We start from the raw sequence: 72,089 nt of genomic DNA on the forward strand, positions 1-72,089 counted from the left end.
ACATCCATATGGTTTTAGTGGATATCCTGCCTTGAAGTGACTATGAAAACTTTTGCTTTCCCTTGAAAGATTAGGAGGGCTTTCTTGGCAGATAGATATCTTTGATCCTGTTTGACAGGAACTGTTTTGCTTATAATTTCCCCTATGGTGTGTCATCTTCCATGGTAAGTAGCTGGAGGCTTACCACCTTGGAATCTCTTCCATGTGGCCTACTTCAGTAAAGATGAGAGATTGTAGTGATCATACACTGGTTGTCGTTTAGTTGAGAGACAGTGTTTCAAAGTGTCCAATAATAACAACTATAATAACACTCCACAATCAAACATATATATATATATATATATATATATATATATATATATATATATATATATATATATATATATATATATATATATATATATATAATCATAATAGCCCTCTACTACTGCTGCTTTTCTATTTCCTATTCTGTGTGTGTATATATATATATATATATATATATATATATATATATATGTACACAGAATAGGAAATACAAAAGCAGCAGTAGTAGAGGGCTATTATGAATGGGTGAAGTATGAACATGATTACATGCAAAAATGAGTCAGAACTTTGTCTATAGCTAAAGTATAGAAAACAAGGGTAGGCAATAATGATCTGAGAATGCATCTGTTATAGGCTAGAACAGGAAATTCTTAACTTATACATACTGAAGGCTGTAATGTGTGTACTGTGTATGCAAATAAGTTGTTTTATTGTAACAGCAAAGTCATTCAGTGTTTTTAATAACAGCTATGTATGACCCTGTGAACATTTTCAGAATTCTGTAAACAATAACACTGTGACTGAATCTATAATATTTGATGCCTAGATTGACTACATATTGTTATAAATGTCCTTTAAGCCCCAATGGGCACCAGGAAAGATAACACTTAACCACTTTAACCCTATATGCTGTCACTTGTTTTTTGTTTAGCACACTGCTTAGCTGATGTCCTTGCATTTTGAATTCCAGCAGACACCAACGCTGGGCACCACATCAAGGTGGACTCGACTATGTGGGGGGAGAAAGTGGCACATAAACCCAATTGCAACATTCACAACTCTACCTAAATACACATACAAACGTAAAAGTTTGCATTTGTGCCCCTCCGTGACTGGTGACCCAGGGCACTCACCCTATTCTGTCAATGGATTCTCTCTCTCTCTCTCTCTCTCTCTCTCTCTCTCTCTCTCTCTTGTTCCCAATGATGTACTATGTAGGTGTGCTTGCATAGCTGACGGTACCATCGGGTTGCAAGACAAATGACATCAGTGTCAGTGAACTCAATTCAAAGATTTGTTGCCCCTCTTCAGACAGCATTCAGGCCGTGCAGGATTATCCAGCCTCTTTGTGCGTGGCCTTGTGGTTAGAGTATCTGGCCTGAGATTGGGAGGTCGGGGTTAAATTTCCTGATCAGGTCATACCAAAGACTATAAAAATGGGACCAAATGCCTTCTGCTTGGCACTCCGCATCAAGGGTCGGATTGGAAGTCCCTGTGACACACTTGCATCATGTCCAGGGGGTGTACTTGTACGTCATGGCTGGGGGATGTACTTGTACTGTACATCAAGCTGACTGACGATACTGCCCTAAGGACCACATAGGGCAGTAGGGTGTGCGTAGTACTACTACTTGTGCGAGCTATGAAGATTTTGTACATCCATATGGTTTTAGTGGATATCCTGCCTTGAAGTGACTATGAAAACTTTTGCTTTCCCTTGAAAGATTAGGAGGGCTTTCTTGGCAGATAGATATCTTTGATCCTGTTTGACAGGAACTGTTTTGCTTATAATTTCCCCTATGGTGTGTCATCTTCCATGGTAAGTAGCTGGAGGCTTACCACCTTGGAATCTCTTCCATGTGGCCTACTTCAGTAAAGATGAGAGATTGTAGTGATCATACACTGGTTGTCGTTTAGTTGAGAGACAGTGTTTCAAAGTGTCCAATAATAACAACTATAATAACACTCCACAATCAAACACATATATATATATATATATATATATATATATATATATATATATATATATATATATATATATATATATATATATATATATATATATATATATATATATATATATATATATATATATATATATATATATATATATATATATATATATATATATATAATCATAATAGCCCTCTACTACTGCTGCTTTTGTATTTCCTATTCTGTGTGTGTATATATATATATATATATATATATATATATATATATATGTACACAGAATAGGAAATACAAAAGCAGCAGTAGTAGAGGGCTATTATGAATGGGTGAAGTATGAACATGATTACATGCAAACATGAGTCAGAACTTTGTCTATAGCTAAAGTATAGAAAACAAGGGTAGGCAATAATGATCTGAGAATGCATCTGTTATAGGCTAGAACAGGAAATTCTTAACTTATACATACTGAAGGCTGTAATGTGTGTACTGTGTATGCAAATAAGTTGTTTTATTGTAACAGCAAAGTCATTCAGTGTTTTTAATAACAGCTATGTATGACCCTGTGAACATTTTCAGAATTCTGTAAACAATAACACTGTGACTGAATCTATAATATTTGATGCCTAGATTGCCTACATATTGTTATAAATGTCCTTTAAGCCCCAATGGGCACCAGGAAAGATAACACTTAACCACTTTAACCCTATATGCTGTCACTTGTTTTTTGTTTAGCACACTGCTTAGCTGATGTCCTTGCATTTTGAATTCCAGCAGACACCAACGCTGGGCACCACATCAAGGTGGACTCGACTATGTGGGGGGAGAAAGTGGCACATAAACCCAATTGCAACATTCACAACTCTACCTAAATACACATACAAACGTAAACGTTTGCATTTGTGCCCCTCCGTGACTGGTGACCCAGGGCACTCACCCTATTCTGTCAATGGATTCTCTCTCTCTCTCTCTCTCTCTCTCTCTCTCTCTCTCTCTCTCTCTCTCTCTCTCTCTCTCTCTCTCTCTCTCTCTCTCTCTCTCTCTCTCTCTCTCTCTCTCTCTCTCTCTCTCTCTCTCTCTCTCTCTCTCTCTCTCTCTCTCTCTCTCTCTCTCTCTCTCTCTCTCTCTCTCTCTCTCTCTCTCTCTCTCTCTCTCTCTCTCTCTCTCTCTCTCTCTCTCTCTCTCCTCACTGCCAGTAATACATTTGTCTGATTGACAGCTGAGGTAGAAACTGGGGGAAATACATTTTCCCCCAGTTTGCTTACATTTGCATGCTTACACTGCATGCTTACATTTTTCAGGGTTGGGACTTCAACCTGTGTGGTTCAAACCAACTTCCTTGTCCTAGACTAGTCTGACAGAAACCAACTCTGCAATCTAATATGCATGTCCTTGTGATTAATGTGTGATGTAGGGTACAGTTAAAGGAGTAGTTCACCCAAAAAAATGACTTATTTTCTATCAATTGCACACCCCATGAAGCCTTGAATCCATGGATTTTTTTTTTTCTGTGGCATTCCTAAGCCAATAATTTGATTCCCGTCTCCTACCGGCTAATGTATCCGGTAGGAGGCACAAAGTAGGTTATTTGTGTCTCCTACCGGATACACACCCGGTGATCAAATTATTGGCCTAGGAATGCCACAAATACAAAAATAAATCCATGAATTCAAGGCTTCATGGGGTGTGCAATTGATAGAAAATAAGTCATTTTTTGGGTGAACTCTTCCTTTAACAAGGCTCAGCTGTTTGTGTTCCTAGGCTGGAGGCTGTATTGGGAACCTGTGAACTCAATACCGCCCCCATCTGGCGGAGTCAGGTTAGTATGTTCCCAGGGTCCTATGTTCCTCAGGTCTACATGTGTGCTTTCCAAGGGTCCTACAGAATGTTCCCAGGGTCCTAGACACTATAAATATATATATTCACTGTAAATGTAGCTGAATTGCATCACAGGCAAAAATAACTAGTCATTTCTTAAAACACAGATGTACATTGATAAATTAATCTCTCCCAATAACGAAGTTATGCAAATGTTCCTTTTTAGTATAATTTGCATGGGAAAAAAGTATATCATATAAAACAAAGAATATAAAAAATGGTCACAGACTTCTCAGATTAAGTTTAATTTAAACTGCATAGTGCACATAAAATGTATGAAAACAAGAAATGATGACCAAATATAAATGTACAAATAAAATAAACATTAATGAAACTAGTCTTGATGGCATCTTCCATTACACAGTTTTGTAACCATGTTAATTGAAGGATCGTTATCATCAATGCCCACCAGCAAAATATCCTGTCAGCTAGAAAAGGCATGGAACCCTTGTAAAGGTCCTTACACACCGGCGAATATAGCGAATATACGCAAAATTCGGACTCGTTCTGAATAATTAAAAGACGCTTTTTCGCTTCGCTTTTTCGCTCCATGTACGGAGCCATTGACTTCATAAGGTTTTTTTAAAAATCGCATTATTCGCACGAAAAAATCGCCCCGGTGTGTAACAACCTTAAGGCTGCAGCCATCCCCTTACCAAGTACATGTACTGATAATCTGTTTCTTGTTCCCAATGATGTACTATGTAGGTGTGCTTGCATAGCTGACGGTACCATCGGGTTGCAAGACAAATGACATCAGTGTCAGTGAACTCAATTCAAAGATTTGTTGCCCCTCTTCAGACAGCATTCAGGCCGTGCAGGATTATCCAGCCTCTTTGTGCGTGGCCTTGTGGTTAGAGTATCTGGCCTGAGATTGGGAGGTCAGGGTTAAATTTCCTGATCAGGTCATACCAAAGACTATAAAAATGGGACCAAATGCCTTCTGCTTGGCACTCCGCATCAAGGGTCGGATTGGAAGTCCCTGTGACACACCTGCATCATGTCCAGGGGGTGTACTTGTACGTCATGGCTGGGGGATGTACTTGTACTGTACATCAAGCTGACTGACGATACTGCCCTAAGGACCACATAGGGCAGTAAGGTGTGCGTAGTACTACTACTTGTGCGAGCTATGAAGATTTTGTACATCCATATGGTTTTAGTGGATATCCTGCCTTGAAGTGACTATGACAACTTTTGCTTTCCCTTGAAAGATTAGGAGGGCTTTCTTGGCAGATAGATATCTTTGATCCTGTTTGACAGGAACTGTTTTGCTTATAATTTCCCCTATGGTGTGTCATCTTCCATGGTAAGTAGCTGGAGGCTTACCACCCTGGAATCTCTTCCGTGTGGCCTCCTTCAGTAAAGATGAGAGATTGTAGTGGTCATACACTGGTTGTCGTTTAGTCGAGAGACAGTGTTTCAAAGTGTCCAATAATGACAATAACAACTATAATAACACTCTACAATCATTATCCATGGAAACCCTCCATCCACAGCCTAGGACCTCCTCCAACCTAAAAGTTAGCTCACCTCTGATCAAAGTTAGGTGCCTTCGCATTAAACTATTGTGACACTGCATTCAATAAAAATCCTGGCATGCCCTTCAATAATCACTCATCATGTAGGCTACATATCTTTTTTGTCTCTCAAGTTTCCTTGTTCCAGTGTTCCAACAGAACATACCTGATCACCTTAATGGAAACCACAACTATTGAAGCTACCTTGCCAAACCAAACAAATCGTTCAATTGGAAGACCTTGATCTCCTTCTGTCCTCAAGTAACTGTTTCAAACTGTCATTTGAAAAGCCAGCAATCTCTTTAATAGCCATATGATGTGTAATACTGATGAGACTCAATTATCATCCAAAATAATTGGGGTGGTTAAGTGGCTCAGTAGTTAATGCAGACATACTATTGTTTTAAAATGTGCAGCACAATGGAATAGACCCTATGACACATTAGGAGTCCATTAGTATACATTTAGGGCTAGGCCAATGTGTTTTTGGTAAAGTTATTATTTTACATGTCCGTGGCAAAAATGAAATATTTATGAAAATGTCCATTACAAGCTGCCATGATGAAGACCCCTGATATATACACAGAATAGGAAGTATAAAAGCAGCAGTAGTAGAGGACTATTATGAATGGGTGAAGTATGAACATGATTACATGCAAAAATGAGTCAGAACTTTGTCTATAGCTAAAGTATAGAAAACAAGGGTAGGCAATAATGATCTGAGAATGCATCTGTTATAGGCTAGAACAGGACATTCTTAACTTATACATACTGAAGGCTGTAATGTGTGTACTGTGTATGCAAATAAGTTGTTTTATTGTAACAGCAAAGTCATTCAGTGTTTTTAATAACAGCTATGTATGACCCTGTGAACATTTTCAGAATTCTGTAAACAATAACACTGTGACTGAATCTATAATATTTGATGCCTAGATTGACTACATATTGTTATAAATGTCCTTTAAGCCCCAATGGGCACCAGGAAAGATAACACTTAACCACTGCTTAGCTGATGTCCTTGCATTTTGAATTCCAGCAGACACCAACGCTGGGCACCACATCAAGGTGGACTCGACTATGTGGGGGGAGAAAGTGGCACATGAACCCAATTGCAACATTCACAACTCTACCTAAATACACATACAAGCGTAAATGTTGCATTTGTGCCCCTCCGTGACTGGTGACCCAGGGCACTCACCCTATTCTGTCAATGGATTCTCTCTCTCTCTCTCTCTCTCTCTCTCTCTCTCTCTCTCTCTCTCTCTCTCTCTCTCTCTCTCTCTCTCTCTCTCTCTCTCTCTCTCTCTCTCTCTCTCTCTCTCTCTCTCTCTCTCTCTCTCTCTCTCTCTCTCTCTCTCTCTCTCTCTCTCTCTCTCTCTCTCTCTCTCTCTCTCTCTCTCTCTCTCTCTCTCTCTCTCTCTCTCTCTCTCTCTCTCTCTCTCTCTCTCGTCACTGCCAGTAATACATTTGTCTGATTGACAGCTGAGGTAGAAACTGGGGGAAATATGGCCCCTGCATGCTTATATTCTTCAGGGTTGGGACTTCAACCTATGTGGTTCAAACCAACTTCCTTGTCCTAGACTAGTCTGACAGAAACCAACTCTGCAATCTAATATGCATGTCCTTGTAATTAATGTGTGATGTAGGGTACAGTTAAAGGAGTAAAAAAATGACTTATTTTCTATCAATTGCACATCCCATGAAGCCTTGAATCCATGGATTTTTCTTTTGTTTCTATGGCATTCCTAAGCCAATAATTTTATTCCCGTCTCCTACCGGCTAATGTATCCGGTAGGAGACAAACCCGGTGATCAAATTATTGGTCTAGGAATGCCACAAAAACAAAAATAAATCCATGAATTCAAGGCTTCATGGGGTGTGCAATTGATAGAAAATAAGTCATTTTTTGGGTGAACTCTTCCTTTAACAAGGCTCAGCTGTTTGTGTTCCTAGGCTGGAGGCTGTATTGGGAACCTGTGAACTCAATACCGCCCCCATCTGGCGGAGTCAGGTTAGTATGTTCCCAGGGTCCTATGTTTCTCAGGTCTACATGTGTGCTTTCCAAGGGTCCTACAGAATGTTCCCAGGGTCCTAGACACTATAAATATATATATTTTTAAAACTGTTTCCTAAATTTAAAAAATATATAAATGATTTGATTTTTTAAAGATTTTTGATCTTGAGCTAAAATGTTTGGAAACCAGTGTCCTACAGTATGTTCCCCAGGTCCCATGTGGTCCACAGTGCCACAAGGTCTCTTATACTTTGAAAATAATTCTACATCAATGCCAATCTGATCTCCATAATAAAACAACCTGCAGTGTATCTCTCACTCATATCAGCTAACATAAGGAAGCTGTCTGAGCCTTCCCTAAAACATCTGGGACAACGCTCCACACGTGTAATTTAGATAGCGTGTTATTTAGACAGATACCAGGTTTGTTTGGTGACCTGACATCCGTTTGTATAATTTCAATGTACAGTTAAAAATACAAATAGGCCTAAACATTTTACTGTTTAGACTGATGCTACGTTCTTGGTTTACGTATGATCCTAGATTACTGAGGCACTACACCGTCTCCCTGCATTTGATGTATGTGTTACAGATAAAACGTATTATTATCATTATGAAATCAAAGGGGCTATATTGGCATGAGAAAACATATGTTTACATTGCCAAAGCAAAAGTGGAACAAAACAATCAAAACAAAACAATGTATGGTATGTCCAATAAAATGGGATAAAGAAATGTGTAAACAGAGGGGTGTGTGTGTGTGTGTGCGTGTGTGCGTGTGTGTGTGAGATCACTGGCTGCCACTATCGTGACTACTAATTGAAGCCGAGGCCGAATTGGGCCAAATCGCATGGATGAGCCCTGACAGCACATGGTTGGTGCTACAGACTCCAAATTTCGCACACAGATAGCTCAGACCTTTGCCTACGATCTTAGCTAGGCCTCGACCCGACCCGATATGCGGTTTTCCGGAACCAACGCGAAAGGTTCGGAATCTCCATATGCGGAGTCCTGACAACTAATCCCAACAATACAATCAGAGAGCCGTGCGCCTTTGGAACCTCAACCACTAAGGAACAACTCACGGCCAAAGCACTGCTCCATTTCCCTCCCAACTTGCTACAAAAATCACTCATGCAAAAGTATATAAGTAATTCTACTTAATTTACAACCTTCACATGTGCCTCATTTTAAAATAATCATAAAGTGTCATAAAGTGTCTGCTCCAAATTTACTTCCGGGTGGTCAATCTCACCTGCCAATCACTTCTCGCGCAAGCGCTGACTCATTGTGACATCACACCATAAAAGGGCTCTGACATCACGTGGCATACGTGTCAGATGAAAGTATATAAGCCGGCTTCTAAGCTAAGTCCAGCACTCTTGACAGACCTCTGCATATAGTCTATAAGCAGCTCTCAAAAAAATGAGTACTCCAGAAAAGCTACCAAAGCTAAACCCCGGTGAAGGAGAAATAATTCGTAACAACTTGGTACTTCTAAATGATCAGTGCAAGTTCATGGAAATCCGGAAGGAATTGCAGGAGCAGGCCTTCAAGACATCGACTCAAGTCCTTCTTTATATACAAAAACTGGAGCAGGAAAAAAGAAAAATGAACCAAAGAATTACAAAACTCGATTGGGATGCGAAATGGAAAGCTAATAATGCTGTTGCTGGGGATCAGATGGGACAGTCAACATCTGCTGGCCAGACAGGAGGAGCAGACGGAGGAGGAGACAGTGTTCCTGGGGAGAAGATGGAACAGTCAACATCTGGTGGGAAGACAGGAGGAGCAGACAGAGGAGGAGACAGTTTTTTTGATGAGATCGGTGATGAAGAATTAATTAACTGTGCTGCTTTTACTGAAGAAAACAAGGATCAGTCAAGATCTGAGTTGGATGAGGTGCAGACGGGGGAGACAAACATAAGACAAGCTAAATCAACAGCACAAGACCAACAAAAAACAAGTTCTCCAAAAAAACTCAAGCTGAACTCTCCCGCTACAAAAAAGAAAAGAGCAACAAAGCGTGGGACTGGGATGATGACTTGAATGATGCAGATTTATGCAGGCTGCATATTCTACTTAAAGAAGAAACAAACAAAAAGCGACAGAGATATATGCCATATATGGGCATAAAAGGACACATACAAACAGATACATAGATCCCCATATATGGGCATGAAAGGGAAACAGACAGACAGATCCAGAGATCTCCATAATAAAGTCAAAACGGGTCCAATGACAACAGGTATAATGGGGTTTGCATTAAAGGGGGAACCGGCACTGTGTCTGCAACACAGTCGAAGGCACAGACAGATACAGAGATCTCCATTATGGGCATAAAGGGACACAGACAACCAGATACAGAGATCTCCATATATGGGCATAAAACTATGACAGGGGATCAGATGGGACAGTCAACATCTGCTGGCCAGACAGGAGGAGCAGACGGAGGAGGAGACAGTGTTCCTGATGTCCCTGACGTTGTTATTTTTGCACCAGGAGACCAGACACAACCTCGAGACATTGTTCTGTACAGAACTCCAGCTGATGCACCTAATCACAGACAAACTACACATATCAATTCACTCCACCCTATGTATGACCCAGCTGCCTATCCCTTGATCTTGCCATATGGAGACGCTGGCTTCAGCATCGACAATCCCATCCTCAAGGTTAATGCAAATTCAGCCAGAGGCAAAGTCACTCTTCAGGAGTTCTTCAGATTCCATCTACAACAAAGAACTAATTCTTTCAACACCCTTCTGAAGTCAGGGAGACTTACTCAAGAATACTTCTGTGATCAATACTCCAAAATTGAAAGTTGCCGGATGAAATTCTACAGGAGTAGGGAACAACAAGACAAGTACAGGGCCCACCAGTATTCAGGTCTGGATGATGCCCTAACTGCACAGCAAGCACAGCCAGGACAGACTGAGGCCACCAGGATTGGTCAACAGATAATTCTTCCAGGCTCACACACTGGTAGCCCCAGATACCAATTCAAGCGCTTTCAAGATGCCCTTGCCATAGCAGCCAGATATAGAAGGTTTGACCTCTTCATTACCATGACGTCAAACGCAAGGAGTGAAGGTGTACTGAGTAACATCTTTCCAGGACAGCAGCCCACTGACAGACCAGACATTGTTAACAAAGTTTTCAAAAGGAGTTTGGATGAGCTCCTCCACGACACAAAGCTCGGCGTCTTTGGGAAGATGAAGGCTAGAATACACACTATTGAAGGACAGATGAGAGGACTGAAACATGCCCACATACTGCTACTCCTACATGAGATTTTTACTGTCGATGACATTGATCAAATAATTAGAGCAGACATACCTGACAAACAAAAGGAGCCAGAGCTGTATGAGCTGGTGTGTCGATTCATGCTACATGGACCCTGTGGCCCGGCCTACCCTAACAGCCCCTGCATGGTCAATGGTATCTGTACTAAGAAATTCCCTAAAAACTTCTGTGCCAACACACGACTGCCTCATGATGGTCATGGCTACCCAGAGTACAGACGGCCCATTGTCGGTCACACCCATAAGAAGAATGACTTTCTGTTTGACAGCAGGTGGGTCGTTCCTTACAACGCTTGGGTCCTACTTAAATATAAATGCCACATCAATGTTGAATTTGTTGGCTCCTTCCGTACCATCAAGTACCTGTACAAATACGTCCATAAAGGAGTTGATGTTGGCACTCTCGATATTGAAGACAGGGATGAGATCTCCAGATTCATCAATGCCAGTGTTATGTTGAATCCCTGATCATAACCTCAAATTGAAAGTAGGCGCACCAGTCAAGCTGCTTAGAAACCTGCAATCAGGTCCTGACCGCACTCTCAAGAATGGCACCAGAATGGTGGTAATGCAAATGATGGACAGAGTCATTGAGTGTGAGATTGCAGTAGGCACAAACAGGGGTGAAACAATCTTCCTACCAAGAATACCTCACTATGACAGAGGTGAGCTTCCCTTCACCTTCATTAGACGACAGTTCCCTATCCGCTTAGCATTCTCTGTTACAATCAATAAGGGTCAGGGCCAAGAGAATGAACGAGTTGGCATCTACTTGCCTAAACCTGTGTTCGCTCATGGCCAACTCTACACCGCCTTCTCTAGAGGAAAGAGAGCCAGCGCTGTAAAAGTTTTCATTGTGGATAATGACAAGGGCATTACTGACAACATTGTTTATAGCGAACTCCTTTAGGATAATGGGCATAAATGGACACAGACAGACACAGAGATCTCCATATACGGGCATAAAAGGGACACACCCAGACACATACAGAGATGTCCATATATCACAGACACAGATAGCTCCATATATGGGCATAAATGCACACACAGATGGGCATAAATGGACACAGGCAAACAGATGGCCAAAACGGGTCCTATGACAACAGGTATAATGGGGTTTGATTTAAAGGGTGGAGCATTCATGTTTATTGGTTAAGAATAAAGCTGCCGACAAACATATACTGTACATATTTTAATTTACTACATATACGTTTATTTAGTGTTGATGGTAAGGCTACTTCTCCTAACCCCTGCTCATTTTGCAATGAGCCGGATGGTCGGATGGCTCAGGGTTGACAGAGTACAGCAACTTGCAATGGGCCTGGTCTACAAGATACACCACAACATTTAGATACCCATGTACCTGTCAAAGTACTTCAAAAAGGTAAATGAAGTCCACAATCAGTCGCCCATTCTACCTTACACAGTACAATCCTGAGTGTTCATTTGAATGGATATTTCACATTGAAACACTAAGTGTGTTCATTTTCACATGCATCTACTCAGACTTGTGTAAGCACCCCAGACAGCGTTTAAGTGGCTTGATTCCATATTTAGATATTTGATATTCCTTTAATCAGACAACCCCCCCCCCCCCCCCTCCTATAAGCCTGTTTAAAGTGAAATACCCCTTTGTGCAAATGGAACCAAGTGGACCTGTAACTTAGAGAGACTGCACATTTGTACTCTCTCTGAATCAAATAAACACTCAGGATTTAACTGTGTATAAAGACAGTCCTTATAAATACTTTTTTGAGTTTTTAAAGGTCATGTCTAATGTTTACACATTTTGTTTAACAGCTTCCTTGCACACACTGTAATTGCTCAGAGGTTCATCTCCGTTTTTGCTGTCACAGACAGAGAAAGATAACACTGTGTCTAGTTAGTAGTGAATACTAAAAACAGTAGGCTACTATATCTGGGCTGAGAAGGGTTCTGTACAAATTCAGCACGCAAGTGAGGTTGGCTTTAAATGAAACCTTTAAAGATGTAGTGGATATAGTGATGTTTTTTCACGACAGGCTAAGTTCTACAAAGCATCTAGGATACCAGTGACACTGTTGTACAACAAATTATAACGGGTGTAAGTGGTTAATCAGACTAATCAATGTAGTTGATTTTCATTCGCTGATTTGTTGATTTTATAATAATTTGTTATTATCAAAAATCCACACTTCTCAATTATTCAATGAATCAATAAAGTAATCGATACAATAATCACAAAGAAGAATATAGCTGCAAGCAGCGATAAACGGGGCAAGACATGAGAGGCAAAAAGCAATATGCAATAATAGCGCAATAAGATATAGAAAGAGAATAGATTGAACTTGAGACAAAGCAGCCCATGCAATTAACAAATGAGCACTCTGAACAGCTGAGCAGAGTGCTGCGGCATTGTGGATATTGTAATGTATCTCTGTATTGTGTTGCTTATAATGCAGATTCCAAACACAAATTCTGTTATCGTGACAAAAGTTCTGCAATGTATTTTATTTCATCTCTCTAGACAACACAGGTGGATTATAGTATTATAATTACGCTCATACATGATGTGGTTAGTCGGCTTCATATTCTGACAGTATCGATATCGGTGTTGCTCTTCTAGCACTGTAAGAAGTCAACTTTAAGGACCAAAATCCCAGTTGAAGAGAAGTTTGACCATGAAAAAATGAAGCCTCCATGAGTCAATGGATATTGTAGAGGCCTGGCTTCATTGAGAAAAATCATCTGCGTGGGCTCCCTTCTCACAATGTTAAAGGAGCATTTCACCCCTGGAAGAAACTGTAATCACTCAATGGTAATAGTATTTGTAGTAGATAACAGTAGCACAATTTAAAATTTGCACCCTATGGCCAGAAAAATAATGAAATCTGTGTGTTTGACTACGGTTTGACTGGACTGCTGCATTACTACAATGACCATAATGCTTTGGTTTACTGCCCCTCCTTGTGGCAGGGGAGGGTTCTATGTAGGTGTGATCTCCAACGACAACATTCAAACTGCATGGCAGTGTTGCCATGTCTGCTTATTATAATCGGCTTCTTTCTAAAATGTAGTTGATATTTGGGCTTGTTTCCAAATGTTTTGATTGTTGTTTAAACCAGTGGTTCTCAAACATGTTCATGTATTTTTCCACAGTCCCCCATCTGAAATTATAATTTGTGCCAGGGAGCCCCTAACAAATATTTGTCAAAAATATTCCACATTTTGCACTTTTTCCCCCTCAAGACTTTTTTGTAAATAGCAGATCTACAAGCTCACAATGGGTCGCGAAGCGTTGTGAGCTTGTAGATCGGCAATTTTCAAATATATAATATCCCATGTCTAGGTAAAGTGCTCTTGGCCTAGTTATCCTCTTTTGGGTTTGTTTTCATAGACCTGGTTGCTTATTTCTCTCACAATATCTGGCAACACTGGCTGAAGAACGTGAACCTAGCACATGTTCATCTAGTTACATATATGTCCAAGGATTCGTTAGTGATGTCATATCACTGTCAAATCCTTGCTATCTTCATGCAGTTCTACTTCCGTGTCGCATAGTAGTGACATCACTGTGGAATCCTTGGTATTTTTATCCTAGCCTTTCGCGACGGTTTGTTTACCAGCGGTGCCTCTCCACGCTGTCTTTTTTTTCACGCTTGCGCTTATGAAACACTACACAGGATTATTATTTCATGTCAACATTCAAGTACAACTATCAGAAGATAACTCAGGTAAAGTAAAGTCTCACTCTGCAACGGGCGCAGCTAATGGGAGTGACTGGCCGTGTGGGGACACCCCATTGGGGCGGTCTTTGGAGCTGGTCTGTGTGAGACGCGTCGAGACATGTAGTGCGGAAAAGGAATGACATAACATCTCGTGACGTAAATAACGTCACGAGATGTTCAAAGATTACTAGATATCTAAAAACACAGATCATACACAAAAATAATAATAATTGAGTCCTAAACTTCATTACCATTGGGTCATTTTCTTCCAGGGGTGAAATGTCCCTTTAAGTCTGTGGACCGAATAGCTCAGTCAGCAAAGTGTTTGCCTCTCATTCAGACCATAGGAACTTTGGACCCTTATTGCATCTCTACCGTTTCGTCTTCCGCCACTTTTTGCAGTTCTGGCTTAACCTTGCAGTCACTTTTTACGTAACTTGACGTATCCTTGCTCTGTAAAGCACTTTGAGCTGCATTTCATGTCATGAAAGGTGCTATACAAATAAAGTTTAGTATTATTATTACACTTATTATTAGTATTATTACCCTTATTATTATTATTATTATTATTATTATTATTATTATTATTATTATTATTATATTGTTCATTCATTAATCATTGAGCTAGTAAGTGAATGGAACGGGACCTGTGTTGCCAGATTTTGCGAGAGAAATAAGCAACCAGGTCTATGAAAACAAGCCCAAAAGAAGTGGCTTAGTGACATTGGCTACTTGAAAAAAATAGCCGATCTACAAGCTCACGTGAGCTTGTACATAGGCTATTTTCAAAAAAAACTCTTGCATTAAAATAAACAATATTTGGATTTTTTTTAAACATTCTAACAACACAAATGCTCCCTGGCACAGAACATTTTCATGAAAATATTTGAGAACCACTGGTTTAATTTTTATTTTTTTGGAAACAAGCCTAAATAAGCAATAACACTTTATAAATAAGCCACACAAAAAACGCAACCCGCAACTACCAATTTAACAAGCAACTTAACAGAAAAAGCCAGAAAAAGTTCTGCCCAAAGTCGCTTATAATAAGCCGACATGGCAACGCTGATTCTCTCCCAGAAACGGTCTTATCAACACAACATGTTTATATTTTTATTGTGTGCTGTCATGCTTGTTTGAACACGGGTAGAGAGCCTAAATGTGTTTGTTTCATTGTATTTAAGATATTCGATATAAATTCTTTTTTTTTTAATGCCAGATTTAGCTAATACGGCCGTAAACGTCCCATTCAAACTGCTAGCCTAGCCACTTAGCCGATGCTCTGCTCTGAGACTCTGAGCACAACAGATGTTTATATTTTTATTGTTTGCTATCATGCTTGTTTGAGCACAGAAGCATATGTGTTAGAGATTATCGTCGGTGTCCAGCCAGGAACAACTAACTCCATTTTCATTTTTTTTTTCTTTTTCATAAATCGACGCTATTGAACACCCTTCACATCTGTGTAAAAAATCTAAACATTTGAACCAATGAAAAGTATTAAAAAGCGCCTCAGACGAAAACTCCCAACTCCATTGGATCCTCAAACTGTCCGTCAAAAACAAACAACTCCCCCCTCTCCTCTACACAGCGCTACAGCACAGCATTAGCAGTGAGCGGTGCGCAGTGAACGAGGAACAACAACACGTAAACAGACTCCCCGTAGTCTGTTAAAACTATGCAGTGTACCTGTTTATCAAACAGCACTGACGCTAATGTTATGAAAACAAGTAATTATATTTCTAAAATCTATGAAGTGTTTAATGAGGAGAGCATTGTGATAAGAAGAAAGACGTTCATAGCATTTCTGTCGCGCTAGTGTTCTACGTATCTACTACCTCTTAGCAGAAGTTATTGTAATATTTAAAGTCCTGTTTATTGTTGTAGACATATAAAATAAGTGTCATGAAGCATCAGGGCATTAATTCACACGTTGTTGTGATGCATTGTGAGCTTGGAGATCCATTGTTAGCTTTTGGGAATCCGTACCCTTTTGAAACCTCTCTCAGCAGCGAGTGGAGCTACTGTTGTTTGGACACCTAACTCCATTTCAGCTTGATTTCTGTTCGTCTGAAACTTCTAACTCCACTCGCGCTGGATAAAGTGTTGATTTACCCGCGATTTGGGTAAAGTGTTGATAATATAATGACACATGCAAGTATCTCACAATATATACAGTCACTATACCAACTTTGACGAGGTAATATTGCTTTGTTTTAAAAATATAAGGTTTTCTTCATTTTCTGAAAAACGTATATCTTGTTTTTTCGTTTCCTGAACAATGAGCGTTTTGCAGTTAGCAGTTTCTGGCTGGACAGCAGAGTTATACAAGTTAGATATAGATAGAAGAGAGATGGAAGATAATGTACATCGTCTACACATTGCTGCTTGCTGAACGAGCAGGACTACAGAGTGATGTACCAGGATGTACTAGCGTGACCAGATAGATAGTAGAGAGATGGAAGGTCATGTACACAGTGTCTACACTTGCTGCTTGCTGAGAACAACGAGCACAGGACTACAGAGTGATATACCAGGATGTACCAGCGCGACCACAAAGATAGTAGAGAGATGGAAGATCATGTACACCGTCTACACTTGCTGCATGCTCACTACAGAGTGATGTACCAGCGCGACCAAACAAGCTAAAGCTGAATTCCAATACCGAAAATCTCGGCCACTCACTCACTCCCACTCGGTCACTCCGACTTCGAACCGGAAGTAGTCGCGGTCCAATTGTTCATGTGCGTCTTGGAGGAGGCGAGTGGAGTCGAGTGGAGGAGGCGAGGAGGCTCTCCACTTCCGCATTGAGCGAGTGTACATCAAGTGTATCCTCGACCACTCTCAACAGCTCCTCCGCGGCAGATTTCCGCATCACGTGTACATTTTTTTTTGTTTTTTTCCCCTTCTCCCGTGACGTATACATGGTCCTCCTCCTCCACATGTGCCGAAAACACCGGCCGCAACCCCCCCCCCCCCCCCCCCTCGCCCCCGCCGCTCACTCGTTGCGCATCTCACACACACACTCACACACACACACACACACACACACACACACACACACACACACAAACACACACACACACACACACACACACACACACAGTGTAAAGTAAGTACTGAAAAGACCGCAACAAGCCACTGGCTTTATTGCGTTGTATGATATAAAGCATAATACAATTATACATTGTAAAATATATTGTGCACATTTATTCTGACTCAAAAGCTGATAGTTTCTCTTTGTGCATGCCTCAATGCAGTGCACGGACAACTATAAATTACTGTGACAAAGATTATGTTAACATTGTTAACTTCTGGGACGAAGAAAAAGAAAAAGAAAAGAACGGGTGGAAAACGGAACGCTCGTCCAAAACACACTGCCCCATTTTTTTCGCGGGCCGAGGCCGCCAGATTAGACCTGGGGCAAAGGTGTTTTAGGACGAGAGGTGCGCGAGCACCGCAATGGAGAAGAAGGACCCGCCGATATTTCCTTTTTGCTTGTTATTGTTTGATGGCGAAACAATTATGACTGATACACGTGAAAGAAGACCCTTCACAGCTAATAGGGAATGTTACATTTTAAGAATCTGTTCATATTTGAATGAGTATGGCTATAGTTAAATGTGAAGCTGTTTCTGCTATAAATATGCATCCACCGTTCTGCGCGCCCCTCGGCTGCGAAGTTTCCTTTTTGACACACATCTACACTTCATTGAGTACATTTTTGTACTGGGGTTCTGGGGACTGTACGAGCAAAAAGAGGGACAGGTCAGGATTAAATTCATAAATGTAAGTTTGCTCATCCTGGCGCTTCATTCACTATTTCAGGAATAAATGGCCTTGCACAACAATGTTAACTATAAAGATAACGATGTGGCCATCCACATTGAGGAATTGTCTATTCTTATATTCTGCATAATTCTATACCTGCATATTATTCTATGCATGTATATTTTCATCCACGGCTCTGGTCTAGCTGTGTGAGATGTCATAAGTGATCGCGGAATTTGCCGTCGCTTTGAAATGACGCTGCTGAGTGCAGTCCGATCCTTTGAGGGCAACTGCTCGACCACTCGTCCTCTCAAATAATCCTCGGCTCCTCGCAGGGGCGGGGCTTAGGCGCGAGTGGAGGAAGCGAGGAGAGTGAGCGAGTGACTGAGTTTTGGGGAATGGAATTCAGCTTAAGGCTTATCCACCTGTTTCCTAGGCCTTGTGTTTTCCACTTCCTGTCGGATTTCATTGGATATCATTAGTCATCTGACCGGTTTCATTCGATTTCATTGGATCAAAAGACAGGAAGTGGAACACAGTGAAAAGCCTAGGAAACAGGTGGATAGAGCGTCGCAGTTCCCGCCCACTTCCAGTTGCCGGAAGTAAATACTCAATGCATTTTTCCCATTGACTTTTCCGAAAATATTTATATAAATTAATTTAAGCCTAGAATCAAGCTATCCAGGATCCTGGTGAATCATGACCATAAAACGTTTGATTCTGTGAAAAAACGTTCTTGAAAACGGCAAAACAAAGGGTATTTATTAAACATAGTATATCATATCATTAAATATAAAATTTAAAAAATCACAGAAAAAAAGGTTTTATGGTCATGATTCACCAGAATCCTGGATGGCTTGTTTCTAGGCTTAAATTCATTGATATAAATATTTTTGGAAAAGTCAATGGGAAAAATGCATTGAGTATTTACTTCCGGCACCCGGATTCTGCGCAACTGCGATGCTCTATGGCGGCCAAAGTGGGCGGAGTTAACGGCGTGACGAAACTGTGACATCGCTACGCCCTTTCCCCATACTTTAGAAAACCTGGAGACTGGGAGGTTATCCACTGTATACTGGCAGGGCAGTCCTGAGACAGGCATTAAATGTGGCATATTATAGACCAATTATTTGTTTACTAACATTGTACTGGACGCACAGGTGATTTTTTTCACGCAATCAATTCTCAACCTGTTGTTTCGGGGTGCGCTGGTTTCAGCACACCCCAACCCCCTCTTGTGGATTTGGCTAGTGAGGCGCGTCCTGGCGAGACCTGACAGAATGGGTTTCATTGCGCGCATACTGGTTGCACGCATTCTGGTTCTTATCAGTGTGACGTCGTCTGTTAAGGGGTCTATTTATATATATATATACAGTATGTGTATATTCCATGTTTGGGATTTCAATAACTGGGTCTTATCAGTACAGACAGTGCTTCCATCTTACATTGCAGGAGCAAAAGGGCCACTTAGTTGCAAAGGTGAATGGGTGCGTATATGGTTATTACAGTATACACACAGATGGCTTTTCAGAGGATAGTGTTACTTGAGAACAGGAGGTGACAGGAAAGCTGGTTCTACCAGCTAAACTAGATGTATAGTTTGTCAACGTAGCTTCATTAGTTGTGGTTTCCATATGTTGAACATACTCAAAAATGTTGAGAAAGTATGCAGATGGAACAATAGAAACGGTATGTACATGTGATCCATTAATGGCATGGCAGCATTTAAAGGAATGCAGGGTCACAATAGTGTGATGCAAAGGCGCCTAATTTCTTTATTTTCTTCCTCATGCCTCAATGAACAGTGACTCTTTTATCCGTGCCAATTTCCTCCAGTTGTATAACCACTCCACTAGATATTTTATAAAAAAATTCTCCGCCCACATATACAACCCGGATGCAGGAGACTATAAAAATACAGGTGCATCTCTACTCTTCTCATCATCAGCTGAACTCAACAAGATTACATCATAGAACAACAACCCCCAACAACCACACAACATCACTGGTAAGGTAAAACTCAACATTAGGTTCATTTTTAGGATTCGTTTCTCATAGTTCTGCCCGATTATGGCTGAAATTATGATCATTATTATTGCAATTATATCGTACATCAACGTCGAAGTCACATTTATCAACGCATCCTACACAGCTGATCCGAGCGTACACTTGGTCCCAGCGTTGATAAATGTGACGGCTGAAACCGAGCGTCATTTAAATAACACGCCCTTAAATATTCTCAAAACGCCCCGATTTTACGACATGAAGACGAACCAGAATACGACCAAAGACATGAAAAGCCAATAAGAAACAGTTTCCCCCGCTGGCCTCGCCGCACACGCACACGCCTCTCTCTCTCGCTCTCTCGCTCTCTCTCTCTCACACACACACACACACACACACACACACGCCCGCCCAACTTTGTCTTTCATGTCCGTGTCCGTAGCGGTACATGAGACTCGGGCGGAATGCAGTGATTCCGTGCCGCCACGTTAATATTGGAGCGTCGGGTTTATATCCTTAGCCCAGCCAGGTTGTGTAGCCTACATAACTCTCTATGACATAACTCCATAACATAGGACAAGCTACTGTAAGTTTGTAGACCTCACTGTCAGTGAAAAGATGGTCGGGGCTCACGAAAATTCTCTCGCAGAAGCACTGCTGCGCTGAAAATAGCCAATGCAACCGAATGACTGTTAAAGCAGTTTGTTTAAATTACTTTATAAAATGTTATATTTTCACAGGGATTATTTATTAGTGTAGATATACATTTTGGAGTGGATATATGTGTCCAGATGCCTGTCACTGTCAGACCGTCAGACAATGCTGCTCTGCAGGTCAGGGCTGAGGACAGGATTCTTGGGTGGGGGGACAGGTTTTTTGAAAGTGGGCCCCCCCCCATGCCTCATGCACGCGTTCGCGCGATTTTTTTCCGGTTTTAATTCGGTTATTTATTAATTTCTTATTATTTTATTCGTGTTTTCTCTTTTTGAATTAATTTATTATTATTTTTACCTCAAAACATTAAGTCGGGTGTCTGCGCGATTTCGCGTTGGCCACTTTAGCCACCTCAAGCCAATATATAGTCAGTTCTGTTCATAACCAGTGGTGGAAAAAATATTCTCATGTTTTACTTAAGTAAAAGTATAAATACTGCAATGTAGAAATACTCCCTTACAAGTAAAAGTCAATTCAAAATGTATTTCAGTAAAGGTACAAAAGTATTGGTATAAAAATTTACTTTGAGTAACAAAAGTAAAAGTACTCCAGTCCTTGTGAGTAATTTTACTCGAGATGTAGCCTTTATAGGGTGAGATCTACAGCTCACAGAGATCTACAAGCTCAGCTATTTTCAAAAGGTTTTTATACATTTGAAAACTTGAAATGGGACATTCTGCATAATGAGTACTTTTACTTTTGATACGAGTGCATTTTATACTTTTGCACTTTTACTTAGGCACGGCGGCCATTTATGCACATTAAACATTCTGTACTCACTCACAATAGATGTCCCTCCAACGTCCAAATATCTCCTAAATTCATAATTTCTAGTTGAAAACATGCTATTTTCTGTCTCATCATAAATCCTGTTTACTTTTCTAACCCGGTCCCGACCCCTTCTAGTGTTGCCATGTATTCTGTGAGAGCAATAAGCAACCGGTCAATGAATATTATATGTTTATGAATTGAATACCAAGGACCTCAATGGAAACAAGACCGCAAGGACTTTTTTGGACGGACCTTTTAGACAAAGTGTTTTAACTGTACTTTCTGCCAATAAAATATTCAATCAATCAATCAATACTGTAAGGGCAGGTTTTCGCAAATGTTTGCTTTTTACATACACTTTACCTGGCAACCCCCCCCCCCCCCCCCCCCCCCTCTCTCTCTCTCTCTCTCTCTCTCTCTCTCTCTCTCTCTCTCTCTCTCTCTCTCTCTCACAGACAAGTCGCGACGCACGCAGCGCGCATACACAGTGATTATGGGTAGCTAGCTCAGCTGTGTGATTGCCCACGTCAGGATATATTGATAAATGCCGAAAGGTGCGGTGATCTCGCCGTACGCTCATTATTCGTGCTGCACCGCGTTGATAAATGAGGGCCATTGTTCCCTCAACCCCAACCACAACCTGCCCCTAATGCAAAACTGATGGAACACAGGCTGCCTCTAGGCCAACTTAGTACCTCCAAACATTCATTATGAAGCCTTATTTTCTCACACATTTTTTCTATTTTTGCAGAAACAATGGGCAGTAACACTTCTATCGGTAAGTAAAGTTCTACTCACCCTCAAGAAGATGTACGTATGTACATTATATTGCATGCATTATGGGAGACTAGAGTGTGCTGTGACAGAAATTGTTATTGATAATGCACAATTATCCTCGCTCAACCATCTAACTTTCTCACTCTTCTTTCTCCCTTTCTCTCATTCTTGTTCTTTAATTTTCTCTCAATTCTCTCAATCTCCTTAATCCAACCTCCACTGTTGCCTCCATATTCAGTAAACAATGGCACCAACTTTGGCAGCCTTACCGGCGGTGCTAGTACTGAAACAACAGGAGGTAAGTAGAACAATGACCTCTGATCTCTCTGCCTTCTCTGTGTCTCTGCTGTGTTGCTAGCTGTATGCACATTCCTAAATTACACCAAATAAATAGGAACCAAATGGACATTTATACATTCTGATAATGTATAAATGGAACCAAATATACCCTTAAGGTTTTATTTGTCCAACACTGCTGATTTCATAGTGTATATTAGGGTCCCAGAGATTTCGAAAAAAAGGAAGAGAAAATCAAATTACAAATGGGGGTCCGTGGCCAAATGCGTATCAAACTGGGTGTCTTTGAAATTAATGATAATGCACCCTTTAAATGCTTGTAATTATTTTGCTCACTAATCTAATTTTTTTGTTTCTCACTCTTTACTCTGTCTCCTTCAACTTCATTTCACTCTCTTCTTTATCTCTCCCCCCTGTCACCTCCTTACTATCTCCATCTCCTCCCCCTCATGTTATCAGAGACCATGAACCGATTGCTAGCCTGGGCAGCAATCGTTGTCAACAATACGATCCGGACGGTGTGCGAGACGATCGGGGCCGTTATATTATGCATCTATGATACATCGATGAAACCGGGAAGAAGTCTCACCCAGTCGCGTCGTTAGGGGGGGGCTTCGGTGGCTATAGCCACCAATGTTTTATCCAAAGCCACCAATAAAAAAAATGAAAAAATAAAAATAAAGTTTTTTTTTATTATTATTATTTTTTTTATATATATCTATCACCCTAACCTAACCCTCCCCCTAACCCTAAAACCGAAATAAAGTAACAAAAAACGGGAGAAAAAGTACATGCATGTAAATATAAAAATAATACAAAATCATATTTATTTTTTCCCCTTTTTTTCCCCCTCGGGTTTTTTCGGGCTTTCGGGCCCAACATGACGGTAATACTCGGGTTCGGGCCGAGCCTCGGGTCGGCCCAGTCGGGCCCAGTTATTGCCGAGCCTTAATTTTCAGGCCCGTTGAGAACTCTACCGCTTGCACTCCGCGCCTGGTGTCAATCACATCGCCCTCTGCCCCATGGACCACATATGTTGCACCGTCGACGATGACATGTATGTCACTGCCTTCAAGACTACCAAGCACATGCCGTCCCAATGCCCAGACGGCAAGCCACTGTTTGAGAACTACCTGGTGGAGAAACGCTTTGGCAAGTACAAGCCAGTGGTCCTCACCAATGGGGGGGTGAAGTTTGCCAAGCAAGGGGAGATCTGGATAGACGAGAAAGGGACCAATTACTTGGGGGACTAAACAACCCGATGCCGCACCTACTATGTGTCGGTGCAGAGTTTCAAACAGCGAAAAATGTATGCGCTGTCACTGTACTCAACTTTAGATGTGTTGATTGATATCTAACGCAGTACTGTTTCATTTTCATGTCATATAATTTAACTGTAAGATCAGTGAACAGTTTATAACGCTATAATGAAATGTTGTCTGTCACCTTGTCACTACTCAACGTTAAGACTTTAGATATGTTGATTGATATCTAAAGCAGTACAGATTTGTTTTATGTCACACTATTAAAAAGTGAGATTATACAATGCATGTTTATTTTCCAATAAATGTGGTCAGTAATCAATAATCAAGTCAGTACATTTTTACTTGCATAATAGCCTAAGTCTACACTTGTTACATTAAAACTGGAGTGTGTGTCCATGTAAAATGGCCCAATGGATACTACAGCCAAACAGCCGAAATGTGTTCGGTTCAGCTCTCCACGCTTTGTTGTGTCGAAACATAATTCTGCGTTGGTTCTGAATTACGCTCAACACAGGAACTAGTAGACCCTCCGGAAAAATGCAATCATGCAATCACATAATTTATCGCATATTTTGCCAAATGGTGCAGATTATGCCGGGGGGGTTCAAAAGGGGTGCATAATCGCATATTTCTGCACAAACTTTCTGCATATATCGCAACTTTTTGCATATTTCAAATTTTTCTGCATATTTGACAACACCCCGCATATTTCGCAAAATCTAGGATTTTAGCCCTCATAATCAAGGATTTTTTTGCCTGCATTCATTGTCTAAAATACACAGCTACGGTATATAAGCCTATCCACAAGTTTCCTAGGGTGTTGTGGGCATCACTTCCTGTCGATTAGATATGCTGATACATCATTTTTTTTTCCAAAATGTAAGAAAACTAAATATTTGAAAAATGGTCTTAAAAGGAGGAGTTCACCCAAAAAATGACTTATTTTCTATCAATTACACACCCCATGAAGCCTTGATTTCATGGATTTATTTTAGTTTTTGTGGCATTCCTAAGACAATCATTTGATGACCGTGTGTATTTCCGGTAGGAGACACAAATAATCTACTTTGTGTCTCCTACCGGATACATTAGGCGGTAGGAGACGGGAATCAAATTATTAGCTTAGGAATGCGACAAAAACAAAAAATAATCCATGGATTCAAGGCTTCATAGGGTGTGCAATTGATAGAAAATAAGTCATTTGTTGGGTGAACTCCTCCTTTAAGTAATGCAAAGTATACATGATATGAACATGCACGGTACATCATTATCAGGCTTAATTTTATACTTCAACTTTTTGACCCAAGATGACTGGATATACAGGTTTTGTAGCAATTTGTAGCAGTTGTAGAAATATTAAACCTTAATTGTCAATGTTTAAACATGTTCTAATTATGTATACTTTACTGAAAAACATTTTCCATATATATATTTTTTTAACAATTTGTAAAAAAAAAAAAAAAAAAAGCCAATTTAACACAGAGGTGCCCACTCTTCCTTGGTGTCCACCTATCCTGTTACTCTAAAGTCCAGAGACATGCTGTTAAAACAGAGTCTGAAATCTGGACTATCGATGGACATGACAGAGGTTCACTCATGCACGTAACAGGGTAACTAAGACCTTAAGAAAGGCCAAAGCAAACATTTTTTTTAAACATTTTTATTAATCATTGAGGATGCAAAAGGGAATGGTATTTTTTTTGGCAAACTGTATTACTAGGTAATTATAATTTGAATGAAAAAAATGTCACAGAGTAAAAAATAGTGAAGGACCCTGCATTGCTGATTTTTTTAAAAACGATTTTAAATCAGTGCTTCTCAAACCTTTTTGTGCCAAGGACCCCGAAATTGATATGTTGTGCCAGAGACCCCCAGAAGAGAAGATTTGTGTTAAAATATGTATGCACCCATTCTTGAGAATTATTTATTAACAAGATAATTTAAAAAAATATATTCTTAAAGGATTTATATATATGAATTAGATAAGATTTATAAAAAACAATTGTCTGGTTTCTTTTTTTTTACATCTACATTTTCACTCTGCCAGAAAACACCCCTGTCTAAGACAATGATTCACAACTTAAAAAAAAGCATTACAAAAACTAACCATGTGTATTGATAACATAGGTATAAGAATGTACTTTTGCCATCAACTTTTTTTTCAAATGTGTTTTTTTTGTAAAAGGTTTTGTCCTTTAAAGTTGTCAGGCATAAACAGGTTTTAGCTATATTCTAAGGTCCCCTGTATGACTTCCCGGTTTAAAAAAAGGCGGGAAAGCTGTGAAAGCTCTGGGAAGCTTTTATTTTTTGATATATGCTCTAAATAATATTACTATCTGCTGTGTCCCAACCATAACATGTCTACATGGGGTCTATGGGGTCTATGGGGTCTACTTTGAGAATAGTGTTTTTAGATATAACCAATCACTTTACCCCATTCAGCCAATCACAAGCCGGCATAAAGACACACATAGAGGCAGTAATGAAACCGATCACATGATCAGTTTATCAGTCAAAAGGAAGTCCCATCAGCCTGGAAGATGGCCACGGTGACCCCCATTATTAAATCTGTCTCCAAAACATTGGTGGACAACAATAGGTCGATAAGCATCATCCCTATAGTCTCAAAGGTAGCTAAGAAGTGGTTAGCAAAATTGTTGATTAAACATCTCGACAAAGGTTGCACCCCACTCCACACAATGCAATTTGGTTTCCGTGCCCTTCATTCCACTAAGACTGCAAACTGTGTCCTTATTGAAATGGTGAAATCTTTGCTGTGTTTCTTGACCTGAAGAGGACTTGTAGTGAAATGTCATCTCTTTGGGCTTTTGCAGAATGGGAAAAACGTGGGACTCGGGCATTAACATTTCTAAAGTAAAAAATGGTTTATTAGAAAAAGTCACAGGATCAATCTGGCGCCGTTACATGTTGGACCATCGTGGAGAAACAGGGCCAATCTCTATACCAACAGTATTTATATGTGGAAGTAACATAAGTGTCTATTCTGGCACGAAACAGATGTGTGTTCTAAGTATGTGCTCTGTATGTGTGTGTGCTCTGTGTGTGTGTGTGTGTGTGTGTGTGTGTGTGTGTGTGTGTGTGTGTGTGTGTGTGTGTGTGTGTGTGTGTGTGTGTGTGTGTGTGTGTGTGTCCGTGCGTGCGTGCGTGCATGTCACATGCAGTCCATTAATGATGGTCCATTGTGTGTCACATGCATGTCACATTATGGTCCATTGTGACCTATATCGTTTGGCGTTTGACACCGTCAACCATGACGTCCTCCTTACAAAACTGTCATATTAAAATGTTTCAATTGAAACAATACAATGGTTTCAATCCTATTTAACAAACAGAAAACAGCGTGTCATGGTCGACGGTGTTGGATCCCCTTACTTAGATCTAGACACATGTCTAATGCTAAATGCAAAGAAAACCGTATGTATAAATATTTCAGCTAACAGCAAGTGCAAGAGAGCAGGTCCAGGGTGTTTTTGGAGGGGGAATTAGAATGAGTCTCCCAATTCAAATACCTAGGCGTCATATTGGATCCAAACCTGACTTTCAGAAAACACGTCAAGAGGGTGACAAACACAGTAAAATTCAATCTGCAAATTTTCAAATAGATTAAGCCCTTCTTGAGAACCACTGCTGCAAAAAACTATCTCTACTGCATGATCCTATCACACATTGAATATTATTTCACAAACTGGTCGTTTGCTGATGCCACAGTCCTGCAATCAATTGGACAAGAGAGCCATCAAGGAAACTAAACTCATACCATCATTGTAGCATTTTGGAAAAGTATCACCTTTTAAGTTTTGATAATTTTAAGGTTTTTAAAAGTCTCTGCTTTGTCTAAGGGCCCTACCTTGCGCGCCAGCTTACCCCTTATGCCTACACTTTTTTGGCATTTTTTACTATTTTGAAAAACATTTTAAAATAGTGAAAATAGACGATCTACATGTGTCTACATGGACTGGACACTGGGCCAGGGACTCCGTTAGCCGATATTTACCGCCCATTGACCGGTAAAATGTTTAATTGGCCAGTAATTATAAACACCAACGGCCAACGTGGCCGGTTGGGAAAATGCTGTTATTAGGCTATTTTATCATTTAAGCCTATTATAAAATATTATTATTTGGATAAAGTATTTGGCTACAACCATTAAAACCATAATCATTTAAAGTTTTTATCATGATCTGACTGTGTGGTTTAATTCCGAAAGCCTACTGCTAATGCTGTGCGCTGCAGTTATAGATTAGCCTATTCGTTGTACGATGGTGTCGCGCGTTGACAATATCAGAGCTACAAGCTCACAGCACGTCTCAACACGCCGTGTTGTGAGCTTGTATGTCTGCTATTTTTGATATGCCACAACACAGCTGAGAGACACAGCTGTGTCTCCTCCTAATCAGCGCTGAGTAGGGTGGTTCCCTTGGGTGTTGATAAACAGAAGCGGGATTTTCCGAAGTGATAGAATCTGAACCAAGCCGGACCCGAACACGTGTGGGTCGTGGTCGTGGATATTATGCAAGCACAGTGACTGTCTGTCTGCAATGGATAAAGTGGTGAAAGTTGGTGAAAGCTGGTGACACTGATTGCAGCAGGCAACTATAGGCAAAACCTTGCGCAAGGCCACATATATCATGACATATATAATTAACGTTAACAAAACAAAACAAAACCTACTTTTGCATATCAAGGTTGAATGAGAATCGATGTAAAGCCCAAAATATGTATTAATTTGTTGTTTATACTGTGCAACGGTGTCGCGCAGGGAAAGGCAATGGCGCAGGCTAACCGGACTCGCCCCAAAACACCCTTCTGGCCCAACCGTGTGGTCACTTTTTACAAAACTTGGCAATATGGTGGGCTATGCCAAACGGCGAAGACCCGAAACTCAAAACCATCGGCCAAAGGGTGGCGTTGTAGCAATCAGTTGAAAAATGCCAACTTTGAACAGGTACAACTCATGCCCTGTTTGACCTGCAGCCATGAAACTTATCTGACCTTTAGATCTCCCACCATTTTGAATTATATGAAAAGCAGTTAAAATCAATCTCCTCCTGGGATTTTTGAGCAATCTGCACAAAACTGTCTACACATGTACTTTGGACCTATGCCGACAAAAAAATGGTTTGGATTTTTTCTAAGTGAAAACATTAAGCTTTTATGAGCCAATTAATATTGCAGTTTTATGACAATTATTCGTCTGCCCCTAACAAGTTCAGGCAGACTCACATTTGTTTGAAACTTTGCAATAATGTAGAGGGTCATTCCAAGTATCACTGAAACCAATCTTACTCCAATTGGTCAAAGGGGGGCGCTATAGCATTTTTTTGAAAATACAAACTTTAAACAGGCAAAAGTCATGCCTTGTTTGGCCGACAGCCATTAAACCTGCTTACACATGTGCCTTGACTCATGAGGAACACATCTATCACTTTGACCAGTAAGCTCCGCCCTTAGATTGTCTGTAATTTTGAGCAGTTTGAAAAACATTTAAACCCAGGATTTCTGAGCAATTTGCGTGAAAGTGTGTCATGTGTGTGAACTCCCTTTACACCAGTTCAGGTCTGTTGGTCCAATGGTTTAATCATCTGCTTTGAAACCATGGGGTTGCCGGTTTGAATCCCACCTCTTATAGACTTCATTATATTTGCATTGCACACAACATGACTGTATCAATGAATACATGTGCAATTGTTAAAGATAACGGGAAATTCTTATTTGAGAGTAGTTGTTTTTTATGTATGACATACTTTCTTGTGAAAATAGCCGATCTACAATCTCACAACTTTTCAGATAGCAACTAGTTTCCATTCCGAGGAGACAAAAAAAAACTTTATTGGTAAATGTTTTGTGAACCAGTGATCTACAGTAGTTAGTGAAACAGAGGCTTGGTTCATAACGGACGGAAAAACCTATAGATATCAACAGACACCATCAGAGATGGCCATATCTCTAGCTCAATGAGAAGAGAGGCAGCCAGTGAATCCATAGGTTGCTGGTTCAATCCCTGTCCCCAACAATGTGTTGAAGTGATCAGCATTTGGAATTCTTCATTTTACAAATAGTGTTTCTTGAGGTTAGGTTGTTGTTTTACTGAGGTTAAGGTTAGTGAGGGTGGGTATAGAAAAGAGTCATCTAGTCAGCAACCTTCCCCGTATTTAGGGGCAGCCATAGCTGAGTGGTTAGTGAGCCCGCCTAAGGAGCCAGAGGCCCTGGTTGCCCCAGGTACGATTCCAGGCCAACAAATGTGTCGATGAAATGAAATTTGGCCCTGAGCAAGACTCTTAACCCTAAATTCCTCACAGGCCCTGGCCTCGCTTTGGGCGGCGAGGCGCCACCTCTGGCGGTCCCAGTCGCAGCTACAGACAGAAGATCGGAACTGTCTGCCTAGGCTACCAGTGGTGCCATCGGCCATGTTCGGGCCAACCGCGACTACAATGCTCCAGCCAGGTGCCGGTTGCCTAGAGGCAAGCCGTTCCCACTCCAACCCAACAGACTGAACGTCCCAGGGTGGCAAAGCCGCACCATACGAGCGTATAGCTGCCTGGTTCGGCAGCTTCTGCGTTCAGGTGAAATAACGCACTATACGGCGCATCGCTGACGGGGTCAGTTCACGCGACCGTGGTGTAGTTCTGGCTGTCGATCTGCCAGTGACACAGACAGGACGTGCTGGTCTGTCGAACACAAACTGGGCGGCCATTATAGTCCGCTATACGGCGTATCACCGATTGGGTCGGTTTACGCGTCCTTGGCGGAGTTCCGTCAGTGGAGACACTGGGCGGGGCGCTCTGGTAGTCTGTCGGACACAAACGCAGGATTATACCCGCGGCCATTATAGCCCGCTTTACGGCGTATTACCGACTGGGTTGGTTTACGCGTCCGTGGCGGAGTCCCGTCAGTGGAAACACTGGGCGGGGCGTGCTGGTGGTCTGTCAGAACACACATAAAGCAGCCATTAGAGCCCGCTATACAACGTATTACCGGCTAGGCCGGTTCACGCGTTCGTGGCGGAGTTCCGTCAGTGGAAACACTTGGCGGGCGGTCTGGTGGTCTGTCGAACACAACCTGGGCGGCCATTATAGTCCGCTATACGGCGTATTACAGATTGGGTCGGTTTACGTGTCCGTGGCGGAGTTCTGTCTGTGGATCGGGTCTCAGTGACGCAAGACAGAACGTGCTGGGTCTGCCAGGGGTCCCCTGAATCAGTCATTGCACGCTATACAGCGTATTGCCAACCGGGTTGGTTTACGTGGCTGTGGCGTAGTTCGCTGGGGAGCCGGGTTTGGTGATACCAGCAGAGTGCATCCGTACTGTCAGGGGCGAGCGGAGCGCACCATATACGGTGTGTTGCACGGCGGGGCCATCTACACACCTAGGTGTAACTCTGCGTGGTAGAATCCGGTCATCGGTGTGAGGCCACGGAGTAAGCTCCTTTCTCATCCCGAGAATGCACAGAGCTAGGGCTATCCGGATGCAGCTAGCCAACACAGAGGCTATTCCGTCACTGTATCAGCGCCCGCTTACGCGGCGCTTGCGTGACCACAATAGCCTTGACCTTATTGAGGAGCTGCAGCAACTGGCTTGCAGGCTCCCCAGGCTGTTTGAGGAACAGGCAGGGTATGGCTGCTCTCCGGGCGGTGAGGCGCCATCGGTGGCGGTCCTAGTCCAAGCTGTGGCAGGAGGACCGAGCTTGTCCGATGAAGCAGCCTATTGAGCCATCGGCCATGTTGGGCCAAGAGGCCAGTGCCCGGCCACAACGAGCTAAGGAGGCTCGTGGATGTGCACGGGAGGTGACGGCAGGAATGCTCCGGCAGGGCGGTGAGCAGCTTGCCTAAGTAATAGAGTACTTTCTCCACCACGGGTGTGGACAGTCACTATAGCCTGCTATACAGCGTATCACCGATTGTGTCGGTTTACGCGTCTGTGGCGGAGTCCCGTCAGTGGAAAAACTTGGCGGACGGTCTGGTGGTCTGTCAAGCACAACCTGGGCGACCATTATAGTCCGCTATACCGCGTATCACCAATTGGGTCGGTTTACGCGCCCGTGGCGGAGTCCCGTCAGTGGAAACACTGGGTGGGGCGTGCTGGTGGTCTGTTAGAACACACATAAAGCAGCCATTAGAGCCCGCTATACAACGTATTACCAGCTAGGCCGGTTCACGCGTTCATGGCGGAGTTCGGGCAGTGGAAACACTGGCGGGCGGTCTGGTAGTCTCCGAACACAACCTGGGCGGCCATTATAGTCCGCTATACGGCGTATCACCGATTGGGTCGGTTTACGCATCCGTGGCGGAGTTCTGTCTGCGGATCTGGTCTCAGTGACACAAGACAGAACGGGCGGGGTCTGCCAGGGGTCCCCTGAATCAGTCATTGCACACTATACAGCGTATCGCCGACTGGGTCGGTTTACACGCGCTGTGGCGTAGTTTGCTGGAGAACCGGGTCTGGTGATTCCAGCGGAGCGCATCCATACTGTCAGGGACGAGCGGAGCACAACATATATGGTGTGTTGCCGTCTCTACTCCAGCCCAACAGACTAACGTCCGAGGGCGGCAGAGCGGTGAGAGCCAAGCTCAGGCTATGGCTCCCCCTCTTTACCTGCCCTGCCTGGTTTGGACAGGTCTGTAGAGATGGATTTTGTTTATGAGAGACTACGAGTGTTGGCAGCCCACTTCACCAACTGCAGTACGCAGTTCGGAGAGTGGGCGTTGTGTCGCCCCTCTTGGTGTCGCTGCTACGGCTCGTTTATAGGTAAAACAAACAAAATCCTAAAGGAGAGCAAGAGTAGCCCCCCGCATGTTACAAGGTGCTTGGACGCAGTCCTGGGACTTGGGTGTCGGGAGAGCCTCCGCATCCGAAATTGGATGACCGGCTGGTGCGGGCTTGCTCAGAGGAGCAGTGCCACAACAATGTGGCCAGGCTCCGGCAGCACTTTGGGCCTCGACAAGAGAGTTTGCAGGCGTCATCGCTCACAATCGAGGATCCTCCGCATGGGTTAGAGGCCGGAGCAGGGACTTGTCCCTTGCTCCAGGGGGACGGGCCACCCTCAGGGCCCGTCCAGTTTTTCAGTTGAGGGCCAGGTTGACCTGGAGGCTGTGCCTATGCCCTTTGGGGCTGATGGCAGCCACGGCACACTTTGTGCCCCGGCTCTCCTGAACATGCGGCCAGTGCATTCCTTGTCATTTACAGTCATGCACCATACGGACGTGTTGCTGGCGGCAGCTACCGCGTTCGGGTATATAGTTCCGTCAGTGCGGTGACACAGTGGTTGCGGCCCAACCCTGCATTCCACCCTAAGGTCTGGTCAGAGTCCCGAGCCGGTCAGTCCTCTGAGCTGGTCAGTCTTTGAGCTGCACCCCTTCAACCCTCCGAAAAGCAGGGAAGCGGTGAAGCAGGGCCGGGCGGGCAGTCTTTATTATGCCCTGTCAGGGCCCTGAGGACGTACTGTCGGTGGACACAGGCCCACAGGTGGCTGTATCAGTGAATACATGTGCAGTTGTTAAACATAACATGAAATGCTTAACAATATGGGTGCAACAGACCAGCTTTTGTCTGTTATAGGCATAGCCGCCTTGGGGAACCACTCTCTAAGGCTAGGCTCTCTCATTCGGTGGTGGAAACAATCCAAGAGGCGTACAGACAGGCAAGCAAGCCACTCCAACGGCAGGAGTACGGGCACACTCGACACGGGGCCTTACTACCTCGTCGGCTCTGGCGAGGTGCCCCTTTGTCCGAGATTTGTATGGCGGCCTCTTGGTCGGCGCCCTCCACATTCACCAGGTTCTACTGTGGCAGCCAGCACCCCATTCACGGAGCGAGTGCTGGGCTCCAGGCAGTAGAGCAGGTCATACTCACCGTGCCTCCGAGACCCCGGCTCCCGTAGGACGGGCCGGGGCTCGGAGTGATGTCGTGCATGGTAAGCTAGCCCTGCGTCTTGCGGGCTAGCTAAGTGAACAATCAGTTGACTGGCCTGACGCCAGCTGGGCCTAGGTAGCGTCTTGCGCCTAGGCCACGAGTATTACATACTTCGTTGGATGGCAGGATTTTGGAGCACGCCTTGGGCTCTGATACTTCGGGTTTAAACTACTTCGGGCTGCCGCGGGGGCAGCTGGGTCTGCTTATTTCCTCACGGTGTGTCTTAGAGTGTTCCCGTACATATTGAATAATATGTAGTGGAGAGCCAGTCTCGACCACGATAGAGAACCTGGGTTACATCGGATGTAACCTTCCGGTCCTTGCAAGTGATGAGGTGCTGAATGTATTCCTGTCCATTTCACTGTAAATGTAGCTGAATTGCATCACAGGCAAAAATAACTAGTCATTTCTGAAACACAGAATTTCCTTTCCATTTTCTTTTTTCATGCTGATTATCAGTAACGATTACTGTAGCCTTCAATAGCTAAATGTTTAGATAGCTGCAAGACAAGTCATACCAAGCATTGTTTAAGGGGGGGGGGGATATAAAAGGAACTCCAATGTTTCTGTCGCTGAAAATCAGTTGAATATCTGGTTTGGGCGTTCATTCTGTCATTGCATGTTGATAAATGAATGATGTTGTAGAAATCCTGCTTGTCTTGCAGGGTAGAAATACAACACTCATGTGCAGCAGAACACTGATTTGCAGGGATCATGCTGTTTTGTCAAACATCATTCTTGCCACATACAGTGGCCAAATGCCAAAAACAATGGCCAAATGCCGGCTTGTCATGGACAGTTTCTTAAAACTTTATTCTTGCCACATACAAAATGACCATAGACACTTTTGATCTAAGCCCTGAAATGTATACTAACGGACTCCTAATGTGTCCAATGTGCAACAATGGCCAAATGCCGGCTTGTCATGGACAGTTTCTTAAAACTTTATTCTTGCCACATACAAAATGACCATAAACACTTTTGATCTAAGCCCTGAAATGTATACTAACAGACTCCTAATGTGTCCAATGCCAATGTGCTACATCATTTAAAATAATAGTATTTCAGCATTAATTAAATCAGTGTCCTACCTATTCTAAAGAAAACATGGAGAGTGGACTGGCAAGTCAGCCACTTAGGCACTTTTAAGGCACAAGGAAGAAAACCAAAAAGTAATGAAGCACCTTTAACTAGGGGATAACCATCACTGGTAGTATTTTGTTGTTGATGCATCGCCAAAATCATTGTCCTCTCCTCTCCTGGTTGGGCAGTTTCTTGAGTGTGGTCACCTGATAAATTCATCTCTCCCAATAACGAAGTTATGCAAATTTTCCTTTTTAGTATAATTTGCATGGAAAAAAAGTATATCATATAAAACAAAGAATATAAAAAATGGTCACAGACTTCTCAGATTAAGTTTAATTTAAACTGCATAGTGCACATAAAATGTATGAAAACAAGAAATGATGACCAAATATAAATGTACAAATAAAATAAACATCAATGAAACTAGTCTTGATGGCATCTTCCATTACACAGTTTTGTAACCATGTTAATTGAAGGATCTCCATCTACCACGTCATCATCAATGCCCACCAGCAAAATATCCTGTCAAGTAGAAAAGGCATGGAACCCTTGTAAGGCTGCAGCCATCCCCTTACCAAGTGCATGTACTGATAATCTGTTTCTTGTTCCCAATGATGTACTATGTAAGTGTGCTTGCATAGCTGACGGTACCATCAGGTTGCAAGACAAATGACATCAGTGTCAGTGAACTCAATTCAAAGATTTGTTGCCCCTCTTCAGACAGCATTCAGGCCGTGCAGGCTGTGCAGGATTATCCAGCCTCTTTGTGCGTGGCCTTGTGGTTAGAGTATCTGGCCTGAGATTGGGAGGTCGGGGTTAAATTTCCTGGCCAGGTCATACCAAAGACTATAAAAATGGGACCAAATGCCTTCTGCTTGGCACTCCGCATCAAGGGTCGGATTGGAAGTCCCTGCGACACACTTGCATCATGTCCAGGGGGTGTACTTGTACGTCATGGCTGGGGGATGTACTTGTACTGTACATCAAGCTGACTGACGATACTGCCCTAAGGGCCACATAGGGCAGTAAGGTGTGCGTAGTACTACTACTTGTGCGAGCTATGAAGATTTTGTACATCCATATGGTTTTAGTGGATATCCTGCCTTGAAGTGACTATGAAAACTTTTGTTTTCCCTTGAAAGATTAGGAGGGCTTTCTTGGCAGATAGATATCTTTGATCCTGTTTGACAGGAACTGTTTTGCTTATAATTTCCCCTATGGTGTGTCATCTTCCATGGTAAGTAGCTGGAGGCTTACCACCCTGGAATCTCTTCCGTGTGGCCTCCTTCAGTAAAGATGAGAGATTGTAGTGGTCATACACTGGTTGTCGTTTAGTCGAGAGACAGTGTTTCAAAGTGTCCAATAATGACAATAACAACTATAATAACACTCTACAATCATTATCCATTGAAACCCTCCATCCACAGCCTAGGACCTCCTCCAACCTAAAAGTTAGCTCACCTCTGATCAAAGTTAGGTGCCTTCGCATTAAACTATTGTGACACTGCATTCAATAAAAATCCTGGCATGCCCTTCAATAATCACTCATCATGTAGGCTACATATCTTTTTTGTCTCTCAAGTTTCCTTGTTCCAGTGTTCCAACAGAACATACCTGATCACCTTAATGGAAACCACAACTATTGAAGCTACCTTGCCAAACCAAACAAATCGTTCAATTGGAAGACCTTGATCTCCTTCTGTCCTCAAGTAACTGTTTCAAACTGTCATTTGAAAGCCAGCAATCTCTTTAATAGCCATATGATGTGTAATACTGATGAGACTCAATTATCATCCAAAATAATTGGGGTGGTTAAGTGGCTCAGTAGTTAATGCAGACATACTATTGTTTTAAAATGTGCAGCACAATGGAATAGACCCTATGACACATTAGGAGTCCATTAGTATACATTTAGGGCTAGGCCAATGTGTTTTTGGTAAAGTTATTATTTTACATGTCCGTGGCAAAAATGAAATATTTATGAAAATGTCCATTACAAGCTGCCATGATGAAGACCCCTGATATATACACAGAATAGGAAGTATAAAAGCAGCAGTAGTAGAGGACTATTATGAATGGGTGAAGTATGAACATGATTACATGCAAAAATGAGTCAGAACTTTGTCTATAGCTAAAGTATAGAAAACAAGGGTAGGCAATAATGATCTGAGAATGCATCTGTTATAGGCTAGAACAGGAAATTCTTAACTTATACATACTGAAGGCTGTAATGTGTGTACTGTGTATGCAAATAAGTTGTTTTATTGTAACAGCAAAGTCATTCAGTGTTTTTAATAACAGCTATGTATGACCCTGTGAACATTTTCAGAATTCAGTAAACAATAACACTGTGACTGAAACTATAATATTGTGATGCCTAGATTGACTACATATTGTTATAAATGTCCTTTAAGCCCCAATGGGCACCAGGAAAGATAACACTTAACCACTTTAACCCTATATGCTGTCACTTGTTTTTTGTTTAGCACACTGCTTAGCTGATGTCCTTGCATTTTGAATTCCAGCAGACACCAACGCTGGGCACCACATCCAGGTGGACTCGACTATGTGGGGGGAGAAAGTGGCACATAAACCCAATTGCAACATTCACAACTCTACCTAAATACACATACAAACGTAAACGTTTGCATTTGTGCCCCTCCGTGACTGGTGACCCAGGGCACTCACCCTATTCTGTCAATGGATTCTCTCTCTCTCTCTCTCTCTCTCTCTCTCTCTCTCTCTCTCTCTCTCTCTCTCTCTCTCTCTCTCTCTCTCTCTCTCTCTCTCTCTCTCTCTCTCTCTCTCTCTCTGTCCTCACTGCCAGTAATACATCTGTCTGATTGACAGCTGAGGTAGAAACTGGGGGAAATATGGCACCTGCATGCTTACATTTTTCAGGGTTGGGACTTCAACCTATGTGGTTCAAACCAACTTCCTTGTCCTAGACTAGTCTGACAGAAACTAGCCTCGGAAACCCATGCCTTTTTTTTTTGTTTCAAAAGAAAAAAAGCCTGGGAGAACCTTGCGGGAACGCTGGTCTTAGGACCTTGTTATCTCCTAACCAATCAGAGTGCTCCAAACCCAGGCGCTGGAATCCAGCGCCTGGGTTTGGCTCCGCCCTTCAAGACCATCGATTGGGCTCGTTCTTTCAGTCTAGACAGAAACCAACTCTGCAATCTAATATGCATGTCCTTGTAATTAATGTGTGATGTAGGTTACAGTTAACATGGCTCAGCTGTTTGTGTTCCTAGGCTGGAGGCTGTATTGGGAACCTGTGAACTCAATACCGCCCCCATCTGGCGGAGTCAGGTTAGTATGTTCCCAGGGTCCTGTGTTCCTCAGGTCTACATGTGTGCTTTCCAAGGGTCCTACAGAATGTTCCCAGGGTCCTAAACACTATAAATATATATATTTGTTTCCTACATTTAAAAAATATATAAATGATTTGATTTTTTTAAAAGATTTTTTAAAGTTTAAACAAAGAAATCACAACTTTTCATCAATTAAAAACATAATTTAGAAGTAGTGAAAATAGCAGATTTACAAGCTCAAGCTTGTAAAGCTATATTTGGGTCCTAATTTCTCTTTTGGGTCTTGAGCTAAAATGTTTGGAAACCAGTGTCCTACAGTATGTTCCCCAGGTCCCATGTGGTCCACAGTGCCACAAGGTCTCTTATACTTTGAAAATAATTCTACATCAATGCCAATCTGATCTCCATAATAAAACAACCTGCAGTGTACTCACTCTGACTCAGATCAGCTAACATAAGGAAGCTATCCTGTCTGAGCCTTCCCTAAACATCTGGGACAACGCTCCACAAGTGGAAATTAAATGCTAATAATATATCCACATGGTTATTGGTTAAGAGTAAAGCTGCCGACAAACATATACTGTACATATTTTAATTTACTACATATACGTTTATTGATACTAGTGTTGATGGTAAAGGCTACTTCTTGGCCTTGATCCTACAACTCACCTAACCCCTGCTCATTTTGCAATGAGCCGGATGGTCGGATGGCTCAGGGTTGAGGACAGAGTGCAGCAACTTGCAATGGGCCTGGTCTACAAGATACACCAAAACATTAAGATACCCATGTACCTGTCAAAGTACTTCAAAAAGGTAAATGAAGTCCACAATCAGTTGCCCACTCTACCTTACACAGTACAATCCTGAGTGTTCATTTGAAGGGATATTTCACATTGAAACACTAAGTGTGTTCATTTTCACGTGCATCTACTCAGACTTGTGTAAGCACCCCAGACAGCGTTTAAGTGGCTTGATTCCATATTTAATATTCCTTTAATCAGACAACCCCCCCCCCCCTCCTATAAGCCTGTTTAAAGTGAAATACCCCTTTGTGCAAATGGAACCAAGTGGACCTGTAACTTAGAGAGACTGCACATTTGTACTCTCTCTGAATCAAATAAACACTCAGGATTTAACTGTGTATAAAGACAGTCCTTATAAATACTTTTTTGAGTTTTTAAAGGTCATGTCTAATGTTTACACATTTTGTTTAACAGCTTCCTTGCGCACACTGTAATTGCTCAGAGGTTCATCTCTGTTTTTGCTGTCACAGACAGAGAAAAATTAGCCCATGTTTAGTTAGTATTGAATACTAAAAACAGTAGGCTACTATATCTGGGCTGAGAAGGGTTCTGTACACATTCAGCACGTAAGTGAGGTTGGCTTTAAATGAAACCTTTAAAGATGTAGTGGATATAGTGAAGTTTTTTCACGACAGGCTAAGTTCTACAAAGCATCTAGGATACCAGTGACACTGTTGTACAACAAATTATAACGGGTGTAAGTGGTTAATCAGACTAATCAATGTAGTCGATTTTCATTCGCTGATTTGTTGATTTTATAATAATTTGTTATTATTAAAATCCACACTTTTCAATTATTCAATGAATCAATAAAGTAATCGATAGAATAATCACAAAGAAGAATATAGCTGCAAGCAGCGATAAACGGGGCCAAGAAATGAGAGGCAAAAAGCAATATGCAATAATAGCACAATAAGACATAGAAAGAGAATAGATTGAACTTGAGACAAAGCAGCCCATGCAATTAACAAATGAGCACTCTGAACAGCTGAGCAGAGTGCTGCGGCATTGTGGATATTGTAATGTATCTCTGTATTGTGTTGCTTATAATGCAGATTCCAAACACAAATTCTGTTATCGTGACAAAAGTTTGCAATGTATTTTATTTCATCTCTCTAGACACAGATGGATTATAGTATCATAATTACGCTCATACATGTGGTTAGTCGGCTTCATATTCCGACAGTATCGATATCGGTGTTGCCCTTCTAGCACTGTAAGAAGTCAACTTTAAGGACCAAAATCCAGACGCGTCGCTAGGTCTCTACTAGGTTGGGGGCTTAGCCCCCCAGGCAACGGGCACATGCATGCCAAAACATTGGTGGCTATAGCCACCGAAGCCCCCACCTAATGCGCCTAATGACGCCACCGCCAAAATCCCAGTTGAAGAGAAGTTTGACCGTGAAAAAATGAAGCCTCCATGAATCAATGGATATTGTAGAGGCCTGGCTTCATTGAGAAAAATCATCTGCGTGGGCTCCCTTCTCACAATGTTAAGTCTGTGGACCGAATAGCTCAGTCAGCCAAGTGTTTGCCTCTCATTCAGACCACAGGAACTTTGGACCCTTATTGCATCTCTACCGTTTCGTCTTCCGCCATTTTTTGCAGTTGTGGCTTAACCGTTCAGTCACTTTTTACGAAACTCAACAATATGGTAGAGGGCTATGCCAAATGACTAAGACACGAAACTCACAACTATTGGCGCTATAGAAATCAATTGAAAAATGCAAACTTTGAACAGGTATAACCAGTGGTGCTATGCTCATGGGACGGCCTTGCACGGCGTGCAGGAACCTATTTGACCAGGAGCACGTGCAGACACACGCATAGATTTAAAAAGAGTTTAAATTCACACATTCAAACCAAGTTTACAAAGGCTCCCGACTCACACCAGGTACATTAACATAGGAATTAGCCTACATGCATATCAATTGTCCATTGTTTGACCTGAAGTGTAGGTGTTAAGTGACGTGCGCGCCACGTCATTAAAATACGGTGCAAGCACATCCCAAATGAGCATAGCATCACTGTGTATAACTTGCCCTGTTTGAGCTAATAGTAGCCTAGTAATAGTAATTTAAAAAAGGGGGAACTGAAGAGCAAAAAACGATAAACCGAAAAGGATTAAGAATGTAGAAGTAAAGAAAAAAAAGTTGTAAAACAATGGACTATAAAGGAAACATCACATGGATGCACCTGGGACGTATCATCAGTGTTGTAGCATATTATTGCATTATTCTAGCTGTAGAGTCCAGCCTGGCCAGAGGTTAGAGAACCGCAATAGTAGGGATATACCTTTATGGGTTATGAGTGGTTCTGCTGGGGAATTACTTTGGGTGGCGTGACCACTGGGTGAGGAGGGTGTGCTATGTATGTAAGTACCGGTGTGTGTGGGTGCGTGCGTGCGTGCGTGCGTGCGTGCGTGCGTGCATGGGTGCGTGCGTGCGTGCGTGCGTGCGTGCGTGCGTGCGTGCGTGCGTGCGTGCAGAATATTATGATAAGGAGGGAGGGATGATCTATCTAATACAGGAATGTTAAAGCAATCAATGAGACAAGTGGATATCAAAGCAGCATAAAAATACACTATCACACATATATGACTTATACAGGAGGAATTCAAATATCTTTGGCTCGATCCTAAGCTTAAAGACCCATATCAATTCAGTTGTTAAATAACAGCCTAAGAATATTATACCGGTCCATTTACTGTTTTACCTTCCAGGTTAGAAAAATGATAATTTCACAGATATTACTACCAACTAGATTATGTTGATATTATATATCAGAATACTTGCGAAACAAATCTCTACCCTCTTTATGTAACCTACAACAGTCTCTGTAGATGCCTTTATAGTTTTATGCTTTTGCTTTTCTTTTTTGCTTTATTGATACATTATTTGTACTTTTTCTGTAATTGTATCCTTGCTCTGTAAAGCACTTTGAGCTGCATTTCATGTCATGAAAGGTGCTATACAAATAAAGTGTATTATTATCATCATCATCATTATTATTATTATTATTATTACCCTTATTATTACCATTATTATCATTATTATTACCCTTATTATTATTATTATTATTATTATTATTATTATTACCCTTATTATTATAGAACCCACCACTGCTCTGTATGAGTCTCTCAATTGGTTAACACGTGGTTAACACTCAAATTCTCACTAGCTGCAATTTATTTTCAAATGTATTTTCTTTAACTACCCTCATTACTTGAAACAATTTTTAAACCACTACACGTCACCATATAACTTAAGGCATACTGAGCATCCTTGCTTTAGTATCCACAGAATCTCAAAAGAAAGTGGTCGACCCTCTCGACAATGAGATGATGCATCTCAAGGGGTTTGTCCTTCTAATAAAGGTATAGACCAGTTTTCCACCGGTTATTTAACACTGGATATTTTATTTTATTTCCTCCACCCACACACACAAACTGTGCAGGTTAGGTTTTCAATGAAATTAGTCCCGGGACTCACTGGTGGTCATTTCAATGAGTCCCACTAATCTTAGATTAGATGTTGGCCTATTTTACAGTGCAGAAGCATAATTGCTTTGACGCCTATAACATTAACGAGCGTCAACGAGTGTCAACCGTACACAGACAATCACACCTGCCTGCCTGCAGTACTCTAATTTGAAAGTGAGTGGAGTTTGTCCACTCACTTTCTCTTTCTTTCTGATGGAATATGATTAAGGATTACTGTGATTATGGTAAACTCACATTTCATATCACAAAATAATTTAAATGAAAATGTAAAAACATTTTTTTTAAATAAAAAATAAATTATAATCTGAATTATTTCGCGGACCCCCTGGCTATGTGTCGCAGACCCCCAGGGGTCTCGCGGACCCCACTTTGAGAACCGTGGCTTTAGAAAACCTGGACACTGGGAGGTTATCCACTGTATACTGGCAGGGCAGTCCTGAGACAGGCATTACATGTGGCATATTATATATATATATATATATATATATATATATATATATATATATATATATTCCATGTTTGGGATTTCAATAATTGGGTCTCTTCAGTAGTGCTTCCATCTTACATTGCAGGAGCAAAAGGGCCACTTAGTTGCAAAGGTGAATGGGTGCGTATTATACTTATGGTTATTACAGTAAATACACAGATGGCTTTTCAGAGGATAGTGTTACTTGAGAACAGGAGGTGACAGGAAAGCTGGTTCTACCACCTAAACTAGATGTATAGTGTGTCAACGTAGCTTCATTAGTTGTGGTTTCCATATGTTGAACATACTCAAAAATGTTGAGAAAGTATGCAGATGGAACAATAGAAACGGTATGTACATGATGAGTGATCCATTAATGGCATGGCAGCATTTAAAGGAATGCAGGGTCACAATAGTGTGATGCAAAGGCGCCTAACTTCTTTATTTTCTTCCTCATGCCTCAATGAACAGTGACTCTTTTATCCGTGCCAATTTCCTCCAGTTGTATAACCACTCCACTAGATATTTTATTCCATTTTTCTCCGCCCACATATACAACCCGGATGCAGGAGACTATAAAATACAGGTGCATCTCTACTCTTCTCATCATCAGCTGAACTCAACAAGATTACATCATAGAACAACAACCCCCAACAACCACACAACATCACTGGTAAGGTAAAACTCAACATTAGGTTCATTTTTAGGATTTGTTTCTCATAGTTCTGCCCTTATTTTATGGCTGAAAATTATGATCATTATTATTGCAATTATATATTAATCAGTTATTGGTAATGATGATTTTAGTGGAAAATATGTTTTGCAGTGTGGCCATGTACAGTAAGAGGCAAGACGTCTACAAATGAGTCTGTCTGTCTGTTTGTCTGTGACTAATCCGGCAAACCACTGGACTAATAAGCGGAAAGGTTCTTGAACATGCGGTAGATACCTATGTTACCTCAACCCCAAATTAATAATTGATTATTTGACCGGTTTCTACCTCAACATTCTTCCCACCTTCTCTGAAAACCACACCCACTTCTTTACACCTGTAAACCTGTGATGTGACAATAAAGATTCTGATTCTGAACACTATGTTCCCTCAACCCCAACCACAACCTGCCCCTAATGCAAAACTGATGGAACACAGGCTGCCTCTAGGCCAACTAGTACCTCCATACATTCATTATGAAGCCTTATTTTCTCACACATTTTTTCTATTTTGCAGAAACAATGGGCCCTACCACTTCTTCTGTCGGTAAGTAAAGCTCTACTCGCCCTCAAGAAGATGCACTTATGTACATTATATTGCATGCATTATGGGAGACTAGAGTGTGCTGTGACAGAAATTGTTATTGATAATGCACATTATCCTCGCTCAACCATCTAACTTTCTCACTCTTCTTTCTCCCTTTCTCTCATTCTTGTTCTTTAAATTTCTCTCAATTCTCTCAATCTCCTTAATCCAACCTCCACTGTTGCCTCCATATTCAGTAAACAATGGCACCAACTATGGCAACCTTACCGCCGTTGCTAGTACTGAAACAAAATTAGGTAAGTAGAACAATGACCTCTGACCTCTCTGCCTTCTCTGTGTCTCTGCTGTGTTGCTAGCTGAATGCACATTCCTAAATTACACCAAATAGCTAGGAACCAAATGGACTCTTACGGGTCGGTGATTCTGAGAATGTACAAATGGAACCAAATGTACCCTTAAGGTTTTATTTGTCCAACACTGCTGATTTCATAGTGTATATTAGGGTCCCAGAGATTTAGAAAAAAGGGAAGAGAAAATCATATTACAAATGGGGGTCCGTGGCCAAATGCTTATCAAACTGGGTGTCTTTGAAATTAATGATAATTCACCCTTTAAATGCTTGTAATTATTTTGCTCACAAATCTATTTTTTTGTTTCTCACTCTTTACTCTGTCTCCTTCAATTTCATTTCACTCTCTTCTTTATCTCTCCCCCCTGTCACCTCCTTACCCACTATCTCCATCTCCTCCCCCTCATGTTATCAGCTGCACCTTTCACTGCTGCAAATGCCTACAGCCACGCAGTAGAACTTTACTACAGCCCTAATAAGGTGGCCACCAGCAGCATCATCCAGGGCAACCGCTTGAACTTCAGGCCTGGTGTCAATCACATCACCCTCGGCCACAAGGACCACGTGCGTTGCACCGTCGACAAAGACATCTATGACACTGCCTTCAAGACTACCAAGCACATGCCGTCCCAATGCCCAGACGGCAAGCCAATGTTTGAGAACTACCCGGTGGAGAAATGCTGTGGCAAGTACAAGCCAGCCATCCTCACCAATGGGGGGGTGAAGTTTTGCAAGCAAGGGGAGGTCTGGATAGACGAGAAAGGGACCAATTACAAACCGCAGGGTCACTAGGGGGACTAAACAATGCAATCACATAATTTATCGCATATTTTGCCAAATGGTGCAGATTATGCCGAGGGGGGGGGGGTTCAAAAGGGGTGCATAATCGCATATTTCTGAGCAAACTTTCTGCATATATCGCAACCTTTTTCATATTTCTGATCTTTCTGCATATTTGACAACACCCCGCATATTTCGCAAAATCTAGGATTTTAGCCCTCATAATCAAGGATTTTTTGTCTAAAATACACAGCTACGGTATATAAGCCTATCCACAAGTTTCCTAGGGTGTTGTGGGCATCACTTCCTGTCGATTTGATATGCTGATACAATTTTTTTTTCCAAAATGTAAAAAAAACTGCCTCTAGGCCAACTTAGTACCTCCATACATTTATTATGAAGCCTTATTTTCTCACACATTTTTTCTATTTTTGCAGAAACAATGGGCCCTACCACTTCTTCTGTCGGTAAGTAAAGCTCTACTCACCCTCAAGAAGATGCACGTATGTACATTATATTGCATGCATTATGGGAGACTAGAGTGTGCTGTGACAGAAATTGTTATTGATAATGCACATTATCCTCGCTCAACCATCTAACTTTCTCACTCTTCTTTCTCCCTTTCTCTCATTCTTGTTCTTTAATTTTCTCTCAATTCTCTCAATCTCCTTAATCCAACCTCCACTGTTGCCTCCATATTCAGTAAACAATGGCACCAACTATGGCAACCTTACCGCCGGTGCTAGTACTGAAATGAAATTAGGTAAGTAGAACAATGACCTCTGACCTCTCTGCCTTCTCTGTGTCTCTGCCATGTTGCTAGCTGAATGCACATTCCTAAATTACACCAAATATCTAGGAACCAAATGGACTCTTACGGGTCGGTGATTCTGAGAATGTACAAATGGAACCAAATGTACCCTTAAGGTTTTATTTGTCCAACACTGCTGATTTCATAGTGTATATTAGGGTCCCAGAGATTTAGAAAAAAGGGAAGAGAAAATCATATTACAAATGGGGGTCCGTGGCCAAATGCGTATCAAACTGGGTGTCTTTGAAATTAATGATAATGCACCCTTTAAATGCTTGTAATTATTTTGCTCACAAATCTATTTTTTTTGTTTCTCACTCTTTACTCTGTCTCCTTCAATTTCATTTCACTCTCTTCTTTATCTCTCCCCCCTGTCACCTCCTTACCCACATCGCCCTCGGCTCCATGGACCATGTGCGTTGCACCGTCGACAAAGACATGCATGTCACTGCCTTCAAGACTACCAAGCACATGCCGTCCCAATGCCCAGACGGCAAGCCACTGTTTGAGAACTACCCGGTGGAGAAATGCTGTGGCAAGTACAAGCCAGCCATCCTCACCAATGGGGGGGTGAAGTTTTGCAAGCAAGGGGAGGTCTGGATAGACGAGAAAGGGACCAATTACAAACCGCAGGGTCACTAGGGGGACTAAACAACCCGATGCCGCACCTACTCTGTGTAGGTGCAGAGTTTCAAACAGCAAAAAATGTATGCGCTGTCACTGTACTCAACTTTAGACTTTAGATGTGTTGATTGATATCTAACGCAGTACTGTTTCATTTTCATGTCATATAATCTAACTGTAAGATCAGTGAACAGTTTATAACGCTATAATGAAATGTTATCTGTCACCTTGTCACTTCAACGTTTAGACTTTAGATATGTTGATTGATATCTAAAGCAGTACAGATTATTTTTATGTCACACTATTAAAAAGTGAGATTATACAATGCATGTTTATTTTCCAATAAATGTGGTCAGTAATCAATAATCAACTCAGTACATTTTTACTTGCATAATAGCCTAAGTTTACACTTGTTACATTAAAACTGGAGTGTGTGTCCATGTAAAATGGCCCAATGGATACTACAGCCAAACAGCCGAAATGTGTTCGGTTCAGCTCTCCACGCTTTGTTGTGTCGAAACATAATTCTGTGTTGGTTCTGAATTACGCTCAACACAGGAACTAGTCCGGAAAAATGCAATCATGCAATCACATAATTTATCGCATATTTTGCCAAATGGTGCAGATTATGCCGAGGCGGGGGGGGGGGTCAAAAGGGGTGCATAATCGCATATTTCTACGCAAACTTTCTGCATATATCGCAACTTTTTGCATATTTCGCAAAATCTAGGATTTTAGCCCTCATAATCAAGGATTTTTTGTCTAAAATACACAGCTACGGTATATAAGCCTATCCACAAGTTTCCTAGGGTGTTGTGGGCATCACTTCCTGTCAATTTGATATGCTGATACATAATTTTTTTCCAAAATGTAAAAAAAACGAAATATTTGAAAAATGGTCTTAAGTAATGCAAAGTATACATGATATGAACATGCACGGTACATCATTATCAGGCTTAATTGTATACTTCAACTTCTTCTTTTTGACCCAAAATGACTGGATATACAGGTTTTGTAGCAATTTGGAGCAGTTGTAGAAATATTAGACCTTAATTGTCAATGTTTAAACATGTTCTAATTATGTATACTTTACTTAACTGAAAAACATTTTCCATATATATTTTTTTAAACATTTTGTAAAAACAAAAATAGGCAATTTAACACAGAGGTGCCCACTCTTCCTTGGTGTCCACCTATCCTGTTACTCTAAAGTCCAGAGACATGCTGTTAAAGCAGAGTCTGAAATCTGTGCCGTCGATGGACATGACAGAGGTTCACTCATGCACGTAACAGGGTAACTAAGACCTTAAGAAAGGCCAAAGCAGTTAATAAAAAAAAACATTTTTATTAACATTTTTTTAAACATTTTCATTAATCATTGAGGATGCAAAAGGGAATGGTATTTATTTTTTTTGGCAAACTGTAAATAAATTACTAGGTAATTATAATTTGAATGAAAAAAATGGCCTAGAGTAAAAAATGTATAACACCTTAGTGAAGGACCCTGCATTGCTGATTTTTTTTAAAAACGATTTTAAATTAGTGCTTCTCAAACCTTTTTGTGCCAAGGACCCCCAAATTGATATGTTGTGCCAGAGACCCCCAGAAGAGAAGATTTGTGTTACAACATGTATGCACCCATTCTTGAGATCATTTAAAAAAAAGTTTGGTGAAAATATATTCTTAAAGGATTTATATACCTGAATTAGATAAGATTTATAAAAAACAATTGTCTGGTTTCCTTTTTTTACATCTACATTTTCACTCTGCCAGAAAACACCCCTGTCTAAGACAATGATTCACAACTTCAAAAAAAGCATTACAAAAACTAACCATGTGTATTGATAACACTAGAAGCTCGCCCCCGCTACGCAGGGGCTCGCGTCTAGCCCGCGGCCACGCCCACGTAGCGCCCGCGGCCACTTGGCAACTCATATAAGTGGCGTAGCGTCATGAGGGCCAGTGGGGCCGTGGCTCGGTCAGTGAAGAGCCTGTAGTGCGGATGATATGTGGCATAGAGGGGCAGATTGTAAATCCCCAGAGGAAACATCCGTGGGCTACCATTGGTTCAGCGATGTGTGCGGTGGCCCTGCGGCCCCTCCTCCTCCACCAATGTGCAGTATTGAGAGCCCTGACGTCACAACAATTGGAGCGATGGGCACTGCACTCTGGTTGGTTAGGGTACACCTAGGGCCCAGGTAGAACCCAGTTAAAGCCTGCATGGGCAAACCCAGTTAGGACCCGCCTTGGTCCCACATAAACATGGCTAGTTGGGGCCCACCTAAGGGCCAGGTAGAAGCTACTTATAGCCTGCATGGGCATCGCAGTTGGGACTGAAGTGGATGGCGCTGACATTGCTGACATGGGGTCCATATGGTTTAGCCCACCTTGAAACCATATGGGAACTACGCTGGCATGCTGGCTGGAATGCAAACGCTGCATCATACCTGTAGTGTGTAGTTTGATGTTGTGTGTGTAGCAGATATACCTGCAGTGTGTAGATCAATGTCCATATGAAAGTCAATGCCCAGCAGTGTTTTTTTTTCTCCAGCAGAGTTTCTAGTGTCTCTGTCTCTCTCTGGAAGAGGGTGCACATGAACTCTGCAGCCGCACTGAGGCGCTCCAACACAAACACTCTGACATTAAGCTGCTTCACACAACAAACATCAGCACCACGCTGCTGTTTGTCCAAAAGACACAATATCTCCTCTCCCACCGACGTCATGTGTTCATTTATCGACAGCCGTACAGACTCCTTTTGACACATTTTACCTCGTTTATCCAGCTCTCACTGACTCTCCACATCGGGCTGTTATAGCGCCACCATGAGGCTGATTAGAGAAATCTCAAGTGGAATTTCTTCCTCGGCATAGTGGGAATGTGGGTGCAAAGTTGCACGGAAAGTGCATGCTGTGTTCATAATGTGAGGCATTTTGGTCCAAACGGAGCAGTCCTGCAGACTTTGGAAGCCATTTTAGGCAATCAGGATGGAATATGAAAAATCTGAAAGAGCCGTTTTTTTTAATGACTGTGGAGATACTGTGTACCGATTTGCGTGATTTTTGGGCAAAATATGTAGGAGTACTGTGAGAAAATGTGTTTAGCAAAAAGCGGCCTCCTGGTGGCACTGTAACAGGGCCATGTGAAAGAAATAGGGCAGAGGTTCTGAATTGGCATCCAGGGAGTGTGTGTGCACAGTTTCGCTGCGATCAAGTCAACGATGTGAGAGATTAGCTATCACAGACGGACGGACAGGGGGTGAAACATAGTCTTGCGCCATGCCTTTCGGCCTGGCGGAGACAATAAAAAAACGAAAGTAAAGGAAATGACCATTTTTGCAACAAAAGTAGTCAACAAACTATACTATAAAAACATGGGCCACATTGTCAAATAATCTAAGAAAGAGGCAATCATGTAGAAAATAGCCGATCTACAAGCTTACAAAGCCTCTCAACGTGAGGCGTTTCGAGCTTGTAGATCGGCTATTTTCACAATATTTACTTGTGGAACGGAGTCAAACAGAATGGGGGGTTGACAAAGTGATTGCACAGCCGCCGCAGGCATGACAACCACGTTAGCGTTAGCGACATGGCAGCTATCACAGCGCCGCGTTATTATGAATCCCACGCCGCGTCCTGGATTTAGACCCGCCTTACGTGTCTGATTGGCTCCCCGGCAGGCATAGTTTTACTGAGGTTAGGGTTAGGGTTAGGGTTAGGTTTAGGCATAGTCTTACTGAGGTTAGGGTTAGGGTTAGGGTTAGGTTTAGGCATAGTTTTACTGAGGTTAGGGTTAGGGTTGAGGTTAGGTATAGGCATAGTAGCAAAAACGAAAACTGTCAATCACAGCGACTACTGACCAATCACAGCGCCCGCTCAGCGGGTTTGCCACGACGCGGTGTGGGAATCATAATAACGCCACAGCGCCCTGTCCGTCGTCGCTGCGACTGACTGTGATGGCTACAGCAGTAACAGCAAGCTCTCTGCGATGCCATTGTCTGGAGACTGCTCTTAGCGTGACACGACCAATGAGAGTGAGCGCTGTAGTTGTTGCTAAGATACGGTGGCGTCTCTGCCCCATAGCTTGTAGATCTCTCACGCATGATTGGCGTAGGCTGCGTTGCCAGGTCTGACTGTTTGTATAAGCGATTGTGGGCTTATCTGGGTGCACTTTTGGGCTCGTCGTTTCCATAGACCACGGCAGTGCTTATTTCTTTCCCGTGACCGATGTGGCAAAAAAAGGTGCAAAACGAACCATCCGGAAGTACATTGCGAGATGAAATATATAGCACTTTTTGATTATTAGAGAAGGAGACACATGTGAAGGTGGAAAATTAAATGTAGGAGATTATATATTTTTTCATGAGCGATTTTTGTAGCAAGTTGTGAGAGAATTGGGCTACTCCTGTGGGCGGGGGGCTCAATAGAATGGGGTTTGAAAGGAGACGCTCTCTGTTTGAGTGGTAGGATAGGTATAAGAATGTACTTTTGCCATCAACTTTTTTTTCAAATGTGTTTTTTTGTAAAAGGTTTTGTCCTTTAAAGTTGTCAGGCATAAACAGGTTTTAGCTATATTCTAAGGACCCCTGTCTGACTTCCCGGTTTAAAAAAAGGCGGGAAAGCTGTGAAAGCTCTGGGAAGCTTTTATTTTTTGATATATGCTCTAAATAATATTACTATCTGGTGTGTCCCAACTGTAACATGTCTACATGGGGTCTATGGGGTCTATGGGGTCTACTTTGAGAACCACTTTCTTAAATAGTGTTTTAGATATAACCAATCACTTTACCCCATTCAGCCAATCACAAGCCGGCATAAAGACACACAAAGAGGCAGTAATGAAACCGATCACATGATCAGTTTATCAGTCAAAAGGAAGTCCCATCAGCCTGGAAGATGGCCACGGTGACCCCCATTATTAAATCTGTCTCCAAAACATTGGTGGACAACAATAGGTCGATAAGCATCATCCCTATAGTCTCAAAGGTAGCTAAGAAGTGGTTAGCAAAATTGTTGATTAAACATCTCGACAAAGGTTGCACCCCACTCCACACAATGCAATTTGGTTTCCGTGCCCTTCATTCCACTAAGACTGCAAACTGTGTCCTTATTGAAATGGTGAAATCTTTGCTGTGTTTCTTGACCTGAAGAGGACGTGTAGTGAAATGTCTTCTCTTTGGGTTTTTGCAGAATGGGAAAAACGTGGGACTCGGGCATTAACATTTCTAAAGTAAAAAATGGTTTATTAGAAAAAGTCACAGGATCAATCTGGTGCTGTTACATGTTGGACCATCGTGGAGAAACAGGGCCAATCTCTTTGTCTACCAACAGTATTTATATGTGGAAGTAACATAAGTGTGTATTCTGGCACGAAACAGATGTGTGTTCTATGTATGTGCTCATCCTATTCTCTCTCTCTCTCTCTCTCTCTCTCTCTCTCTCTCTCTCTCTCTCTCTCTCTCTCTCTCTCTCTCTCTCTCTCTCTGTGTGTGTCCTCAAGGCTCACTGCCATTAGTACATTTGTCTGATTGACAGCTGAGGTAGAAACTGGGGGAAATATGGCACCTGCATGCTTACATTTTTCAGGGTTGGGACTTCAACCTATGTGGTTCAAACCAACTTCCTTGTCCTAGACTAGTCTGACAGAAACCAACTCTGCAATCTAATATGCATGTCCTTGTAATTAATGTGTGATGTAGGGTACAGTTAACATGGCTCAGCTGTTTGTGTTCCTAGGCTGGAGGCTGTATTGGGAACCTGTGAACTCAATACCGCCCCCATCTGGCGGAGTCAGGTTAGTATGTACCGAGGGTCCTATGTTCCTCATGTCTACATGTGTGCTTTCCAAGGGTCCTACAGAATGTTCCCAGGGTCCTAGACACTATAAATATATATATTTTTAAATCTGTTTCCTACATTTAAAAAATATATAAATGATTTGATTTTTTCAAGATTTTTTCAAGTTTAAACAAAGAAATCACAACTTTTCATCAATTAAAAACATCATTTAGAATGTTTTTAAGCAGATTTACAAGCTCAAGCTTGTAAAGCTATATTTGGGTCCCGGGCAAATGTCTAATTTCTCTTTTGGGTCTTGAGCTAAAATGTTTGGAAACCAGTGTCCTACAGTATGTTCCCCAGGTCCCATATGGTCCACAGTGCCACAAGGTCTCTTATACTTTGAAAATAATTCTACATCAATGCCAATCTGATCTCCATAATAAAACAACCTGCAGTATACTCACTCTCACTCATATCAGCTAACATAAGGAAGCTGTCTGAGCCTTCCCTAAAACATCTGGGACAACGCTCCACACGTGTAATTTAGATAGCGTGTTATTTAGACAGATACCAGGTTTGTTTGGTGACCTGACATCCGTTTGTATAATTTCAATGTACAGATAAAAATACAAATAGGCCTAAACATTTTACTGTTTAGACTGATGCTAAGTTCTTGGTTTACGTATGATCCTAGATTACTGAGGCACTACACCGTCTCCCTGCATTTGATGTATGTGTTACAGATAAAACTTATTATCATTATGAAATCAAAGGGGCTATATTGGCATGAGAAAACATATGTTTACATTGCCAAAGCAAAAGTGGAACAAAACAATCAAAACAAAACAATGTATGGTATGTCCAATAAAATGGGATAAAGAAATGTGTAAACAGAGGGGTGTGTGTGCGCGTGTGTGTGTGTGCGTGTGTGTGTGTGTGTGTGTGTGTGTGTGTGTGTGTGTGTGTGTGCGTGCGTGCGTGCGTGCGTGCGTGCGTGCGTGCGTGCGTGCGTGCGTGCGTGCGTGCGTGCGTGCGTGCGCGCGTGCGTGCGTGCGTGTGTGTGTGAGATCACTGGCTGCCACTAATGAATTGTAATTGGACTGACTGACAGTTGAGATAGAAGACACCAAGGAAGATATATGAATGTTTACAGCATGGCCCTGAAAGAGCGACGTGCGTCTCTCAACACCCACCGCATTCAACTGTGTCACCCAAAGTGTTAAAGTGGACATTAAATGCTAATAATATATCCACATTGTTATTCGTTAAGAATCAAGCTGCCGACAAACATATACTGTACATATTTTAATATACTACATATAGGCTACGTTTATCGATACTGGTGTTGATGGTAAGGCTACTTCTTGGCCTTGATCCTACAACTCACCTAACCCCTGCTCATTTTGCAATGAGCCGGATGGTCGGATGGCTCAGGGTTGAGGACAGAGTACAGCAACTTGCAATGGGCCTGGTCTACAAGATACACCACAACATTTAGATACCCATGTAGGCCTACCTGTCAAAGTACTTCAAAAAGGTAAATGAAGTCCACAATCAGTTGCCCACTCTACCTTACACAGTACAATCCTGAGTGTTCATTTGAAGGGATATTTCACATTGAAACACTAAGTGTGTTCATTTTCACATGCATCTACTCAGACTTGTGTAAGCACCCCAGACAGCGTTTAAGTGGCTTGATTCCATATTTAGATATTTGATATTCCTTTAATCAGACAACCCCCCCCCTCCTATAAGCCTGTTTAAAGTGAAATACCCCTCTGTACAAATGGAACCAAGTGGACCTGTAACTTAGAGAGACTGCACATTTGTACTCTCTCTGAATCAAATAAACACTCAGGATTTAACTGTGTATATAAAGACTTCCTTATAAATACTTTTTTGAGTTTTTAAAGGTCATGTCTAATGTTTACACATTTTGTTTAACAGCTTCCTTGCACACACTTTAATTGCTCAGAGGTTCATCTCTGTTTTTGCTGTCACAGACAGAAAAATAACACCGTGTCTAGTTAGTAGTGAATACTAAAAATAGTAGGCTACTATATCTGGGCTGAGAAGGGTTCTGTACACATTCAGCACGTAAGTGAGGTTGGCTTTAAATGAAACCTTTAAAGATGTAGTGGATATAGTGAAGTTTTTTCACGACAGGCTAAGTTCTACAAAGCATCTAGGATACCAGTGACACTGTTGTACAACAAATTATAACGGGTGTAAGTGGTTAATCAGACTAATCAATGTAGTCGATTTTCATTCGCTGATTTGTTGATTTTATAATATTTTTTTATTATTAAAAATCCACACTTCTCAATTATTCAATGAATCAATAAAGTAATCCATAGAATAATCACAAAGAAGAATATAGCTGCAAGCAGCGATAAACGGGGCCAAGAAATGAGAGGCAAAAAGCAATATGCAATAATAGCACAATAAGACATAGAAAGAGAATAGATTGAACTTGAGACAAAGCAGCCCATGCAATTAACAAATGAGCACTCTGAACAGCTGAGCAGAGTGCTGCGGCATTGTGGATATTGTAATGTATCTCTGTATTGTGTTGCTTATAATGCAGATTCCAAACACAAATTCTGTTATCGTGACAAAAGTTTGCAATGTATTTTATTTCATCTCTCTAGACAACACAGATGGATTATAGTATTATAATTACGCTCATACATGTGGTTAGTCGGCTTCATATTCCGACAGTATCGATATCGGTGTTGCCCTTCTACTGTAAGAAGTCAACTTTAAGGACCAAAATCCAGACGCGTCGCTAGGTCTCTACTAGGTTGGGGGCTTAGCCCCCCAGGCAACGGGCACATGCATGCCAAAACATTGGTGGCTATAGCCACCGAAGCCCCCGCCTAATGCGCCTAATGACGCCACTGTCAAAATCCCAGTTGAGGAGAAGTTTGACCGTGAAAAAATGAAGCCTCCATGAGTCAATGGATATTGTAGAGGCCTAGCTTCATTGAGAAAAATCATCTGCGTGGGCTCCCTTCTCACAATGTTAAGTCTGTGGACCGAATAGCTCAGTCAGCAAAGTGTTTGCCTCTCATTCAGACCATAGGAACTTTGGACCCTTATTGCATCTCTACCGTTTTGTCTTCCGCCATTTTTTGCAGTTGTGGCTTAACCGTGCAGTCACTTTTTACGAAACTCGACAATATGGTAGAGGGCTATGCCAAATGACTAAGACACGAAACTCACAACTATTGGCCAAAGGGTGGCGCTATAGAAATCAATTGAAAAATGCAAACTTTGAACAGGTATAACCAGTGGTGCTATGCTCATGGGACGGCCTTGCACGGCGTGCAGGAACCTATTTGACCAGGAGCACGCGCAGGCACACGCATAGATTTAAAAATAGTTTAAATTCACACATTCAAACCAAGTTTACAACGAAAAAACATCACATGGATGCACCTGGGACGTATCATCAGTGTTGTAGCCTGGGGTCATAGGATGTTTCGGGTCTCGCAACATACACCCTCACCCAGGTGACCCAGCCAGGGTTGATCAAGCCCCGACTTACGTCCCAGGTAGCTACCCACGGTCAGTCCTAAATAGGGAAAGACAGGGCCACTCAATACGCTTGTCCGAAACTACTCTGCTAGGAATGGGGGAGAGCGGAGGCTCTGGCACGTGGAGGGGCTAGGCTCTGTGGATGGCCTCCTGGCCGGGCTCCTCCTCCGTCTCACCAGGTCCAGGACCTGAGCGTTGCACCAGACTCCCCCCTCCAAACATTTCATTCTGGTGTGATGGTGTCTTGGCCCGCGGTGGTACTGCAGGCTCCCTTTGCGTCTTGCTTGAATGGTCCTCCTAAAGGCCTCACCGTGGATTTGTTGGGCTTCTTCCTCACGGAAGACACAGACTGGGGCGCCAACCCAAAGGCTCCCGACTCACACCAGGTACATTAACATAGGAATTAGCCTACATGCATATCAATTGTCCATTGTTTGACCTGACGTGTAGGTGTTAAGTGACGTGCGCGCCACGTCATTAAAATACAGTGCAAGCACATCCCAAATGAGCATAGCATCACTGTGTATAACTTGCCTTGTTTGAGGTAATAGTAGCCTAGTAATAGTAATTTAAAAAAGGGGGAACTGAAGAGCAAAACAACGATAAACCGAAAAGGATTAAGAATGTAGAAGTAAAGAATACAAAAGTTGTAAAAAAAAAAAAAGGACTATAAAGGAAACATCACATGGATGCACCTGGGACGTAGCATCAGTGTTGTAGCATATTATTGCATTATTCTAGCTGTAGAGTCCAGCCTGGCCAGAGGTTAGAGAACCGCAATAGTAGGGATATACCTTTATGGGTTATGAGTGGTTCTGCTGGGGAATTACTTTGGGTGGCGTGGCCACTAGGTGAGGAGGGTGTGCTATGTATGTAAGTACCGGTGTGCGTGCGTGCGTGCGTGCGTCCGTGCGTGCGTGTAGAATATTATGATAAGGAGGGATGATCTATCTAATACAGGAATGTTAAAGCAATCAATGAGACAAGTGGATATCAAAGCAGCATAAAAATACGCTATCACACATATATGACTTATACAGGAGGAATTCAAATATCTTTGGCTCTATCCTAAGCTTTCTTTCAAGACCCATATCAATTCAGTTGTGCAGAAAAGAAATTGCAGCCTAAGAATATTATACCGGTCCATTAACTGTTTCACCCTCCAGGTTAGAAAAATGATAATTTCACAGATATTACTACCAACTAGATTATGTAGATATTATAAATCAGAATACTTGCGAAACAAATCTCTACCCTCTTAATGTAACCTACAACAGTCTCTGTAGATGCCCTTATAGTTTTATGCTTTTGCTTTTCTTTTTTGCTTTATTGTTAAATTATTTGTACTTTTTCTGTAATTGTATCCTTGCTCTGTAAAGCACTTTGAGCTGCATTTCATGTCATGAAAGGTGCTATACAAATAAAGTGTATTATTATCATCATCATCATCATTATTATTATTATTATTATTATTATTATTATTATTATTATTATTATTATTATTATTATTATTATTATTATTATTATTATTATTATTATTATTATTATTATAGAACCCACCACTGCTCTGTATGAGTCTCTGATTGATTGATTGATGTACTTTATTTAGTAAGACATGAGAACAGTACATGACAGTACATAACAGTACATGGAAGTACAAATTCGCAATACAAGGTCTACTAAACTGGATAGCTCATTAAGCACTTAGCTTGTTTAAGATGAGATCCCCATGCACACAAATCATGTTGACATATAAGAGACAGACAGATATACACACTACTATACAGAATGTCATACAATCAGTTTACAGGTTACTGGTATGAAGGGTGAAAAATATGTACAAAAAAAAAAAAAGAGAGGGGGGGGGGGGGGGGGTAGGTTAGGTTAGGACATGGGGTAGGTTAGGACTTGGACAGGGGCCATTTTTGAATTGCAGCCTCCTGAAGGTGTATCTTTAGGGCATTTTTGAAAGTGAGTAGGGTTTTACACTCCTTTACTCTTTTTGGTAGGGCATTCCACATTTTAGATGAATAGCATGAGAAAGAGTTCATTTCAATTGGTTAATACTTGGTTAACACTCAAATTCTCACTAGCTGCAATTTATTTTCAAATGTATTTTCTTTAACTACCCTCATTACTTGAAACAATTTCTAAACCCCTACACGTCACCATATAACTTAAGGCATACTGAGCATCCTTTCTTTAGTATCCACAGAATCTCAAAAGAAAGTGGTCGACCCTCTCGACAATGAGATGATGCATCTCAAGGGGTTTGTCATTCTAATAAAGGTATAGACCAGTTTTCCACCGGTTATTTATCACTGGATATTTTATTTTATTTCCTCCACCCACACACACAAACTGTGCAGGTTAGGTTTTCAATGAAATTAGTCCCGGGACTCACTGGTGGTCATTTCAATGAGTCCCACTAATCTTAGATTAGATGTTGGCCTATTTTACAGTGCAGAAGCATAATTGCTTTGACGCCTATAACATTAACGAGCGTCAACGAGTGTCAACTGTACACAGACAAACACACCTGCCTGCTGCAGTACTCAAATTTGAAAGTGAGTGGAGTCTGGCCACTCACTTTCTCTTTCTTTCTGATGCAATATGATTAAGGATTACTGTGATTATGGTAAACTCACATTTCATATCACAAAATCATTTAAAAGAAAATGTAAAAACATAGTTTTTAAATAAAAAATAAATTATAATCTGAATTATTTTGTGGACCCCCTGGCTATGTGTCGCAGACCCCCAAAGTGGGGTCGCAGACCCCACTTTGGGGCCTTCTCTGTGTCTCTGCCATGTTGCTAGCTGAATGCACATTCCTAAATTACACCAAATAGCTAGGAACCAAATGGACTCTTACGGGTCGGTGATTCTGAGAATGTACAAATGGAACCAAATGTACCCTTAAGGTTTTATTTGTCCAACACTGCTGACTTCATAGTGTATATTAGGGTCCCAGACATTTCGAAAAAAAAGAGAAAATCAAATTACAAATGGGGGTCCGTGGCCAAATGCGTATCAAACTGGGTGTCTTTGAAATTAATGATAATGCACCCTTTAAATGCTTGTAATTATTTTGCTCACAAATCTATTTTTTTGTTTCTCACTCTTTACTCTGTCTCCTTCAACTTCATTTCACTCTCTTCTTTATCTCTCCCCCCTGTCACCTCCTTACCCACTATCTCCATCTCCTCCCCCTCATGTTAACAGATGTACCAGTACCAAAACTACTTGGCAACAGCTCTGATAAGAGGGCCATCACCCAGGGCCCGACCCGACCCGACCAAAAAAAATAAAAAATGATTTTTTTTAAATGTTTTTTTTCCCTCTTTTTTAATGATATATTTTAAAATTCTGTTCTGTCTGAATGTGTATTTATCTATTATGAAGATGGCGCTGACAGCGCTGACTGGCTGGCGTTAACTTGCACTGTGCTGCTCAGGGCTCAGGCAGCAAAGCGAGAGAGAGTAAAAAAAAATCGATTCTGGGCGAGTTTTCCGATGGTAACTCGGTCGAGAGTTACCATCAAATTATTAGCTTAGGAATGCGACAAAAACAAAAAATAATCCATGGATTCAAGGCTTCATAGGGTGTGCAATTGATAGAAAATAAGTCATTTTTTGGGTGAACTGAAGTAATGCAAAGTATACATGATATGAACATGCACGGTACATCATTATCAGGCTTAATTTTATACTTCAACTTTTTGACCCAAAATGACTGGATATACAGGTTTTGTAGCAATTTGTAGCAGTTGTAGAAATATTAAACCTTAATTGTCAATGTTTAAACATGTTCTAATGATATATACTTTACTTTACTGTGAAGTGAAGTGTATAGTGAAGTGTATAGTGAAGGACCCTGCATTGCTGATTTTTTTAAAAACGATTTTAAATGTTAAAATATGTATGCACCCATTCTTGAGAATTATTATTTATTAACAAGATCATTTAAAAAAAAGTTTAGTGAAAATATATATATAAATATATTCTTAAAGGATGAATTAGATAAGATTTATTGAAAAAAATTGTCTGGTTTCCTTTTTTTACATCTACATTTTCACTCTGCCAGAAAACACCCCTGTCTAAGACAATGATTCAGAACTTCAAAGAAAGCATTACAAAAACTAACCATGTGTATTGATAACATAGGTATAAGAATGTACTTTTGCCATCAACTTTTTTTTCAAATTTGTTTTTTTGTAAAAGGTTTTGTCCTTTAAAGTTGTCAGGCATAAACAGGTTCTAGCTATATTCTAAGGTCCCCTGTCTGACTTTTAAAAAAGGCGGCAAAGCTGTGAAAGCTCTGGGCAGCTTTTATTTTTTGATATATGATATTGATATTTTTTGTCTAATTTACTATTAAGATATCGTTTGGATAGAATTTAGTTGTTTAACTTCATATATGTGGTCAATTAATCATGACAGAGCCTATTTAAAAATATAAATTTATAGAACCGGCAGGGGCGGGGAGTGACACGCATGTATCCCAATAAGGCAACCTATTTTGGGCATGGCCGTCCCAAAAGTCCCGTTGCGTCACATAGTCTGGAGGTCGTCAAAATGAACTGCTGATTGGCTGAAGGGGAAAAACGATCATTGGTTGAAGGGGTTGTCAGTCAACGGTATTACTCCCGCCCAACTCCAGCCCACAGCGAATATTGCAGAAAGGCGGTTCAGGCCAGACTCACTCCTGAAATAAAATGGAAATGAGATTTCCGGAGGGAGGGTTTACCAAGCTAGTGCAAGAGAGCAGGTCTAGGGTGTTTTTGGAGGGGGAATTAGAATGAGTCTCCCAATTTAAATACCTAGGCGTCATATTGGATCCAAACTTTCAGAAAACACGTCAAGAATTCAAGGTGACAAACACAGTAAAATTCAATCTGCAAATTTTCAAATAGATTAAGCCCTTCTTGAGAACCACTGCTGCAAAAAACTATCTCTACTGCATGATCCTATCACACATTGAATATTATTTCACAAACTGGTCGTTTGCTGATAGCACAGTCCTGCAATCAATTGGACAAGAGAGCCATCAAGGAAACCAAACCCATACCATCATTGTAGCATTTTGGAAAAGTATCACCTTTTAAGTTTTGATCATTTTAAGGTTTTTAAAAGTCTCTGCTTTGTCTAAGGGCCCTATCTTGCGCGTCGGCTTACCCCTTATGCCTACACTTTTTTGGCATTTTTTACTATTTTGAAAAACATTTAAAAATAGACGATCTACATGTGTCTACATGGACTGGACACTGGGCCAGGGATTCCGTTAGCCGGTATTTACCGGCCATTGACCGGTAAAATGTTTAATTGGCCAGTAATTATAAACACCACCGGCCACCGTGGCCGGTTGGGAAAATGCTGTTATTAGGCTATTTTATCATTTAAGCCTATTATAAAATATTATTATTTGGATAAAGTATTTGGCTACAACCATTAAAATCATAATCATTTAAAGTTTTTATCATCATCTGACTGTGTGGTTTAATTCCGACAGCCTACTGCTGCTGCTGTGCGCTGCAGTTATAGATTAGCCTATTCGTTGTACGATGGTGTCGCGCGTTGAAAATATCAGAGCTACAAGCTCACAGCACGTCTCAACACGCCGTGTTGTGAGCTTGTATGTCTGCTATTTTTGATATGCCACAACAAAGCTGAGAGACACAGCTGTGTCTCCTCCTAATCAGCGCTGAGTAGGGTGGTTCCCTTGGGTGTTGATAAACAGAAGCGGGATTTTCCGAAGTGATAGAATCTGAACCAAGCCGGACCCGAACACGTGTGGGTCGTGGTCGTGGATATTATGCAAGCACAGTGACTGTCTGTCTGCAATGGATAAAGTGGTGAAAGTTGGTGAAAGCTGGTGACACTGATTGCAGCAGGCAACTATTGGCAAAACCTTGCGCAAGGCCACATATATCATGACATATATAATTAACGTTAACAAAACGAAACAAAACCTACTTTTGCATATCAAGGTTGAATGAGAATCGATGTAAAGCCCAAAATATGTATTAATTTGTTTTTTATACTGTGCAAAGGGAAAGGCAATGGCGCAGGCTAACCGGACTCGCCCCAAAACACCCTCGCCCCCATTTTTCAGGCGGACCAGCGGTTCTTGTATTTAAGGTTTCGAGGCCTATCAGGCTCGAAGCCTTATTGAGATTGTAGGCGTTCTTCCGCCGTTTTTTCAGTTCTGGCCCAACCGTGTGGTCACTTTTTACAAAATTTGGCAATATGGTAGAGGGCTATGGTAGTGGCGCTGTAGCAATCAATTGAAAAATGCCAACTTTGAACAGGTACAACTCATGCCCTGTTTGACCTACAGCCATTTTTTTTTTTTTTTTTTATAATTTTTATCCCACGATTTTGTAACCCACATTTTTTCACCCAGTGCCAATTGCCTATGTAATCCTGGGCACTACCTACCCTCTGCCAGCCTAGGGAGAGCCCAAGCTGAAGCTCATGCCTCCTTGCATGAGGAGCAAGCAGGCCGCTTCTTATCACCCAACAGGGGGGAGTTTCCCTGGTTGGACATAGCGCGTGGAAGGAACACGTTATTCCAACCAGTTCCCTTCTCCTCCATCAGGCGCCCCGGCTGACCAGGGGGAGGCAGTATAGTGACCAGGATTACTACATGTTTTTGTGAGGGTATTAACTACCCTAGGAGACACGGGGAGAACATGCAAACTCCACACAGAGTAGGCCCTTTCGCCAACCCCACCTAGGGTATGGGCACCGATGACGTGGAGGAGAGAACACGCCCCCAGCGCCCACAGCGTCCCTGGCGGGAATCGAACCGAGGACCTTCTAGCTGTGAGGCGACAGCGCTACCGACTGCGCTACCGACCTACAGCCATGAAACTTCTCTGACCCTTAGATCTCCCACCATTTTGAATTATATGAAAAGCAGTTAAAATCTATCTCCTCCTGGGATTTTTGAGCAATCTGCACGAAACTGTCTACACATGTACTTTGGACCTATGCCGACAAAAACATGGTTTGGATTTTTTCTAAGTGAAAACATTAAGCTTTTATGAGCCAATTAATATTTTAGTTTTATGACAATTATTCGTCTGCCCCTAACAAGTTCATGCAGACTCACATTTGTTTGAAACTTTGCAATAATGTAGAGCAATCTGCACGAAACTGTCTACACATGTACTTTGGACCTATGCCGACAAAAACATGGTTTGGATTTTTTCTAAGTGAAAACATTAAGCTTTTATGAGCCAATTAATATTTTAGTTTTATGACAATTATTCGTCTGCCCCTAACAAGTTCATGCAGACTCACATTTGTTTGAAACTTTGCAATAATGTAGAGGGTCATTCCAAGTATCACTGAAACCAATCTTACTCCAATTGGTCAAAGGGGGGCGCTATAGCAATTTTTTTAAAATGCAAACTTTAAACAGGCAAAAGTCATGCCTCGTTTGGCCGACAGCCATTAAACCTGCTTACACATGTGCCTTGACTAATGAGGAACACATCTATCACGTTGACCAGTAAGCTCCGCCCTTAGATTGTCCGCAATTTTGAGCAGTTTGAAGAACACTTAAACCCAGGATTTTTCAGCTATTTGCGTGAAATGGTATCATCTGTCTGACCTCCGTTTTCACTAGATCAGGTCTGTTGGTCCAATGGCTTCCCGCTTAAGTGAATGTCTCACAACAACAAGGTAGCCGGTTCAAGCCTCACTTGGTGCAGACTTCATCTAAGTTGCATTTTACACAACTCGACTATCAATGAATACATCTGTAATTGTTAAAGATAACCTGAAATACTTAATTGAGTGTTTTTTACATACTTCATTGTGAAAATAGCTGATCTACAATCTCACAACTTTTCAGATAGCAATGAGAGTATGTTTTATCAATGTATAACATACTTCATTGTGAAAATAGCCGATGTACAATCTGACAACTTTTAATGCTTTGTGAGCTTGTAGATCGGCTACTTTCATTAGTTTTGGTTCTGAGGAGATGTACAATTTCTTCATTGGTAAATGGTTTGTGAACGAGTGATCTTAGTGTTAGTGAAACAGTGGCTTGGGTCATGACAGAAGGCAAGAGTTTGAGATCCTATAGCACTATAGGTAGTGTTGCAGCTACCTACTGTAAGAGTGCCTCACGACCGCAAGGTTGCCGGTTTAAGCCTCACTTGATGCAGACTCATTTAAGTTGAATTGCAAAAAACATGACTCAATCTATTCCGTTTCCATGGCTCTCTCTCTCTCTCTCTTCAATCTATTCCGTTTCCATGTCTTTCTCTTCAATCTATTCCGTTTCCATGTCTCTCTCTCTGTCTCTTCAATCTATTCCGTTTCTATCTTCAATCTATTCCGTTTCCATGTCTCTCTCTCTCTCTCTCTCTCTCTCTCTCTCTCTCTCTCTCTCTCTCTCACACACATGCACAACACATGCACTCATAAGCAGCACAATACTGATATGCAGGGATACACCTCTTCGTTCTTAGTTTACATCTTGACCAGTGATTTTCAACAGGTTTCAAATGTGGTGTTGACCGTCTAGAGAGAAACCAGTCGGATACAATCTGGGGTAGGATGATTCTGTGGGTCCGGGACTCGCTCAGTGATGGACTCACCATACCGTCAATGACAGAGATGTGCAGTTAGGACATATAAGCTAGAATAATATGAAATAATTTTATAAATCTTGAGAATGCGAAAATAATGAATTGGTTAGTTAAAAAAGGTTCTACCATCGGAAGTGTGTGTGTGTGTGTGTGTGTGTGTGTGTGTGTGTGTGTGTGTGTGTGTGTGTGTGTGTGTGTGTGTGTGTGTGTGTGTGTGTGTGTGTGTGTGGGTGTGTGTGTGTTTTTTTTGTTTTTTTAAGAAGAAGAAGAAGTGAAGAAGAAGTTTTTTTAAGTGATGTCTGGTCCGGCCGAGTTGTGTTGTTTGTTTTTCCTTTAATAGCATGTCCATCTCCACAAAAGCACACGCACACACACACACACACACACACACACACACACACACACACACACACACACACACACACACACACACACACACACACACACACACACACACACACACCTGAATACATTATTATATACATTATATTTATTATTTAGAATTGTTTGCTTTTTTGCTATTAGCTGTTAGTCTTGTACGGTGTACCTCCATAAAAATGCTGTTGTTGTAGAACTGGTGGATAAGAGAAGGAAACTGGCCCCAATAAATAAGTCACACCCATGTGGAAGGATTATTGAAGGATTATTGAAGGATTATTGAAGGATTATTGAAGGCATGAGGAAAAAGTCTGGGTGTTGAAACCCTGTCTAGCTGGAGTGGATAGACATGCAACACTTACGTGCACAACACATGCACATCACATACACAACACATGCGCAACACATGCACTCAAAAGCAGCACAATACTGATATGCAGGGATACACTGGTCAGTGTTCTTAGTTTAAATCTGGACCAGTGATTTTCAACAGGTTTTAAATGTGGTGTTAACCGTCTAGAGAGAAACCAGTTGGACACAGCAAGAGAGAGAGAGAAGGCTCAAGTATATCCTCTCAATGTGTGATAGAAACATACTTCTTAAGTAAACAAAATGAATCATTTCAGATGGATTCACACTGATGAAACACAGAGAAATGTTCCATGTCAACCTGCAGGATCAGGTACAATATGAGCTGCTATTTACTGGATGGAAAGATGGACTCTTACATCACAGTTTGAGGTGAACAAATGGTGAAGGTATGAGGAAGAATATCAAACTGATGGTGAAGGTTGAAAGACAAGGAAACAAATTAGCAAAAAATAAAACGTAATTCCCCCTGTGTCTCTGTCTATCAACTGAACATCATGTTGAATAGCCAGTCTGTCAAGAGAGTGAACTAGATCTGTGTAAACCATGATTGACTGTAGAATGTGGAGGAGGTTGCGTGACAAGGAAACAAGCTGTGAATATCCATCATTCCATCAAGTTGAATATCTAGTTTTAGATGACCTTTTTCACCCCGCCGGCGAACTTCAGTTTTCAGCTTCACCAGCTGAGTGCAGCCCACACAGGAGCACGGAGGAGTTAGCAGTTCAAATCAAATCAAATCAAACTTTATTTATAGAGTCCATTTACATACAACCAACGCAAACGCACACGCACACACCCACGCACGCACAGGCTCACGCGCACGCACACACACACACACACACACACACACACACACACACACACACACACACACACACACACACACACACACACACACACACACACAGCGCTTGCCTGGTGGGGCAACCATTAGCATTCACAGTGTTGCCATGTCTGATTATTATAAGCGACTTTGCGCTTCTTTTTTTTTGGTTTATTGCTTGTAAATATTGGGCCTTTTTGGGCCTGTTTATAAAGTGTAGTTGCGTATTTGGGCTTGTTTCTACATGTTTTAATTATTATTTAAACCAGCAGTGGTTCTCAAATATTTTCATGTCATATACCCCTAGCTTAGCGCTGGTCCATACTAGTGTTAGAAGGAGTTCTCCAACTCCTTATAACGCTATGGACCAGAGCTAATGGACCCCAAAGATGCATCGCCTATTTTCAAATATGCGATGCAAATAAAGTGCTCATGTGGCCTATAGTCGCTTTTCATAGACCCGTTTTCATAGACCTGGTTGCTTATTTCTCTCACAAAAGCTGGCAACACTGATCATATACTTCAGGGTCTAAACCAGTGGTTCTCAACCTGTGGGTCGGTATCCCCAGGGGGGTCCCCACATGCTTTTTGGGGGGTCCCCAGATGACAGTAAAGTGACAGTTTAAGGACTTTTAAGACCTTTAAAAAAAAAAAGAAGGAAAAGAAAAAAGACCATTACTGCATCAAAAGTAATAAACAAACTATCGGTATTGTACTTTTACTCCACTACAATTATTTGAGAACTTTAGTTACTAGTTACTTTTCAGATATAAATTATGATATTATGAAACATACATTTACCACTTTAGCCCTGTTTTATACCTAGGCTATTTTCAAACATTTTAGCACTTTTTCTTTTGGTACTTTTTTTTTTTTGGTAAGTACATTTTGATGCCAATACTTTTGTACTTTTACTCAAGTACATTTTGAATTCTGGACTTTTACTATTTACTAGAATTCTAGTATTTTTATTTTGCAGTATTGGTACTTTTACTTAAGTAAAGAATTTGAGTACTTTTTCCACCACTGCCAGTGTCGTATGCACTGAAAGATAGCTGATCTATTGATTGATTGATTGAATACTTTACACAGCCGTGCGCAAACCTGCACGCACAATAAAAGCTGTGAGCAACGCTTTTATCTAGAGATAAAAATCATATCAAAAGGGGTGATGTAGCTTTAATACATATCAAACTGGGGGGTCCTTGAAATGCATCAGGTTAAGAATCAATGGTCTTTCTTATCTTTATTGTCTGTGTGTCTTTTTCAGAGATGTGTTTTTAGCGGTGCCAACCGCTCTACACTTGACTTTGTCCGTATGTCCGTCCGTCCGTCCGTCCGTCCGTATCAGCACGGGATGAGCACGGCAAAGAAGCAACACATACAAACACACACACACACATGGAGCTTGCCTCTGCCATCTCTCCTCTTATTGCCCACACGTGCCACTGCTTATCAAAGAGGGGTGCAGGGACCCCCAGCGTATGTTATGTCCGTGGAAGCACGGGATGAGCACATTATGTCCGTGCATGGAAGCACGGGATGAGCACGGGATTTTAAACAGCTATAACTCCTGTTTGCAGCATGCCACCAAGGCCAAATTTGGTATGTCGACTTAGACCACCAATAGGGACGAGCATGAATTGCTGAAGTTATCAAAGAGGGGTCCAGGGACCCCCAGCGCCCGTATGAGCACGGGATGAGCACGGGATTTTAAACAGCTATAACTCCAGTTTGCAGCATGCCACCAAGTCCACATTTGGTATGTGGACTTAGACCACCAATAGGGACCAGCATGAATTGCTTGTGGCAGCGGTGGCCTAGTGGTTAGAGGGGCGGCCTTGATACCGGAAGGTCCCTAGTTCGATTCCCCAATTCATCACATCAATCATGAATCACCGCTGAATAGCCCTTGAGCAAGGCTTCCATGCAGGGTCCGGCTGGAAACAAGCTTCGTGCTTAGTCCGACACCCTGGGTAAACAACAAACTTTGCTTTGCTTTGCTTGCTGAAGCCCCACCCCCTCTGTCTTCCCATTGGCTGGCCTTCAAACAGCCATAACTCAAGTTCGCAGCATGCTACGGAGTTCAAATTTTGTACATGGCCTCAAACCACCAATAGGGACGAACTGTAATTACTTAAGCCCCGCCCCCTCTGTCTGCCCATTGGCTGGGCTTTAAACAGCCATCATTCCAGTTTGCAGCATGCTACCAAGTAACAATTTGGTACGTGGACTCAGACCACCAATAGGGACGAACTGCAATGAGTTAAGCCCCGCCCCAAAGGCACCGCTTCCTTCACACAGGGTGTGATTTTTTGGACCTAAGATCTCCTTCATTATTCCCTGCAAAAGCTTCTGATCCTGTGTTTGGCCTGAGTGGTCTGGGTTCGATCTGGGTGGAAGAAGTTCTTGCGGACCCCCAACAGAAAATGTTTTGTGCCAGGGAGAAGATTTGTATTGTCAAACATTTTTAAACCTATTCCGAATTTCCCCCCCAAAATAGTTCAAGATTTTTTCGAAAATACCACATCTAGAAACGCGCCGCAATATGACACATTATGAGCTTGTAGATCAGATACGTATAAAATAGGGTTAACAAATGTAAATGGGTAACCCCAGAACCAACATAATATAGGTCTCAAAATAGGTCACACAGTTCAGTGTAACATCATCGTATGCTCATGTTCACCACTTAGCTGGGTGGGGTACATGTGGATGTGTTTCTATATGTTTTTGAAGTGTGATCCATTATGACGTGCTCGGCAGTAATAAATATATTTTCTCCAGCCCTTAAAGAATGTGCATGTTTTGATTTCCGAGAGAGAGAGAGAGAGAGAGAGAGAGGTAACTCCAGATTTTGGGGAGATATTGTCAACAGTTGCTATGTTGAGTATGAATTGATATTCCCCCCAAAACAACTTCTCCTCATTGACTTGCATTGCACGGTGAAACAGCTCTCAACTTTTAGCAGGCACACTAAAGCAAACACAGCTGATTCTACCATGGGGCTGATTCTCCAGGTGCATACCAAATAGGCTGGTAATCCTGCTTGACAGCGTGTCGCGGGTTCGACACCCGATCCCGACGTCCTTTGCTGTGTGTCACCCCCCCCATCTCTCTCCCCATTTCCTATCAATAAAAGGTAGAAGAATCCCCCTAAAAATATATATTAAAAAAAAAAGCTTCCTTGTATTTATTGTTCCTTGTTTCCTTCATGTTAGTCCTAAGACTGTATATACAGTAGTAGCTTCTATTGTCTCTTTCCAGTTGACTGGACCTGGATGCATTATTGGAGTAATTTTGGATATTTCTTGTAGTTACTATGTTTTCTTGTTCAATTGTGAATTTGTGATGAAGGATTTAAAAACATATATAATAGTGTATTGTTAAAATATTAACGCTCTATTATATTGTATCGTATTTTCGTATCGTATGTACGGTATTTTTCCCCTCACTACATGTCCACCTATTCTGCAATATAACAGAGTAGAAGTACATTAGCAACAGGAAATGATCCATGGGAACATTGCAGAATCAGGCTAGGTTTTTTAGTTTTTTGTTATCTGCACAAAAGTTAAATGACTTAAAGTATGAGGAAGGATCGTGTTAAAGAAAGAAACCTTTCTTTCTTTAACAATGCCCAAAAGATTAATGATTTGTAGTACGAGGAAGGATCATGTAAAATGATTTTTTTTTTAAATGCCCAAAAGATGATTGATTAATGAGGAACAAGGAACAATTTTTAACCACCAAAAAGAAAATCCCAGTGATACTTGAGGACAGAAGGAGATCAAGTTCTACCAGCCGTTGGTTTGGTTTGACAAGGTATGGTAGATAGTTGTGGTTTCCATTAAGGTGATCAGGTATTCTGCTGTTGATGAGAAAGTCCAAGGAACAAGGAAACTTGAGAGACATGATGAGTGATTAGTGAAGTGCATGCCAGGATTTTAATTGAATGCAATGTCACAATAGTTTAATGCGAAAGCACCTACCTTTGATCAGAGGTGAGCTAACTTTTAGGTTGGAGAAGGAACCCGGCTGTGGATTATGATTGTTGAGTGTTATTAATTGTTGTTGTCATTGGTGGACACTTTGAAACACTGGCCCTCATTTATCAACACAGCGTATAAACCGGCATATATTTTCCATATATTCGGCCGTACACCAACGTCGAAGTCACATTTATCAACGAATCCTACACAGCCGATGCGAGCGTACATTTGGTCCCAGCCTTGATAAATCTCACGTCTGAAAACGAGCGCCATTTAAATAACACGCCCTTAGATATTCTCGAAACACCCTGATTTTATGACATGAAGAACCAGAATACGACCAAAAGAAGTTTCGCTGGCTTGCCTCGCCTCGTTGCCTGTCAAGTCACACACGTACGCACGCACACATGCACACGCCTCTCTCTCTCTCTCACACACACACACATGCGCCCAGCTGTGTCTTTCATAATCCGTTATTAGTAACTTTTTTCAGTAACTAGTAATATAACTAATGCATGTATACAGCCAGTATACAATGAATAGACTTGGACCGTGTTGCATTGATGCATGTATACAGCCACTATGCAGTGGCTCACTTGATTGATTGATTTTTTTCAGAATAGGTTGCACAGCACACTGATTAATTCATGCAGCTATACTTTGATTTAAAAAATGTGTTCTATGGCACTAGTATGTCCACTAGTGTACATCAGGATTAGGCCTATGTGTTTCTGGTTGTATTATTAACCACTCATTTTGTATATGTGGCACAAATAAAGTTGGATGAAAATGCCAATCACAAGCCAGAATGGTGATGACCCCAGTCATGTGGATTAGCTGTTATTTGTTGGATTCTGTGTGTATTTGGGTAGCTATTAACTAAAAGTTTCTGACACTAAACACAGACAAATCAGGAGGAAATTAACTTCAACGTTTCAGGTGTCTGTCTTGGCAACACACAATCTGGCAGGACAACACAGTGTGTTTGAGAGATCTGCCAACAAATAACATTCATGTGGTGTGACCAGAAGTCTGTATCATGGCATGCCATTGTATTCCATTGGCATCCTTCCAATGTCTTTGCAATGACATATATTTATCGAGCGTCTCTGGCCTCACCTGAATCTATAAGAGGACTGGATCAGGCATTTGTTTCCTTGTATGTTTCCTGCATGTTGCTCATGTACTGTGTACCGTAGTAGCTTCTACTATCTTTCTCCGATTTACTGGACCTGGATGCATTATAAGAGTAAGTTATGGATATTTGTTATAGTTACTATGTTTCCTTCTTCAATGGTGAATGAGTGTTTTCATTTACATCTACATCTCACAGACAAATATTGTACTTTTACTCTACTACAATTATTTGAAAATGTTAGTTTCTAGTTACTTTGTAGATTTAGATTATTATTACAAAACACTATAAGAAATATTAAATATTGTTATTTTACTCCACCACTACAAGTATTTGAAAACTTTAGTTACAAGCTACTAGATTTTGATTATTATTACAAAACATACATTAACCACTTCAACCCTATATACATTTCGGCCTTTTTGAAAATAGCAGATCTACAAGCTCACAACTTGTAGATCGGTTAATTTAAAAATATTTTGTATGCATTTTGAACTTGTGAAATGGGACATTCTGCAAAATGAGTACTTTTACATGC

At 41.5% G+C, this 72,089-nt stretch overlaps 1 protein-coding gene and 1 long non-coding RNA gene across 3 annotated transcripts; both read left to right on the forward strand.

The window, feature by feature from the left end:
* Nucleotides 1–20,119: 20,119 nt before the first annotated feature.
* On the forward strand, nt 20,120–47,289 carry LOC311055663. Its single transcript, XR_014601813.1, has 5 exons — nt 20,120–20,180; nt 22,413–22,439; nt 22,677–22,736; nt 23,195–24,234; nt 47,200–47,289. It is a non-coding gene; the product is annotated as an uncharacterized lncRNA (long non-coding RNA).
* LOC311055662 (uncharacterized protein) lies at nt 43,725–47,289 on the forward strand. 2 transcript variants are annotated; one of them, XM_084071917.1, is made up of 7 exons: nt 43,725–43,774; nt 44,330–44,359; nt 44,596–44,655; nt 45,124–45,393; nt 45,926–45,955; nt 46,192–46,251; nt 46,736–47,289. In XM_084071917.1, exons 2-7 carry the CDS (start codon nt 44,335–44,337, stop codon nt 46,939–46,941), a joined length of 651 nt encoding a protein of 216 aa, XP_083928043.1. In that variant the 5' UTR covers nt 43,725–43,774; nt 44,330–44,334; the 3' UTR covers nt 46,942–47,289. The 2 variants fall into 2 exon arrangements, with proteins under 2 accessions (XP_083928043.1, XP_083928044.1); XM_084071918.1 differs by having other exon boundaries at nt 43,761–43,779.
* Nucleotides 47,290–72,089: the final 24,800 nt, after the last annotated feature.

This window comes from Gymnoscopelus microlampas (assembly GCF_963454915.1).
Source record: "Gymnoscopelus microlampas genome assembly, chromosome: 11".
In the NCBI taxonomy this organism is placed as follows: domain Eukaryota; kingdom Metazoa; phylum Chordata; class Actinopteri; order Myctophiformes; family Myctophidae; genus Gymnoscopelus; species Gymnoscopelus microlampas.

Bases quoted from the DNA above. Each gene is read 5' to 3' on its own strand.
- LOC311055662 (XM_084071917.1), top strand. From the start codon at position 44,335: ATGGGCCCTACCACTTCTTCTGTCG. The intron at 45,394-45,925 runs GCAAGTACAAGC...CTATTTTTGCAG, and splicing joins CCCGGTGGAGAAATGCTGTG to AAACAATGGGCCCTACCACT. The intron at 45,956-46,191 runs GTAAGTAAAGCT...CTCCATATTCAG, and splicing joins CCCTACCACTTCTTCTGTCG to TAAACAATGGCACCAACTAT.